The sequence below is a fragment of the Nomascus leucogenys genome, chromosome 3 (genome assembly GCF_006542625.1).
Source record: "Nomascus leucogenys isolate Asia chromosome 3, Asia_NLE_v1, whole genome shotgun sequence".
In the NCBI taxonomy this organism is placed as follows: Eukaryota; Metazoa; Chordata; class Mammalia; order Primates; family Hylobatidae; genus Nomascus; species Nomascus leucogenys.
Window position 1 is genome coordinate 119,196,466 of NC_044383.1, and position 72,089 is coordinate 119,268,554.

The window sequence follows — 72,089 nt, forward strand, 5'->3', positions numbered from 1 at the left end:
TTCAGGGTCCAAGAAGTCATCATATTCAAAATTATCTCTAGTAAAGTCAACCACTAGAATAAGACTTAAAAAACAATTAAAAATAACTTGTGGAGATTTACACATTTCAAATACTTTGATGTATTTTATCTCATTTACTGATTACAATAATCCTTTGAGGTGAGCAGTTCAGGTATTATTCTTCCATTTTGTAAATGAAGAATCTAAGGCCCAAAGAGACTAGCTGTTTTTCATGTCTCACAGCTAGTAAGAGGTCTACCTTGACCTTCAACACAAGTCTTGAATTAAAATTCACATATTACCTAAGTAGAGGAGGGTAAAAGAATCCAATTCCACTCACACTACTGATGATATTACTGTTGCATTGGAAGCTGAAAAAAGAGAGTCTCATAGGAAACAGAATGCAGGACAGTTACATTTATCGTAAGAGGGCCATTGAAAAATGTTGCCATTTATAGCACTGGTTTGGGAGGGAAAAGTTAGGTCACACTCTGGACAGCTGAAGGGAGGAGCTGAATGAGCACATTGGTGATGATGTATGAGATGTTAAGATGAAAGGACCAAGACACGAACGTCACTATTTGACTAGAGCCGGTCCCACATGGGTATCAAAGTGAACCAAAGCAACTGTGGAAAAGAACAACATATCTTTCTTTTGTTTTTAACTTTCTTACATTTTTAAATATATAAAATGATGGCTCTTCACTTTAGCAACCTTGGGTCGAAGATGGAAGAAAAAACCACATCAGAAGGAACTATTTCATTCAGCCACCACATCTGTTCCAGTACAACTGGACATTCCAAAAATCTTTTGTGCTTGTTCTATCATGCCAGATATTCTATCTGTTAGAGAAGAGGTCACAAAATATTATCTAAAAATCTGACTGTTTAATGTGTTTTAACTTTTGGATTGTTCAGTGATTACGTAATTTGCTGCATATTCCTTTAAGTTTATAATTTAATCTTAGCTGAATTATTTTAAATATAATAATATACTATGATTGTTTTCCATTTGATAATATCTTGAAGAAATGTTAAATAGTCTCATCTATGTATTTTTCCTATTTCATGATGAGGATTTTGAACTTAATTCTTAGACATAGGGAGCTATAGATAATCTTACTTTATCTAATCCTCTTTTCTTTATTTCTTCCGTTTGCTTGCTTTCTTTAACATTGATCAAGTTTTTCCATTCCTTTTTTCTCCCATTATAATTTGAAAGCTTTACAGTCTATTTCTCTATAAGAGATCAGCCTTAAAATTTAACATGCTACTGTTCTTAACACAGTCTGAGGTTCTTAGAAACCCTAACGTTTCTCCTAGCCAATAAAGGAACATTGAAGCAGCTTCACTCCAGTTTATTTCCTGTATGTAACAGTTATCCAGTATTTTACTTCCACCTTATTTTTATATACTTCCAAATGAGTCATTTAAAAATATATAACCAAATCTTATTTATAATTGTTCAACCATTGACCAATTTTATTTCACATCATTGCTTATTGCATTCTATATATTCCTTCTGTGTTAAGTTTTCTTCTTAAAATGCATTTTAAAAGAGTTTTATTCAGAGAAAACCTTGTCAATTACAAACTCCTTCAGAATCTTTGTCTCAAAACTCCCTTAGAATGTTTACTTTTAAACTCCTCTCTTGAAAATGTTGGTTTATTTGTTTTGCAGTTGTTTTCACTCAGCACCATGACTTGATCTTCCATTTTCTTCTGACTACATCCTTGTTGAAGGAAACTGCTTTAATCTAATCATTGTTCTTTTGTAAGTAAAGGGTTTTTCTTTTTTTAAAAAAAGATTTTCTAAATTTGTGGTTTTCTGCAATAATTCGTTTAGATGAGGAGTTACTTTTACTTATCATGCTTGGTATAATATTTCTTTAATTTGAGAATTCAAGCCTTCATCAATTTAGAAAAATTGTGAAGGATCAACTCTTTAAATATTGCCTTCTTCCTATTCTGCTTTTTTTTTTCCACATGTAACTTACAAATAGATTGTATCTTGTCATTCTATATTCCATATCTCTTAATCTCATTCATGTTTTCCAACTCTTAATCTCCACCTTTTCTATGTTTGGAACAATTTCTTAGTTTTTTATTTTTTAAAACAAAATTATCTATCTTCCAGTTTAGCAATTTTATTTTACCTGTATGTATTATTTGATTCTTTTTCAAGTCTGACAATTTTTTTCATGATGCCTTTTCATTCTTATATAGTTTCAACTTTTCCTTTTGTGTTTCTAATCATTTTAAAAAACACTTATTCTGTATATTCTGTCAAGTTATTTCTATTATTTCATGCTATTGAGGTCTAAATGTGCTGTTTCTTATGCCTTCTGAATCTTGTTCATGGAAGATTATATCCCTGGATGTTTTATTATTCTGAATTATAAATCCTATACTATAGGAGTCACAGCATCAGCTCATGAGCTAACCAAGCTGATGTTCAGTTCTCATTTTATTCCAAGCACATAGAGAAATTTACTTTTGGTGAATTTCAGCTATGTATTTAGAAGACATGTTTTTATTTTATCTTGAATTTCTGTGTGTTGGAGGTGAGTGGGCTTACAGGCTGTCATTATGCCTAGTTACACATGGATGAAAAAGGTATTAAACTTGCTTTGGGTAGAAACTTTACCTACATACACAAAACAAGGAAGAATTAGAAGTCAGGTTTTTAATTTTGGTCCTCAGACTAACGCATTATAGGATTATTAAGTCATTATTGAATCTCTAAGACAAAAAAAAGACCCCCAAAGTAAGAATTTGATCAAAATTCAAATGAAGACTTGTCTTCATAGTCGTATTATTAATTCTTCAAATAAATAAACCATTCTAGTTACTTTCTAGGGTGATTTGAAAATTTCTATTTGAATGCAAAATTTCCAATCCCATATGTTTGTTCATTGTATTAATATAAAAGTCCCACTGGGTGTCATTTTACAGTTCTGAATTAGGTCACCTTTCATATTATTGCTAAATGCTTATCCAGATTTTGGGGCTGTTTTGCTTCCTTTTCCATATAAACCATAATTACATTAAATCACTTGAATTATTCTTCAGAAGAAAAAGACACATAAGACTCATAGTTCTACGTAAATTTTTTCATGATTTATCAATTTTCCTTCCTCTGTGGTGTACTTGAAATAAGACTATGAAACTACAAAGTTGGCCCCAAAATAGGAGATTTGGTTGCTTCCTGCCTCTTTTGCAGCAATAATATGTATTTTATTTCAAGGAAAAAACTTTAGAAGGTTTTCTGTAGTAGAGTGACTAATTTACTATCCTCCTGGGTAGCAGTAATATTCATGCCAAGAAATTATGAACATTTTATATATCTATGGTTTTTGCTCTGGTGGCCCTCCACTTACTAGCAGAATAATGTGGGAATCACATGAAACAGATGGCCTGTGAATCAGTGTAAACGTACATATAGTATGAAAATAAATGTAGCAAGGGTATACATATGAATGCACATTTATGAGTAAATACTAATAATTGTTAAAAGTACACTATTGGTGTAAATCACAGAAGTGTTCATAAAATAAAAATTCATATAAATTTACATACAAGGTGATTCTATGTAAATGGCTATATAAAGAAGAAAATATTCATTTTGTAGATATGATCTAACCCAAGGATTCCAAATCCTTTTGTACTTTACAAATAAAAGGAAACTTGGTGAAATTTAAATTGCAAATAATTGATTTTTATTGTATTAGTCTTACCTATTTTTTTTTAATTTGTCAAATTATAGCATTCCCGTCAGCTGTGCTAAGCTATTTGGGAGTTATTTGGGCATTAAAATAAATAAATAGCAACAACAGCAAATCAAGAAGAAATTCAACTTGCTACAGCAGAGAAACAGGACAAAAATTGATAGCCTGCTTTTGATTTTTAAAACAGGCAATTAAATGAGAGAATGTATTTTTCAAGTCTCATCAGTGTAGCCTTAAAGATTAGGAAAGAGTCAGTTTTCTAAGCTTTGGGCCTTACGAAGATTCCTGGGATTGGGAAGAATCAAAAGATCTAACTAGTAGAATACGAGTGAAGTGACCAATTCCATGTCTGATGCATAAAAACATCCTACTTGATCCTCCACACTCTTTCTTCCCTGATCTACTGACCAGATGCAGATGATCAGCCGAGGATCCATGAAACTGAAGAATCCACAGTGCTTGAAGAACCACATGATAAACTTCCCATTTATCAGGATATCCATATTGGACTTACATGAGTAAGAAACAGATTGATGGACTTAAGCCACTGAGATTTGGGTCTTTGTTATATTAGATAGCATTATATAACTAATAAAAATATGTTAAAAGAAGTTTGATAGCACAATATGATAGCACGACAGGGTGACCATAGTCAATAATAATTTAATTATACATTTAAAAATAACTAAAAGAATATAATTGGATTGTTTGTAATGCAAAGCATAAATGCTTGAGATGATGGTTACTCCATTTACCCTGATGTGATTATTGCACATTTTTTGTCTGTATCAAAAATATCTGATAAACTCCATAAATACATATACCATGTACCAACAAAAGTTAAAAATTGAAAAATTGAAAAGAGAGGTATTCCAAACCTACATTTCTAGCAATCACAGAGGTTATTTGAAAGATAGCAAATTCTAATTTGCATATAGAAATAACTTATTTTAATAATTGTTTAGCTGTTAATAAATGAGATAAAAATAAATGCTAAAGATACTTGGCTTTGAGGAATAATGGACTTTTCAGAATAAAATTTTAAGGTAGAAAATCTGAGCATATTAACCTAGCAATGAATAAGCTCTCCAGTAACCAAACTAGACCCTGTGATGGGATCATCATAACATTATTATCCCAAAACTAAACATTGTATCCCCGAACTAAACATCAAATAAGAAACATTTGTTATCTCACACAGTTTCTGACAGTCAGGAGCTTAGCTGGTGGCCTTCATGAGGTTGCTGTCAAGATGTTGGCTGGGTCTACAGTCATCTGCATGCTCAACCAGGGCTTGACAATCCACTTTCAAGCTCCGTGATGGCTGGCAGACCTTAATTCTTCATCTCATGAACCTCTACCTCTTCAATGGGCTGTGTAACTGTTCTCATCACGATACATCTGGCTTCCCCCACAGCACTAATGAGAAAGAGGGACAGAGGGAGATGGAGAAAGAATTCTGAGAGAAGCCTCATCATGAGGAAAGCCTCATCCCCAGGAAAGCCTCAGTCTTTTACGTCTTAATCTCAGAAGTATATACATCTCTTCTGCCATATTCCACTGATCATACCAACCAAACCTAGTGCCATGTGAGAGGGCAACACAGGAGGCTAAGAATAGGAGGAGGCAGGGATCACTGGGGAGGCATTTTGGAGGCTGGCTACAGCATACATAATATAACCTCTTCGATGGTTATGAATATGGAATAACTATCATTAGCATTACAAAAATGTTAAGGTAAAAGCAAATGTTTATTACTTTTTTTTTTTTTACAAGGAAACACATGTTCATTTTGAAATAAAGTATTTTGAGTAATATAGATGTGCATAAAAACAGGAGACGTCTCCCTGCAATGTCTGTCCTGTACCCTACCTGCCTTCGTATTTTAAAATTTTCTTTCATCCAGGAGCTTGTTCCTCCAAAAGAGTTTGCAAATGACAGAATATCTTAGAAACAAAGATTTGTTCAAATTATTTATTTATTTCAACTGATAAATAGAAATTTCACATGTTTATAGTACACGGCATGTTTTGAAATGTGTATAAATTGTGAAATGGTCAATTCGAGCTAATTAACATCTACATTACCTCACATACTTACCGTTTTGGGGTAAGAACACTCAAAATCTACTCCCAACAATTTTTGAGTGTACAATACATTGTTATTAACTATAGCCACTATGTTGTACAGTAGATCTCTTGAAGTTATTCTTGAGAAATCATTTTTGAGGATACCCATAACTTAACACTATATTACTCGAAATCCTGGAAGTCCAGGGTTGTATTTTAGGTTCCATTGCTCTTCCAAAACACCTAACACAACAGGGTTTTTCAATAAGAACTCACAAATATTTGCTGATTTGAAACAAATTCAATGCCAAGAAGTAGAGAGAGGTATTTTCTACACACAAAAGAAGAAAATCATGTGGGTCTTTTTTTTATAAAACAGTTTTTCAGTGAATCCATTAAATAATTGGAAATAAAGAAATCCAGACTAAGATATATAGCATGGCCCCATTTAAATGATGCTAAATTAGCTGAAACTTAGGCACAGTAGCTCCCTCAGGACTTTCAAAGAGTTTTGGCTTGAATACAAGGCTCACAAAATAGTATTAGCTGGGGACCTAGGGCATGTTTTCCAAAGGGCTACTTGGTCCCTATTCATGTAAAACTTTGTTTATCCAGAAGTTTCCTAATGTACATTGCTCGACTCTGTCCACCTTTCTAGCATCCGACGACAGGGCCATCTACCTAACTAGTCTTAGTTAACACAATTATAACTTAAATATTAGTAAACTGTATTTTTCCATTAACCAAACAGTCCAGAATATCACATTTATATACAGAACATCTTTACGGTAAAAATTTGAACTGAACTGTGCCATTTATGCTTCGTTTCTTGTCGTGACTATTTCCAACTAAGAAATTCACACACTCCAATCAAAATATTTTTCCTAACAATGGATATTTGTAAGCTTCTATTCCATAATATGAATGAATTAATTGATTGTAAATTTTACCCTGAAGAAAGGTATCAAGAAAACACTTTTATGTATATTTTGGTTTCTCAGAGACATTTTGATAGAGTAGACATTGGTTTTAAAAGGGAATCACTTTGTTTCATGAAAATCTTCCATCCTTTATAGTCAAAGGTGAATATAGCATAGATTCACCAAATAATATACTTCAGTGTGAAATACTTTGGTAGAACATTTGCTGCAGGAAGTTTTAGCAGGTTTAAAGACTCTCTTATGTCATGGATGTTCTTGTAATTTTATGTCACTCAGGTATTATGATCAGCATGTAATTTGTGTGTGTTTTTATTAACATATAATTATTATGCATACATAGTATGCAACTGTTGGTTGCCAGCACAATGGCCATTTTCCTCATTTTTCTTACCAACAACATTATGATTTTTTTCAGATATTCAGATATTTGGCAATACTGCATTCAGGGAAGATGCACCCCTTGTCTAAATTTAGGGGATAAACCACGACTGTTTTAAGCCAGTCCTTGCAATTCATCCTCCTTTGTCAGTGAATATTTAGGGGGAAAATATGTGATTCATTTCCGGACAATGAGACACAAAGTAAGTAGGTTATAGGATTTCTAGGGAAATACCTCCTCCCTGATAACAAGAGAGATGTGCAAGGAATAATGTCCTTTTTATTCTTGCTTTGGAGGCCATACTGAGAGGAAATGATTGAAGCTGCTGCTACCAGCATATGACCGTGAGAGGAAACCAAATTCTCCCTGAGCATTTGACTTCATTAAGCTGCTGAATTAACCAACCGTGAAGTCCTCTACATTTGGACTTCTTGTTATGTAAGCCAAACAAAAATTGATCTTTATTTATTTCACTATTTGCACCCAGAAACATCTTAACTGATAGATCATTAGCCATGTGTATCATTTAAGGGGCTAGTTTTATGCACTTACTTTATTCGTCTATACTTGATGGAATTTTGTTTCCATAATTGTTAGAAATGGCAACCATGAATAATGTTTAATATCCTGTGAAGACTTTTTATGTTTATGTTTTTAGGAAGTAGGCAATATTGTCTCCATTTTACTGATGCCAAAAGAGGGGCTTACCGAGTAAGTACATCAAAGTTACACAACTGGTCAGTGCTAGAGCTAAGATTTGCTTCTAGATGTGTTTAACTTCAAAGAGTGTGCTTTTAGTTACCATGCTATACTTCCTCTCTACGGGGCAATGATGCTGCATAGTATCATCTCACCCTTTCAGGTCTTTGTGCTCTTAATGCACTTCTCTTAGCTATCACTTTTTAATGTTTCCCTAAATCTTGTTTTCACCCATTATATTTAGAATTTTGTCAAGTAAACAGTGAAGTCGAAATAATTTTATAGTGAATTTACATCCTCACCACCTAGACTCTGCCATTAACATTTTACTATACTTGTCCAATCAAATGTTTCGTGATATTTTACTATCAACCCAATCATGCCTTTTAAAATATTTTCTCCTTTAGTTTTTAGCCAATTTCTAACATAGGCTATATCTCCACATTTTCATTTACAGTGGAGTTGATGATCCCTTGCACGCTCGTTTAGTTTTCTAAGATCCAAGTGTTTTAAGTAGTTATTTGCGTAAATGATAACTTCTCTTTAGTATTTCGCTTCATGTTAGAATAATGTAATGGTGCAATGCTAGCATTAATGATTTAAAATAGTCATTATTATAACCAGGCCAGGTCTGAATTTGTGAGGTTCAGTATAGAAAGGGGATATGTGATGTCACTATAATAGACTCAGATTGTCTTTCATTTATGATTATGTTTACACGATGGTTGATAATGGTGTCATTACATACTTACTGAAACAGACAAAAGGCTTATAACATTCCTAAAGTAGTTCTGGTTCAGAGCACTCATGCCTATTTTTTCTAATTTTAAGAGTTTAAAGAGGTTACTCTCTTGATTCGCCAGCAAGAAAGTTGTGTGTTTTTGTGTGTGTGTGGGTGTGTGTGAGTGAAGCCACAGTTCTTTGTCTGAGACTCCCCTGTGCCCTCTGCAATATGTTTCTGTTTCTGAACTTCTGGCCAGACTTACTTAGGCCAACAGAATAATTCAGCAAAGTTCTTTAATTCAGTTCTAACAGTCCAATTGGGAAATGTAAAAGAAACCAGGTTTGTAGCTTGGGTCTCCAGCCTCCCCTTTCTATTTCCATAGCTTCTAGTTTTTTGGTTGCTCATAACTAAAAGCCTTAGGGTAGGCAAGTGGTGATATTTTAAAATTTATTTTTATCTCCCTATCTTCATTCATATAAACAAATAGTGATAAGGCTCTTTTATTTTCTAGGCTTAAATATTCCATGGAATAAAGGAAAATGAATGTCTATACCAACTCTTTGATGCACAAGATATTATTATCTGGCTTTTAAAGTTTATTATTTGCTATCTTTTCTCCTAAGGGAAAGCAATGCCTTGTTTTATTGTTCTGTGGTTTCTTTCCTTAATATTAATATTCTTTGCATTCTTATTGTCCACATAATACAAATATTTCACTATCATTCTCTCTCCTTACAATGCATTTGCTGATCAATTACATGGTTATCACTTATTTTTCAGTTTTTTAAACAAATATTTGTTGAACTCTTTTTTTGTGCAAGACACAGTCTGGGACATAGAGATAAAGCTGCCATTAGTCCTGTCTTCAAGCAGCTTATACCTAATAATATGTATAACTCCTTTCTATTTTATCTCCTTCTTTTATTTAATTCAAAATAGAATTAGTAAAATATATTTGGTAGTAACAGATACTTTTATAAAGTTGTGGTTTCCTATCCTTTTACTCCCCCCATAACTGGATGGCTTTTTTTCCCTCTCAACTATTTGATCTGTGTGTGGAAATGGTATTATATATTACATGTTACCTTTAAAAATCAAAAACTTGAATAATTCAAGAAACAAGAGCCAACTTGCAATAAGTCTTGCAAAAGTAAAGTTTTTAAAGCAACATTGCTTTGGTGCTTCAAAACCTCCCTGAGGAATGGGACCTGAGATGATCTCACATATTCAAGGCCTGGTAAACATGCTCACACCATTAGAAAGTGAGAGTCACATATTATAATGAATACCCATAGTATCACCCGTATTTCCTTTACTCCAAAGAAGCGATTCTGCCTGGTGTCATGGGAAAAGCATAGGCTTGTAGTTGTTCAGAAACTGGTTTGAATCGTACTCCTCCATTTTCTTGTATCACATCCTTACCATCTGCATTTATCTTGGCAGCCTGTCTTCTCCAGTTGTTTTTTTATTTTATTTTTTTATTTTTTTCGAGATGGAGTCTCACTCTGTCGCCCAGGCTGGAGTGAAGTAGCATGATCTTGGCCCACTGCAACCTCCGCCTCCTGGGTCCAAGCAATTCTACTGCCTCAGCTTCCCAAGTAGCTGGGATTACAGGTGCCTGCCACCATGCCTAGCTAATTTTTGTATTTTTAGTAGAGACAGGGTTTCGCCATGTTGGTCAGGCTGGCCTCGAACTCCTGACTTCAAGTGATCCACCTGCCTTGGCCTCCCAAAGTGCTGGGATTACAGGTGTGAGCCACTGCGCCCAGCCTGTCTTCTCCAGTTTTATCGAGGGCTGGTTCCTCCTCCTCCTTCGGATGTTTGTTCAAATGTCTCTTCTTTAGTCAGGCCTCTCCTGTCCTCCCTCTGTCTTCTTTGTCCCTTACCCATCTCTGATTCTCCATCTCACTAATAAATACTATGAGGAAGATGAGCCCAGTGAAGTGAATGTAGCAGGATGGGGAATCACTCAGCTTGTTATTTGGCGTCTGTCTCTCCCAGTGGAATGTGGCCTCCATAGAAGCAGGGGCCTTTCTTTTCCCATTCACTGCAATTTCCCCAGGATCCATCTGCAACAGTGCCTGGCACACATGAACGGGGCTCTCAAAATAACTGTTATTATTTTTAACCTCATGCCCAGGGATAGACTCTGCCCTCCTACTTTACAGAACAGTACGGTACCTGAGTTTCTCATGTTTTATCACAGGGCAGACTCGGAGTGATGTGATAATATACAATGCCTTAGTGCTTAGACAATTGTTTTGTTAGGTTTAGCTGATTAACTAGTTCACTGGGATGGAGCCAATGAGTATAATAATACTGGCAGGTGTTTATTAATATTACAACCTTATTTCCTCCTGCTGTTCAGGATCGCTAGCTTCTAAACAGGCAGACACCTGAGCCTTTTGTGTGCCACATGACAGTCTTGTATTTTTTTTTCACAGGTGTTAAAACAAAACAGGGATCAGCAGATTTTGTAATCTTGTGTGCTGTGAGCCAAGCAGAAGCTGTGCAGCTTGTTTTCATGGCACAGTTCACAGTGGCCAGACAGGAATTAAGTAGGACATCACCAGAGGCACAACATAATTCTATTTATTTAATTAGGCCTGTGACCAAAGATCTGTTTAAAGAGAGTGGTGGAGTGATAGCAGATAATTTTTTGAAATATTCCACATCTTCAGTTTTGCATTAGTTGTGTCAGAAAATGTTCAGGAGTTAAAATAATTATATTCTTCATGATATTCAACATAATTTGTTAATGAAACCAGACTTCAAGTATTGAAAAACTTACAGTTGCATAGGCTTCCAGTGGTTACTCCTGCCATTTTCCTTAAGAAACTTATCTTTCAGACTGCTCGTCATGTAAGTTGGTGCATTCAACAACTAGCGTAAAACTCTTGCTGATGTATTTGTTTGATTTCCTTTGGCTCATTTCTTTTAGACTGAGAGAGATTCTAATATATGCTAGTGTTTTAAATGTTAAAGAAATTCTAAAATTATTTTTAACCCTTGTATAGGCACTTCTTACAAAACCTGAAAATGTTGTGCAGCATTTGACATGACACAGAATGAGAATAGTAATTTATAGAACTCTCACCATCCTTCATGTGTTACTCCAGATGCTTTCTCAAGTACATATATAAATATACTATATAATATTACTCTTTCTGTATATATGTACAACATATATTACTCTATCTTTACCATAATCTAGTGCAATACATTGCAAATGATTAAAGTGAGTCCCTGAGAAGTACAGTAATTTGCTCAGAGTTGCACAGTGAATAAACAGTAGCACCAGTATACAAAATATTTTGTTCAACTCCGAGGTCCCTACCATTTCCATGGTACTAGGGTAATTTTCATAAGATTAAAAATATCAAAATTCCTTTAAATAAAGCATTTGAATATAAATGCTAAAACAAATGAGAGCAAGGCAGATTTATGTAATAATGTGAGGTTCAAAATGCAATCACAACTAGGGTTAAAAAGAATGGTTCATAGAGCCAAAGAGAGACATTTCAATGAGTCCAGGCAAGGCCAAGACAACCTGATGCTTCATGATGGTGGTTGTATTACTGGCAATTTTGTAAAATTTTCTTTGAGGCTGCATCAAATTACAACTTGAAAACAGAGTCCAAGTTTTGATTCACTTTTTCGAATCTAGAGAAATCTGGACACACAAAAATGTTCTGGGGGCCTTTCCAAGGAGATGCTATGAAAGGAAGGATACAATGCCCACTTTTCCCACTGTCCATCAACTTTCCAGTGTTCTGGAAGCACAAGACCTGATACGGAGCAAATCAGCTAACAGTAGCAATAGCGGAATAGGGTTGGTTCACTTCCCTGCTGTTTGTCTCTTGGGCAACTATTCTTTTCCATACTTAATCCTACCAGTAAAAGCAAACCCACTCCAGTTCCTCAGAGTCTCTTCATTTTAATCTCACTTTTCTTCTATCTCCCACACAACTACCACCAAAACATGCACACGCACACATACACACACAAATTAGAACAAAACTGAATTAGTTTCTATTCTTTATTAATATTTATCATATTGGAATCTGTATTTTCTCTTTTAATGCAGTAGCAAGTTTCTTGGGCTAATTAAGGATATGGGATGTGAAAATACAGACTGCTTCTCACAAAGAAAGAACTTGGATTGTTAAGAAATGAAGCTGGCTGTCTGAATTGAATGAGAGTAGGAGTGGGATAATGCTCTCAGACATTTCTTCTGCAATTATACATTTATGCTTTACCAGGTTCTGCTATGATAACTTTATTTTTGAAATGATGCATTTTCCTTACACAAATAATATCCAAATCCTGAAAAGTTCTTGGGAAATTATGACTTCCAGGACTAGAATTGAAACAATGCCAACCTGAAAGTTTTATAAATTGGACTCAAAGTGTGAAATCCTTCCAGCTGTTAAATGCATCCCATATCAAATTTATTCACAGTTCTTCAGAATATTTCCTTCTGTTTGGAGACTCCTGCAAATATATATGCCTAGAAGTTAGGAGGTAAACATTCTTTTAAATCCTCTAAAGTTATGTGGAAAGCAAATAGAAAAATTACGTGTATACAGGTCACATTTTTAGATGGTTTTGTAAGTATTTTTCTGTGTGGCTTTCTTAGTGCTCAGAATAGCTCTTCAAATACAAAATGAACTATGAGCTACAATCTGCCCATTTCATAATTTTGAAAGCTTTAGGCAATTGCATATTAAGAAACTGTGGATTGCAGTCTTTTTTTTAGTAGTTGTCGCTTCCAAAGACTCACACATTTCCCTGCTGATACAACAGCTGTATGAGTCCCTGGAAGCAAGGCATGCTCTCTTGACTTCCCCTTCAGCCTTAACCAATTTATTCTGCATAGAGCCTGGTCACATCCTCTAGCTTATAGAATGTAACTGATTCATAGTCCAAATTCTCAAACTCTGTTTACTATTGAAAAATTCAAATTTTAATTTGTATTGGTGAGAAGCATAAGATTTACTTTGTAAGCTTTAAAACCTTTGATTTTCTGATCATCATTTTATATCCATGCAGGCTTCAATAGCAGAATATCCCCAGGGAAGCAAGTACTTCTCCAGAAAAATGTAAGGTAAATTTTTTCTGCCTTACCAGATGCAAGAGAGGAAAGTATAGTAAATGGAAGATTGCACTGATACCTGATTTGTGGATATTTTCCCAGCCTGTTTTGTGAGTCTGTCAAATCCATAGACCTTAAGACATACAATTCCTTAAGATTATTAACTGATTCTATTATTTATTTTCATTCAATTCACAACTATTGTGAATATGTAAAACATTAATGTCAAAAAATCTATGTGAAAGACTATGTAAGTTATTAAAAGAATTTTATTGGCATCTCAAATCCTTATTTATATATTTTTATAGGTGGCATCCCAGTTTTGCGACTTCTTGAAATCTTCCTTTTGCCTCCTGTTCCACCTTAATGGCCATTAGGAAATGTATCAGGGGAGGTGCCAAGACCAGTCCTTTGCTACTTTCTGGAGGATATTGCATTCTGGCTATAAAAGTAAAATGCTCATAATATTTATTTATGATTATAAACAAAAACAATCATTCGTGGCCTTTACCAACGTTAATATTTTAACATATCACTTGCTATTCTCATGTTCTATTCATTTTTAAAACAGAAATTTTGCTACATGCAACAATTATGGGAAATGGTCTTATAAATATGAAGGTTTGAAGTAATGAACAGAATTAGCACATATAATTTAGAGTTTGGATGTCATTTAATACTTTTTATTAATCCATGAGACAAGTCTGTTCACAGTATAGTCACAGAGGCTGTCATATTGTAATAATAGATCTATAACATTAAGAAAACTATAAGAGATGTCCATTAAAAATATCTCCTTATGTGTATTTTTACATCACATCATCAGCTTATGAACAAGGACACAAATCAAAATAATGACAGATTGTCCAGATTAGGTTAATATGTACTTGATAATAGAATGTCTTGCATTTATTCATCATTCATTCATTTATTCATTCAACAAATGTTACTTAAATGTTCATGCTGTGTCAGGGACTATGCTAGGAGCTTAAAATACATCAGTGAATAAAATCCTCCATCTTTGTTCTTGGGGAATTTACCTTCTAATGAATTCTTCATTTTTATTCCCCAAGCTGGCTTAAATAATAGAAATTTTCATTAGCTTTTCAGTAATTCCGAGTCCAAGAGGCACAAGGCACAAGAAATCTAGTCCGAGAAGCACTGGTTACACCAATGTCGTATAGCAAGCTAGTAATTCTCCCTGGATGGCTGCCTTTTGTTTTACTTTAAAAGTTATCAATTGAAAATTTATTTTAGGAGATAATTTTACATAAATATGGCCCATTGATTGGAATATTGCTTTTTGAATAATGACACTGATGTATTACAGAGGCTAAAAACTGAAAAATCCACTAATTTTCTGTTTGGTCTTTTAAGTAGACTCTGTGGCTACTGAACTCTGCTTTCAACTGGGAGGTGGTTCACAGATGACACTTCCACTGGAAACATCTCATAATCGATTTTCTCCCCAAGTATGTTGCCTATCACCAGGCCTGTCAAAGGTGGATGCACATAGACAAAATCCAGTGGAATGACTTTTTCCTTTGTAATTTACCTTCTGTGGAAGGCAGGTAGGATGTCCTCCAAAGATGCCCACATCCTAATTCATGGAACCTATGACTATGTTATATTACACAACAAAATGGACTTTCCGATGTAATTAAGAAGAAAGACAATCCTAATCACACAAGTCCTTAAAAGCTGAGAACTTCCGCCTGCTGGGGACAGGACAGATGAGGCAGAAGGGAAGGTTAGGGAGGTTTGAAGAGTGAGAAGAACTTCTGCAGTGGCTGACTTGGAAGATGAAGGAGGCTATGAACCAGGGAATGGGGGCAGCCTCTAGAGGCTGAGAACCTGCTGACACCCAGCCACAACCACTAAGGAAATGAAGACTTCAATTCCACAACTGCATGCAACTAAATTCAGCCAACAACCTGAGTAAGTCTGAAAAAGGCTTCTCCTGAGCCTCCAGATAAGCGGCCAGGCTGGCGACACCTTGATTTTGACCTTGTGAGACCTAGAGCAGAGAAACCAGCCAAGACTACTCAGACTTCTGATCTACAGAACTGTGAGACCATAAATTTATGTTGTATTAAGCCACTAATTGTGTGGGAATTTGTTACGGGAGCAATAGAAAATGAATACACCTTCTGATGTAGTTTAATCAGTTGACATTAGGTAAGTCTTCAGTCATGTTTCTTTTCAGAAATAAATACATAAATTATCATATCCTGGGGGTTTGTGTATTAACATTTTACATTATGTCAATAAGTGATATTTCTGATAATTTGGCACTTACATATGTGCCTGTATTTCCTAAGTGTTTTATTAAACATTCCTTATTCATGAAGTGTTGACCCTGGTTAAAATATATATAATACTTGAAAGTGCTGCTGTTTGGTATTCTTTCTGTGCCAGACTCCTCCCGTTTGTAATATGGAGATTTATTTACAATGGCAAGAGCTGCTATGGGGCCATCCATAATAACACAGAAGTCTTGGCCGACAAACACCAGAAGGAGCTGTCTGGAAGGTTTGAATAAATAAACCCGGGTGGGAAGTATACAGTTATTGTACATCACCAGTGAATGAACCAGGTTGAGTTCCATCCTCCTCACCTAAAACTTCCTTAAGTGGGTGACAAGCGTAGTATAAATCAGAAAACCGAGCCATCAAGAAGGTTGCCTTGACCAATGACTCAAATCATATCAAGCAGAACCAGAAGAGAACTTTACACCTATGTCTTCAGCCCCACAGTAAAACCCAATGACACGATGAAAGCCATTTAATCTGTGTGATTTCACCATGAAATCTAAACCATCATTTGAAAGGCTGCTGAATGTGGTACCAGTGACACACTTTGTGCCTAACTCTCTTAACTTTTTGCTCATTTGATAGCCATACAACTCTAGAAATCTGGTTTTAAAACAATTACCTTGGGTTCCAGGGAATAATTACTTTAATGATCTTTTAAATATTTTCCCCCTAAGAGTTGACCTTGCTGTAAATTCTTTATTGCCTATTTATATGGTGATAGGGGATTAGGCAGACACTGTTCTTGAGTCTTTGCTGAGCTAAAGGAAAATGGCCAATAGATGGCCTAAAAGAATCATGGGGAAATGTTTAAGGGGGAATTGAAAATTCAGTATTTTCACAAGCTACAAAAACATCCAAAGTCAATGATAAAAACAGATATATTATGGCAAATTAGCAGTAGAGGGAAACAGAAAATGTCATTTTCTGAATGAGGACTTAGAGTGGGAAGCTGTCCTTTAACTATTATATATATTTTAAAATAATTTTATTGATATATGAAAACTAATTTAGAAACCACATTAATAAATTAATAAAAGTGTTAAAATGATGGTACTCCATGAATTTTTAACAAGCATATTCCCTGTGTTACACTTACAAGAAATCTTTTTTGATAACGCAAAGTCATAATTTGCAAAATATTTGGCACTCTTGTTTGCTTTCTGCTTCACTATCTTTGAGTCTGTGACAGGTAGCTGATGGTAAACCTCATAAGATTTGGAGTTATATTTGAAGACACTATCCAAGATATTTATTTGAACTTACACAAAAATGCTATTTTCGCCCTTAATATTAAAAAGCTGAGATGCATCCCAGGAGGCAGCTATCATTCATGTACATGGAAGCTCTCACTAAATGTAAGTTACTATGGCAAAGGAGTAAGAAGAGGGCGCTATTCATTTACAGAAAACGAGAGATAGTGAGTCTGAGAAATTCAAATGGCTATGCCCATTGTATAGTTGAAGACAACAAGTAGAGAGTTTGGGTGATGGAAAATGAAAATATGTTATTATAATATGCTAATAGCATTCCATCTCCAGTCCGCAAGCATTTCTTGAGCACTCACTTTCTGCTAGGCCCTGGGAAAATGCTAATCTATTTAGCACTTTTCCATTTTCAAAGTACTTGATATACTTTGGCTTATTTGACACACCCATAAACACTTGGAAGTGGAGAAGGTATTATTAATAGTACCATTTGAACAAAGAGAAGATGTGTCCATGTAAATGTTAGAGCTGGAAATCATAAGGACAAAGTGTGAACAGAAACAAAAAAAAAGTAGATTGTTCACCATGTATAAGACCCAAAGAAGCATAGCATGATGTGTTGAGGAATCATAAACCAATAAATGATGAATAGACTTTGAAATAGCAATCAATCTTCTAAATTATATTACATTTAACCACAATTAATGTGCAAGGCTTTTATGGGACAATCTTTAAAGCCTCCTCAATTAAATAAAACAATACTTGAAAAAATAAAATTGTATTATACATTTGTGAATGGCAAAGCTTAACACTTCAAAGACAAATTCTTACCAAATTAATCCAAAAATTCAATACAATTCCAATAGATATTTCACCAGGATATTTTGAAGAATTTGACAAACTTTACTCTGAAATTTAGGAGCCAAGAATCACTAAATCATTCTTGAAGATTCACTCTTGAATCCCCATGTGGATTCACCATATTGGTAACAAAGGGGTGCCGCTCTCCATCTCTAATGCAGCAAGCATGAGTGGGCCAGTCCCTAGGTGCTGCACTCTGAAATGTTTTACCATGTTGGTGCATTCGTGCCTGAGAATAGGCTTGCTCCTACTCAAGCATTAAGCAGAGTGGGAATAGTAGGGCAAGCCCAATACTGGAGAGGACACGAAAGGCTTCTAATAGGCAGCTTTGGCTCCAGGACTCTCCAACAACCTTACCAAACTCTCCTTAAAACTGCACAGCAGCCTAAGAGGCTTTTGGCAACCTTTCTTCTTTCCTTCCATTGCCTCTCCACTCGAGGTCAGACTGGCATGATGGTCTGATGACTCCCCTAGCTCCCAGCCCTCTCTCCATCTTTGTGTCTGCTTCTTATATGACTCAGACTTAACAATTATTTTAAAAAATAATCAGTGAGGCACTAGCACAGAAACAAACAGACTCATAGAGTAGAATGGATAGCCCAGAAATTAATCTGTTTATTGTACTTGACATATAATAAAAGATGATACCACAAATTAGTGGGGAAAAATAGATTGCTAATTGAATGTTTGAGGGAAATTACTGTTAGTGTCTTGTAAAGGTCTTAACAAGTGGTTAAACTTTGGTATGAGGGATGAGAAGTCCACAGAAGGAAAAGTAAGATTAGGTGCCTTCCTCGTATTGCATACAAAAATAAATTTCATATTAAATAAAAAACTAAATGTGAAAGGAAAAATTGTGATTCTGTGGTGGGAAAGGCTTTTACAAAAAGTACCCCCAGAGTCTCAATCATAAGAAAATAATTGATACATTAAAATTGAGGATTAAATACATAGGTGACAGAATTGGTAAAGATAATGATAATACATGTAAAAAGAGATCAATATCAGAATGTATAAGAAACTTCTGCAAATTAAAATAAAAGAGGAAGGAAGCGAGAGAGAGAAAGGAAGGGAGGGAGGGAGAAGAAAAAAGAAGAGACTGAGGGAGAGAAAGAATGAAAGAGAATAGGTAAAGTACATGAATTGGAATGTCACAGAAGGGGAAATTCAAACGGCTAATGAGGTAAGATTTTACACCCATCGAATTGAATAAACTAAAAAAAAATTAAACAACACTAAGTTTTAGTAAGATTATGCAGAAACAGGAACTCTCCTGCTTTAGTAAGATTATGCGGAAACAGGAACTTCAACTGCTGGTTGAAATGTAAGCTAGCCTTCCAGAAAGCAATCTGACAGCACCTAATAAAACCACGTAAACATATACCCTACGATCAGTCAATACCCCTTTTGAGTATATTTCTCCAGCATACACAGACATGTTTGAAGATACTTACCACAGTAATGGTGGAAGAAGGCAGTTGGAAGCTAGGTAAAGGTCCAAAACCTAGGGAAATAGATAAGTGGCAGATGAATTTTAGATGATAATGAATAGTACCAATGTGGCTACATTTTGAAATCATAAGCTTGAGAGAATAAAGTTAGAAGTAGAATGAGAAGTATTACACAGTATCATTTATATGAATTAAGAGCACACACACACGCACACACGCACACAATTGCTCAGTAACGCTGTGTTGTGTGAGGATCATTACATAGCCAAAGATACATATTACAACATGAAAGAGGGTGCCCATGGGGGGTGGGAAATAGCAATGGGGTTCTGGAGTAAAGAGGAAAAAAATAAAACATGGAAAAATTGTACAGAGCAATGCTGATGGATGCCATGGAAGGGCAGCCTTTTTACTTCCCTCTTCCAAAGTCAGTTCATATTTCCAATCATTACAACACACAAATCTAGAAATTCAACAAAAACCCAAATTTTAATGATAGAGTGGCTCTGGATTAGTTTTCCATTGTTGACAACAAATTATGACAAATTTAGCAGCTAAAAGCAACATACATTTATTAACTGACGGTCTGCAGGAGTCTGGCCATGAGTTTAGCTGGATCTCTGCTTAAGGTGTCACCAGGCTAAAATCAAGGTATTAGCCATGAACATGATTTTTGTCTAAGCCTCATGACTCTCTTTCAAGCTCACTGAATGTTGGCAGAATTCAGTTTCTGGTGACATATGACTGAAGTCCCCAGCTCCTGGAGACCATTTGCCATTTCCTGTCATGTGATTCCTCTGCACATCACAGAAGTTTGCTCCTTCAAGGCCAGTAGGCGCTTCTTTGGCTGCTACTTTGAGTCTCTTATATTTTATTATTATTATTTTTGAGACGGAGTGGCCCTGTCGCCCTGCCTGGAGCACAGTGGTGCGATCTTGGCTCACTGCAACCTCTGCCTCCCGGGTTCAAGCAAGTCTCATGCCTCAGCCTCCTGAGTAGCTGGGATTACAGGTATATGGTACCACGCCCAGCTAATTTTTCTATTTTTATTAGAGATGAAGTTTTGCCGCGTTGGCCAGGCTGCTCTCAAACTCCTGACCTCAGGCTGCTCTCAAACTCCTGACCTCAGGTGATCCACCTGCCTCGGCCTTCCAAAGTACTGGGATTACAGGCATGAGCCACCATGCCTGGCTGAGTCTGTTTTATAGGGCTTAACTGATTAGGTCAGGCTCACCCAGCATAACCTCTCTTTTGACTATCTCAAAGTCAACAGATTAGTGACTTTAATTCACCTACAAAATCTCTTTACCTTTGCCACCTAACATAACCTAATCACAGGAGTGATAGGTGATCCTTTTGAGATAGCAGGGCAAATATTCAGCGTATATTTGGCAAGTATTCACTGCATACCCACTATGTGCCCCATACCAACTAAACAATTGGGTATAAGGCAGATAAAATATTAATAAAATACAGTCCTTGGTCTTAAGAAACTCTCATTTTAGTGGTGAGAAAAGGCGTGCACTCATTTAATTAAAACGAAAAATAAAATAAGTGGTTAGAGTTTGAATTTTTGGCAACATATTGCTTGAGTTCTGGCTCTATTTCATAGCAGCTGCATAACTTTGGATATATATTTGTTATAGGAGGAAGAATATATATATACACATATATATATACACACATATATATATATATATATATATATATATATATACTTGCTATACGAGGAAGGAAGAAGGAATAAGAGAAGTAGGGAGGGAGAGAAAAAGGGAAGGAAATGGAAAAACAGAGTTTTTGTTTCGATTAATGAGTTAGATATAAAAAGCTTAGAACAGCATCTGACACAGTGAGAAATCAATAAATCTCAGCTCAGATAAGAGAGGCAACTGTAAGGTCTTATGGGAGCGTAGAAGAGCAAACAATGGTAGCATTTTATAGATGGAAAAAAATGAGACTCAGCAAACAATAGGCTTCTCTGCATTCACACAATTAGTGAGTAACAGAACCAGGAACAGAAATGAATTAACCCTGATCTGCAGTAGTTGAAAGCACCCTACTTAGTAAATAAGGGCCCAGGTAAGATCAGGCTGAAGACTAGCCAAGGACTTTGAGGAGGATGGAAGCTATTTCATGTGGATGCAATGACCTGTACACTATTCCTTCGCTATGTAACTTTGATTCTCTAAGTGTTGGCATGATGATTATAATAAAAACAAGGCTCATAGTTATGCAAAGCTGTAAGGCCAACAATAATTTTCAAAAATATGACCCCAATTAATTCTTAAAAAAAACCAGTAAATGACTTTCATACGAGCCTTCTGAAATCCTTTTCCAGGGAAATCAGTGGATAACAGTTTTATCAGTTCAACAAATATTTGTAAATGCTCTGTTTGCCACGCTATATAAATTTTGCTAAATTGTATGAAACACTTGTTAAATCACCAGGCACAGTGGCTCAAGCCTGTAATCCCAGCACTTTCGAAGGCCAAGGCAGGAGGATTGTTTGAGGCCAGAAGTTCAAGACCAGCCTGGTCAACATAGCGAGACACCCTCTCTACAATTTTTTTTTTTTTAAATTAGCTGGGTGTGGTACGTGTGCATGTAGTCCCAGCTACTCAGGAGGCTGAGACAAGAGGATCACCTGAACCCAGTAATTTGAGGCTGCAGTGAGCTATGATTTTGCCACTGCACTCCAGTCTGGGCAAAAGAGCAAGACCCTTGTGTCTAAAAAAACAAAACAAAAACAAAAACTTGCTAAATAAGCTGAAAAAAAAAAAAAGCCAGAACATTTTATAATGAGCCACTACTATATACCAGATAATGTGGATACAAAATGAATAAGACAAATTTATAGCATCTCTGGGCAGGGAAAAAATTTCAACTATTCCTCAAACTGGGGCATCTGCTGTGGAATAACAAGATTCTAGAAGGATTTCTGGCTGCTGTGAGCAGCAGAACAGCCTGCAACTGATTAACTCTCCTCACCTGTGCCTGTCATGGCCCACACTGAAATGAAAAGTTATTACTCGGTATTTTCTGGGATTAGTTTGAGAATCTGTTTATCCTGAACAGTAGATAGAAAAGAATTGCTACGAGATAGTGAAGTTTGATCAGCTTAATAAAATCAGCAGGGCAATTCAATTCCACCCACCAGGCAAACTTTCAAATTCACATTTGAATTAATAATAGTGTTGTTCAGTTAAAAGATGCTTTGATCCAAAGAATTCCCAGGGCTTTGCAAATTTAGGTTTGTTCAAGAGTGGGGTTTACAGACAGCTGTTTGAAGTAGGAGAACAGCCTGGTAGTGCCTTCCATCAAAAGCAGGGTTATACTCCAAAACGTTTCATTGTGTCATGGTGAAAAGAGCATTTGAGAATACAAAATCAGGACCTTGTGACCAAGTGTATATTCTTAAAATAAAACAATTAAACAATTATTTGACTAAACATTAGTCAAATAAAGAGAGATCAGTGAATTCTAATACACCTTAAACTTTATAATTAAATTGGTATAGTATGCTAATTTCTATACTATTTTTCTCACCATTAACTTTCACCCCGAATGAAATATAACTAAAGTTGTATTTTTTAAGCACACGCATATATATTTTTTTCTTTATCTGATGTTTCATTCAAATATCTAGTTAAATGTTCTATATATTTATTCATCACAACAACTGAGACTCTTTTGAGAATGAAAGGGGGCACTTTTAATAATTACACTAAGGGAACAGGTGTCAACTGGAGACGTCCTCGGCAAACCAGGACATATGGCCACCCTATGATTAGTGCTTTTTCGAGTTACAACAGTTGTTGACTCCTGCATTCTGGGCCATACTTCTCATCTCTCTGAATCCCACCTCCCTTCATCTTGTATTTTCTCTTTCAGTGCTTTCTGTGTGAGATCCCTTTACCCTCCCCCATTTATTCAATAACTAGTTAATGAGCATGTTCCACCTGTCAGATATTATTCTAGTAGCTGGAGACACAAATTTGGCCCTGGGTCTCTAGATGCTTATATTCTAGCCCGAGTTGGGAGCACACTTTAACTAGTTGTATAATTAGGTATTTTATAACAATTTTGAAGCATGCTACAAAGGTGAATCACACAGTGCCTGGGAGCATATAATCTGTCCCGCCTGGAAAGTCAGAGAAACCTCTTTCTTTACAGATGCCGTCTTAATAAAATTCTAGGGACTGTATTTATTATTCTTCATCTCTATCAATCGTTAAAACTATATTTTTTCCTGTTATCATCTTCTTCTGCCTCCCTTCTTTTTTATTATTTTTATTAACATTTCTGGTCTTCAGTTTCTTTTTTTCTACTAATATTGTATAGGGGTGACACCAAGAGGTGCTACACTGAACCCAACTTCTGCGTGTTTAAGACAAGGTATGCAAAATTAAATGAATCTATACTCCAGCTTTTGAATAATTCACAGATACACAATATAATGCAATAAAAGATGGCTGTGCTACCTGATCAGATGCCTGATTGGGTACCAGTGGACAAGTTTGCCAAGAAGGAGTCCAAAAATCTCGCCTTAGTCAATACACGATTAACTTCCTTCCCTTCAGTACTTGCCTGTTTTTTATTTCATGCCTCTTGACTCTTTCCTTAAACATCAGCATTCCCTAAGTTTCTGTCCTTTGCCTTCTTCTAATTTTTTTTCTTTGGAAAACTCTTCTACTTCCATGGCTTAAGCCACTACTTCCATGCAGATGGCTCTGAAAACTTTTTCTTCTGCTTTCTAGGGAGTTCTCTGCAAAGAACAATCCTGCATTTGCAGCTGTGTGCAGGACAGTGTCACAGCCCAAGCCACTGGCACTGCCCAGCTCATGCCACCATAACCTTTCATCTTGGTTATTGCATAAACCTTATGACTGGTTTCCCTGTCTCCAGCCTTGCTCCCACCCAAATCAATTTTGCCTCTACACCACAGCAAATGTGATCTTTCTAAACTGCTTGTTAGCGTGCTAACCCTCTTCTTAAAACTCTTCCCTAGCTCGCTGTTGTTCTTTAATTAAAACCCAAGCTCTTAACAGAAACTGACAGTATCTGCACAACCTGGCCTCTGTTTTTCCCTCTAGACTTGCCAACAACCACTTCCCACCTTATATAGAGAGAGCACTTCCTGCTCTATAACCCATGTTGTCTCTTGACTCTAAGCCACCACACATGCTCTTTCTTCTTCTGAACATGCTCTTTTCCTCTCCTGACTTTCACTCAACCCTCAGGCCCCAGCTCCTTAGGAGCTTTCCTAGATTTCCAAGTCTGAGTCAGGTGCTCTTACTATGTGCTCTCTCACAGCACCCTCTACCCTTGTTATCATAGCCCCGTTTTACTCTTGCCTTTAGCTTACTCACTTTCTCCACTTGGCTGTGAAATATAGTATGGGATGTAAATACTAATATAGAATGGGAAGATTGAACACTCAGTAGCTGTTAGTGTCTTGTAAAGGTCTTAACAAGTGGTTAAACTTTGGTATGAGGGATGAGACGTCCACAGAAGGAAAAGCATTAGCAAAGATGTGTGTAGAGATTGGAAAATGCAAGGCAAATGCAGTTATTAAATCATACAGAGTGAAATATACACTCAGATAGGAAAATAATGGGAGCCAAGGCTTGAAGAGCTAATCCTTGAATGCCAGATTGAGACATTTGGTATTTTTTCCCAACATTTGCTGGACATTAGATTTACCTGGGGAACTCTTTTTTTTTTTTTTTTTTTGAGACAGAGTCTGGCTCTGTCGCCCAGGCTGGAGTGCAGTGGCGCAATCTCGGCTCACTGCAAGCTCCGCCTCCCGGGTTCATACCATTCTCCCGCCTCAGCCTCTCCGAGTAGCTGGGACTACAGGCACCCGCCACCGCGCCCGGCTAAATTTTTGTATTTTTAGTAGAGACGGGGTTTTACCGTGGTCTCGATCTCCTGACCTCGTGATCTGCCCGCCTCGGCCTCCCAAAGTTCTGGGATTACAGGCATGAGCCACTGCGCCCGGCCGGGAACTCTTATCAAAACATCAATACCTGGGCTCCACCTTCAGAGATACTGATTGAATTATCCAAGAAAGAGACTCAGACAAAAGCATTTAAAAAAAGCTTTCTAGGCTAGAATTGAGAATCATGACTCTAAGAGGCAATGGAAACTTTGGAAGGTTTTGAGTATAACCTAGTATATATTAAATTTGTAATAAAAAATGTGTCAAATGAATGTTGATGTCGCACATACCAGATATCTTTGTTACTGGTTTTCAGAAATTTTTCATGTTTTATAAAAATATGTTTATTCATTAAAAAAATGCTGCGATGGCTTTATTCCCCTTTGTTACAGGTAATGTGTAAGAGTCCACAAAAGTCGCTTAATTATCTCATGCTTTAAATTTTATTTTTTCTTTCCTTGTGCGTGAACACAATTGTTTGAAACATGATTTGAACTGTTTTTATTTTTTCCAGAATGTGCATCTTTATTTTTCCTAAATTTCTATTGTCTAAATACCTTAGGTAAAAATTACTGCTTCTATGGATGGCCTAAAAGTTCTGGCAATGAAATAAGTAAAGTGTGAATGTATTCTTAATACCAACTATTCAGATGTCTTCATCAATTATTATGTGAAGTCTTTCCAGTTCTATCCTAAACTGTAGAAACTCTTCCAGTTAAACTACAGAGCATGGTAAGAGTTTCATACCATGTGGCCTCCAAGAAGTAATTTCATTGTACCAAATTCATTTTCACTTTTAATAATCTTGATTTGATCCTGTATCACTAATAGAGGCTTTAAAAACAATTTATATATTTACTAGACACTATGAGGTTCATGATGCTCTTAGTTTTTATAAATGATAAATATGTATATACTTTTTAAATAAATAATAAATGTGTACATACAGATTTTTCCTGCTATTATCTGTACATACACGTTTATTATTTATTATTTTAAAAAATAATAAATTACTTTTTACACATTTATTATTTGTAAAAAAAATGTGTGGTAATGTCAGAATTCCTTACTGTTAACAATTATCTCTAAGAAAGTCTAAAGTTTTTATTCTAGGACTTGAAGGGGACGTTAGCCGTATTATATACTACTTTTCTCAAACTTAGTTCTCAACTGTATATACTGTATTTGACAGGTAAACACAGGTATTATATCATGATAAAACAATAGTGGTGCAATTATTTCTTAGATTGAAAGAGATGCAATCATTGCACTATTGCAAGAGTAAAGGAAAAAAAGAATTGTCATTATCCAATGAATTAATAGAGTCCTAATCCCACTTAAAGAAGAATTTTGTTTTTGTGAGGAATTCCAGTATTTATGCTCCTGTGAAGCATTTTCTAATATTTGACTCTTCAGTTAGGGGCCAGGAAATATTTTTTTTCTAAGTGAGAAGGAAATTGGTTATAAGCAAATTAGTTTGGGGAAATAGTAAGATTTAAAACTCCCATATTTTCATCAGATACCACATTTTTCTGGAGTTCTAGCTATCCTTTGTTCTTATATTTTCAAAACATCTAGTAAATTAAAAAATGCAATGGGAAACTTTAAGCCCACAGCCCAGCGCTTGATAAATAATCAAACAACAATTGAGTATTTACGCTTGCACTGCAATAGAAAGGTTAGAGTTCATTGAAAAATCCTCTTAAGAATTGTAGTTGTTCCATACAATCATAAATAAAAGAAGTAATTATAAACTTTGGGGGGAAAAGGACTAAAAATATTTTTGAGAAAAATATGGCTTTCTAATCTAATTGAAAGTAAGGGAAATTTTTTTTTGCCTTGTAATGTATGATTATATATAGTTGTGTGTGACTGGTGAATGATGTCTAAAGAGGTTGCTCAAGGTTACAGGAAAAACCCTAAGGAATTCTTGCAGCAACATCCTGAAATAAGAGCTCCTGCATAATAGATTCACTGTGGTTTCCTTAGTGAAGTGAGCCTCTGTGAACACACAATCTTTAACTATACAGGATCAGGAGGAGAATTGAGTCACGCATTGGAATGCTTTTAGCTTTGGTTTACCCCTCTGTTTAAAGAAGAGAGTTAAGAGATTTTCTTAATTTGATCGTTTTCCTCTTACCTTTGGTAATCTCCCTCATGTATTACAATATATATAATGCTTCCTTCACACTTCAAATGAAAGTTGAAATGATTTTTTCATGAACACTATGTTGTAGATGCAAGGTCAAAAATTTACATCAGGTATCTGAATGTGTAGCATATACAACTGAGTGCTGAAAGAAGACAAAATAATTTTCATCACGAAGAATATGTGCTCAGTAAGAATCAGAATATTCAATTGTGTGAAGGTGAGAGATGGGAAGATTGGTATTATGGCCTTGGATCCAGAAATCAGGTATTTACCCAAAATTTTCTCTATAGTTTTCACCTATCACCTATTCATTTAACCTCTTTACCATAATTTTTTATTGTAATTAAGAGTCAGTAATCTTTTCGTGCTGCTAGATAAGAGTCTTGAATTTTAAAGGCAAACATTTTTCTCATATTAGGTTCTAGATATAGTGTATGACAGTGGGACTCCTAGTGGGATTTTCTTGAGTTCTTAGCACCAGTTAAAGATGCTTATAATAAAAGCATAAAAGATAAAAAATCAAAGAAATGTTTGAAGAGATATTCTGGGGGGCTTGATCTATTGGTTATTAAAAATGTAATACAGGGCCACATTAACAAGGCAGAGTGGTTTAGATTCAAGAATCAAAAGGCAGATTCAAGAAATAGGAAAAAAAAACTAGAAACAAATCCTAATTATGATAAGTATTTTCTATGTGACAGCAGTACCACTGCAAATAACAATAAGCAAACAAATAAACAAAACTTCAATAAACCAAATAAAATCATTAAATAAAAATACAATTGAAAAACCAAATAAATTACAAAGATATATAATGAATGCTGCTGTAGCAGTGGATTAAATAAACAATGTTCAAATATTATAACCAAACACATTTCAGATAAATTAAAAATTAATGTCAAAAAATAAAATGATACATAATTTATATAAATAATAATATAATTCCAGATTTCAGAAAAAGAAGAAGTAATCACTAAAGAAGAAAAAAAATCAATATAAAAAGCCCAAACTTGAAACTTATTTTCAGAAAAATGACAAAGGGTTATGTCATTAAATAGAGCTCATGCCAACCAGTAAGTTTGCCAATAGGAAAGAGTTCCAAGGGCTTGTAAATAAGAGTTCACAGATGAGGAAAATATATGTGATTAATAAATATAATAAAACATGTTACCAACTTAAAATGAAATATCACTTTGTCTGCTGGATTAGTGGGGACAAGAGGAGGTACAACGGGATTTCACACATCCTCCATCCCACCCGCCAGCCCAACCCTATACTAGAGGGGTTTGCTCACCCAACCTCCCTTCTGAGACCATAGTCTGAGAATAATAGAAAGAATAAACGATAAAAAATCAAAGAAATGCTTGAAGAGATATTCTGGGGGGCTTGCTTTACTGGTTATTAAAAATGTAATACAGAGCTACAATAACAAACTACTCTTCAAGTACAGGGAAGAGACAGAGAACAAATATCATGTTGTAAGAACAGGTTAATTGCTGTGTTAATGTTTTGCTGTGAGCCTGGGTCTGGAGGAACTGTTTTTCTTGATTCCCTCCTATTTTGCAGGATTGCAATGCTACTGGAGATCCCTCTTTGACTCCAGGACTAGGATGGAGAGAAAAAAATAAAACTGAGATAGTGGGAAAGGGAGGATGACTTTCTAATGTCTGTCTGAAATAGCCTCAGTATGCACAGTTGGTCTTTAGAAGGAAAGTAAAGAGGTGTTTTGTATCATGCTATGAGCCACATGTGTATGTCAGGTTGTCTAATCTGAAGATGTTCTTTTGAGTAGTGGACTAGTAGGACATAAGGGATGGTTAAGGGGTTGCTTATATTAGCAGAACTTGTCCAAAATAGTAATGCAGGATGTAAATGAGAGAATATTGAGATAGTCACTCTAATACTGACACTGATGACAGTTCTAATTGATACAAGCTTTCTATAAAGTATTTAAAGTACCAAGAGTCTTACATTTTTAAAAATACCTTCTTTGACCCCCTAACTACATTTCTTAGTATTACTCATTGACCAAAATTTGAAAAGCACCACTTCATGACAGGCAAAGGAGATGATAGATCTAGCAATTAACAAGGCAGTCCAGGTACTTGTTCTTATGGTACTTTCATTCTAGTGGGGCCAAGAGAGAATAGACAATAACCATGTACATGAACAAATAAGTAAGATATTATAGAAAGTGACACATAGAGTGAAGAAAATAAATTGGAGTAATATGTTAAAAAGTGACCAGGGGTTGTCAGGGACACTCTCTTTGAAGAGGTGATGTATTAGTGAGGGTTCTCCAGAAAAACAACCAGTAGGATGTATATACATTTTAACAGTGTGTGTATACATATCTCTAGATAGATAGACAGACAGATATACAGACAGATAGATAGTTACATACTTATGTATATACATATGTGTGTGTGTAGAGAGAGAGAAACAAAGACAGAGAAAAGTTTATTTTAAGAAATTGACTCTGGAGGTGGGTGCCTGTAGTCCCAGCTACTCGGGAGGCTGAGGCAGGAGAATGGCGTGAACCCAGGAGATGGAGCTTGCAGTGAGCTGAGATTGTGCCACTGCACTCCAGCCTGGGCGACAGAGCGAGACTCCGTCTCAGAAAAAAAAAAAAAAAAAAAAGAAATTGACTCACATGACTGTGGGAGCAGGCAAATCTGAAATCTGCAGGGCAGACCAGCAGGCTGGAAACCCAAGGACGGAGTGATGTTGCACTACTGCGTCTGAAATCAGTCTGCAGGCAGAATTTCTTTTCTTTTTTTTTTTTTTTAATAAAAATCAACAGTATCTATTATTCATAAAGATGGTAGATTGAACATATGCACTTAACTCTATCCCTTTCCAAAACCAAACTAAAATATAATTTTATGTTATTTTATTAAAAAGCAAAAACAAGGCTGGGCACAATGGCTAATGTCTGTAATCCTAGTGCTTTGGCAAGTCAAGGCAAGGGGATCAACTGAGACCAGGAGCTCGAGGTCAGTACAGGCAGAATTTCTTCTTCTTCGGGGACCTCAGTCTTTTCTCTTAAGGTCTTCAACTGTTGGATGAGCCTCGCTCATATTATGGAGGATGAGATGCTTTACTCAAAGTCTACTGACTTAAATGCTAATCACATCTAAAATTTATCTTCAGGGCAATGAAGACCAAGCAAGTTGGTCTTGCTCTTATTTGACCAGGCAAGTGAGTGCTGTAGCCTACCCAAGTTGACTCATCAAATTAATTACCACAGGTGATATTTCAGCTGATAATCGAATAACAATATGTAACCAGCCACGTGTGGTCCTGGTGGAAGAGATGCAAAGGCTCTAAAGCAGAAGAGTGTGCAGTGGGAACAAAAAGACCCAGTGTGCTGGGTCCCAGTGATATGCTGTGGCCTGTTCATATTGCCTCTAAGAGCTGATTACAAACATCTCTTTTCAATTGCATGGTCAGTGACATCACACTGGTAGCTTGAAATCAGTAAGGATTTATACCAGAGGAGTATGTACACCAGAGTTATCAGCAAATGCTACAAACCAGGACTTTTATTACTCCCACTTTTTAACATTTACCAGCAAAGTACTGATGGGAAGAGCACAAGGGGTAGGCATGGGCCTTAGATGGCACATTTAAAAGCTTAGCTCTCAGTCTCTGTGTGATGATTGACATTTTCAAGTCATATTACAAGTCAAAACAACTCATATTGTAGTGTACTCTTGAACAGGCTTCGTACGGCAGCAGGATTTCAAGTAGGAAAGCTGATGAGAAGATTACTGAAGCAGTCTAGAGATGAGATGATGGAGACTACACTAGAGTGTGGCAGGCACCAGGAGAGATTAAAAGCTTTGAAGGGCACATTTTGAATGGGGTGCTGATAGCTCTTGGATGGAGGAAGCTGCAATGAGAGAAATTAAGAAAGACCCATGGATTATTGACCTAAGCAACAGGGCCTACCCATGTTGGGGGTTCTTTTATGACATGGGAACATTTGGGAGGGAGAGTTTCAACAGGGAAATGTGGCAGGGGAATCAGTTGTTTCTTTGGCCCCATTGACTTTGAGATGCCTCCTAGATTTTGAAATGCCTGAAGCCATTAGGGAAGAAGTTTTATATGTGAGCTTATATTTGGAACTCAGTGGAAAGGTCAGGACTGGAGATGTAAATTTGGGAATCATCTCCATACAAAGACTAACTTTCCTAAGGAAATAATCAGAAATTCAGAACGACTAATAGGTTAAAATAAAAGAAGGACACAGAAATGTATACGCTAAATGGCTGAATAAGGAAGATATATTGACATAATTAGTCAATAAGCCATAATTCCACTTGCTGTAGCTAGTGGAATTATGAGTAATTTAAATTTTTTGTCCTTTAGATATTCACCACAACAAATAAGTTATTCTTAAAATTAGAAGAAAACAGTCTTGTTTTAAAAGAAATATAAAAACATTAGATTTGTTAATGATAACATTAAAATATCTAAGTAGCTAAAAATTTTATTTAGCCACTGGTTAAACTGTTTCTTTGACTTAAAGAGCTTACAGTTATGTAAGCACACTATTTTTACTTGTCTTTCCCATTATTAAAATAATACATGTATGTTACAGATACATTTGAAAAGATAAAAGAATAAAGAGAAATAATTTTTACATATTATTGAATATTTAGTTTTCTTGATCCAATTTTATCTACTTTTTTGTGTTATGCTCCTATCATTTTATATCTTATTTGTATCTTATATCTATCTTTTTGTATCTTATATCTTATAAAAGTTCTGTTATTAATCCCTTAACTGTGCATTTTTATCAGAGGTTAAAAAAGGTTCACTACTTCACATGGTTTTATGTCTTGTGATAGTGATCTATAATGTTTAGCCTCTATGATACTGCTGCAGTATAGTGTTTCACTGGAATTTTTCATTTTCACTTCAATGCCATAAAACTGCAACCTCAAATTTATTGCAATATTTACATATATGACAGCTGTTAAAACTACAGTAGTTGAAATACACTTAGGGAATAGTTACTGGGGCAAATGTGTGTATACACACACACACACACACACACTCTTTCATGTAAGTTATTTATTGTAATGAACTTTTATTCCCTTGTGGTGAATAAAAGGACATAAGTGTTGATATTTATGTTATAAAGTTACCTGCTTCCCTTACTTCATTCATGAATTTCTTTATTCATATCAATACTTACTGAAAAGTTTATAAAGAACCTACTATGTGCCAAGCAGTGAGCAAAACACAGCATAGTTGGGGAGATGGACACATAAGTGGAAAAACAGTATTGCCATATGGCAAGAACTGTTGAAAGGGCATAATCAACATAGTTTGGAATCACACAGGGGAATGGGAGAAGGTGACCCTTGAGCTGGGTGTTAGAGGATGAATGAGCATTTACCAGGCAGAAGAATAGCATTTGCACCTGCACAGAGCTATGAAAGGAGAAAGAATGATTGAGGCAGGAAATAAAGTGCAAAAAGGAGGTTTGGACCAGCTTGTGATGGGTCTTGTGTGCCAAGCTAAGGAATTTGGATTACATATTGCAGGTCATGGAAGTCAACAGAGATTGCTTTGCATTGGAGACTGTCAGAATCAGTTTGGGCTGGAAAGAACATTCTGCAACAATGTGAGGAAAGATTAGATTGGAAAGAAAACTGGTAATAGGAGCACTAGGGATAGACTGAGTTCAGTGCAAAAGATAAGGAGGGCTGAAATCTTTGGCAGTCTCTGAGGATGGGAAGAAAGAAGACAATTTTATTGGCAAGAATGACAATATTTAATGAAGCAATTAAAGCAAGAACAGGATGAAGAAGAAAGAAGATAGGGAATATAATTTTTAAAAGAAGGTTGGGTGTGAAATTAGAGGGTCTGGAAAGTAACTTGAAGAAAGGTTAGAATCAAACAATTTTTTAAAGGGTAAGTAAAATTTGAGGTTGGTCTAAATTGAGACCAATGTGTTAGAAATAATGTTTTAATATTTCCTGGGTTGAGACAGGAGATAAAAAGGGGCTGATAAGAGGTCTGCTTTCATCTAGACTACATAGGTGCTCAGAAAGAAAGAGAAATGAGAATTTACTTAGTTTTTTATTTTTAATTGTTTGGGCACATAGCAGGTGTATATGTTTATGGGATACATGAGATGTTTTGACACAGGCATGAAATGTGAAATAAGCAAATCTTGGAGATAGGGTATTCATCTCCTCAAGCATTTATCCTTTGAGTTACAAACATTCCAGGTACACTCTTTAACTTATTTTAAAATGTGTAATAAAGTTATTATTGACTATAATCACCCTGTTGTGTTATCAACTAGTAGGTCTTATTCATTCTTTCCAAGTTTTTTTGGTACCGATTAACCATTCCCACCTCTCTGCTAGTATTCCACTATGGGAAATGGGAATTTAAAGACGATCAGAAGACAGTTGGGAGCAGAGTGAGAATAAGAACCCTCAACTGCTGTCTCACCTTTCAGATCACAAAGAAGTTTTTTACAATGAGCAGAACACTCAACCTGAAAGCAGAATGGATTGAGTCACTGCAGCGTGGCAGTGAAATGGTGCTTGATGTTGGCAAAGGAAACATGTACTTCTAGACTGGACAGTTTTCCATTAGTTTACAGTTTCCAAATAGAGACATCACTTTAAAATAACATGGAGAACATACATGGATGTACTGAATGAAGAATAAAGTCTGTGTTGCAGTCCTGGCTCCATCTACTTTTACAAATATGGCTTTGGACGAATCACCTAACTTTTACTTTTTAGAATTCAAACTTATCATGTATAAAATGATATTGCTAATATGTTTACTGCCTACCCCATTGGGTTTTGTGAGGAATAAATGATAATGCTAAGAAAAAGGCATTGAGAATTATAAATCACTATTCAAATGCAAGTTATTTATGTGGTTATTGTCATTATTATTAATACTTTCACTCAGCTAAAACCTTAGAAACAAAAAAATCTGAGAACGTGCTTATTATTAATAACTGTCTTATTTGATTTAGGGACTCGAGAAAGTATCAGCTCACATGACTGAGTTTCATCAATTCCAAGTTGTACATTAAGAATCATGATAAAGATCGGGAATATGAGACTTTAGGCATAATTCTTTTTCATCACCACGTGGCTATTTCTACTTCTCCAGTCCTAACTTCTAACCTGATCTTAGTCACCAGGGCTAAATCGCAAAGTAGAAAATTTCGAGGAAGCCTTCTTTGGGTTCCATACTCTGCTTTTATGCCTTCTACATAAAGAAAGGGAAACAGAAAAAAGAAAAAGAGTGGACCTCACATTCATACACAACTTCCTCCCAACAATTTCCTTAGTAGAGCCTGGGAGGTCCTACTTGAACCAGCCCTGCTCCCTCCACTGGCTCTGTGCCACCTGATTACCTCCATGCCATGCTCCCTTGTGTCTCAATACTGCTCATAGGTCACCTCATCAGAGACACCTTCCCTGATTACAGCATACGAAATTACAAAACAAGCCTGATCTCGTTCCATTGTCCTTGCTCTGCTTCACAACCCTCAATCACCAGCAGATGTAGAATATACTTATTTGTTTCTTATCTGTCCCCTCTCCCATCCATGTAAGCATCACAAGAATCAGACTTGGTTTTCCATTGTAACCCCTGAGCCTGCCACATGGAAAGTATTCAATAAATCATTGTTGAACAAAGGAATGAATGGTTCTGTGAATGGATATATTAATTTAAAATGTTCTGGTCCTTAGAAGGATTTTCAAAACTTGAAAATATGAAGTGGTGTGAGGACTATTGCTCAAGGTTAAAAGAAAGGAAAAAGAGTGCATCATTCAGACAACTGATGGGCTTTGAAGGAAGAGAGCAGGAGTAGCAGGGCAGAGCAAGTTTGGACAGCACAGCAGGTAAAATGACAGATTCTAATAGGGTGACCAACTCATTGTGGAGGATCTAGACATTTTCCAGTCATAGGACTGAAAATTCCTTATCCTATGCAACTCCTCAGTGCCAGGCAAACAAGAACTGTTGGTCGCCCTGAATCTTAGAGTCAAATAATCCCTAAGTATTAGAATTCTTTATGCACATTTATTAGTAGTGTGACCTTGGGCAAGACAAACTGTCTCTGATTTTAGTTTCTTATTTGTAATTGGGGCTAGAAATACCTCGTTCAAAAGTTTGTAGGTATTTCTTTTAAAAGACTCTATATAAAACACTTAACACATTGCCTGGTATGAAATGTGTGCTGGATAAACTGCAAGGTAGTATTATTAAAGTGCTTGGTTGATAATTGGCACTCAATAAATGTCAGCTTAAACAGTAAGGTAGATGCTAATTCCTGAGTGTTTTGTGTGACATGGATAATGCCTTTTAATAATAGAATTACACTATTTCAAAAGGTATAATAAAGAGTCTTCATGATGAAATTTTAATACTGCATTTGCCTTTCTGCTCTCAAAGTATTTATCATAATATCTTCATCTAGAAGAAAAGCGTTTTTGGTTTTTATAGTGTTCATTTAAAAAAAACTATGTAGTATAGTAAAACGTAAAAAGTAATACTTTTATGAACATTTATAAAGTTTTATACATTCTAAAACATAACATAAATATATTTTACTTGCCAGTATCAATAATTTATTCAAAGTCTTTCAAATAAGGCTAGCATAGGCTGGAAATATCATATTTTAGGAAAGCATAATTCTTCTCATCAACAAAAACAAATGTTCCAACTAGTTTTATGAAATAAAAGCCTTTAAAATAGTCACTTGCAGTTGATTTGAAAAAAGTTCTCTTGTCTGTTTCTGTTAATGCCCACATGAGTTTTACTAGTTGCAACTGAAATCACAAAAACCAGGGCTTGATGCTCAACTGGCAAGAAGCCAGGATAATGAAATTAATAACATATGCTGAAGAACCCATTTGTAACAATTTTTTCATTAAAAAAAAATGAGGCAGCTCAAAGCTACTGACAGGGCTTTCTCCCCCTTCCCCCAACTCTTTATTTTCTTTTGCCTGTAGTATGCCTGTATGTTAAAGCTGATAGTTCTTAGTTACTCTCACAATTCACGTGACCAAGATTTAAGCAATCCTGTAGCTGATAGGCAGAAAGTTTATTTTGTTGTTGTTTTTGCAAGCCTTTATTTTTTAGGTCACAGTTTGGTTCTCTGTCTCTGCCAACCAGCAACACTCTGCAGTTCAGAGCCGAGCCCTGTGCTAGGGATATTTTAAACACAAGGTCTCGGTTGCTTTGGCTGATCTCACCTGTCAGCAGCCTGACATGGAACTCTTCTGCATGTAACTCTCGAATCACAAAGGCCATGCCCAAAGGTTTGTGCGTCTGATTTAGAAAAGAACCCTCTGAAGCCCTCTCTTAGAACTTCTTCACCTTCACTTTATGCACATCTCTAGCAAGACTGGTAACCTAATTTGCAAATGTAATACATTACAGAAGCAAACTAGAAGGAAAGAAACAAGCAACTGAAAGAAGCAAAAAGAACAACTGAGAGCTAAGCAGGAGTTGGAGAAATGCTGAAATCAGGCATAGGAAAAAATACAGCACTCTCTGTCATCACTGGGTGAAGAACTTGGATTGACTCTACAGTTTTAGGGGGCATCACAGGATTTCAGCAAGTGTGAGGCTCTAAATTACTGGTGTGTTGTGATAGGTGTTAATATAGATAAGGTTGAGTTATAAGGAAAGATCAGGTGCCATATTCACTGTTGAAGAACATGGGCAAGATTGTCACGCATTTCTTCATAGTTGTATAAATAAAGGATAGATAGATAGATAGAACTACAGCAACTCATAAATTATAAATGTGTTTGTGTGATTGTCTGTGCATAGAAGTGCATCATTATTGGATTGTTCGGGTTACACACCAATAATGGATCTTCCTGAGCAGTGGGCTAGAGGAGAAAAAGAAAAGAGGGTCTTTACTTCAAATAGTTCTGTTTATTGACGTTTTCAAAATGAGCACGTTTATTTTTTAATAATAAAAATATTTAAATAAATTCAAGGAAGGCTAAATCACAGCTGTGTTCTTACCCACGTACACTTTATCGGTCAGCCCATAAATCAGCAAGATCTTGAGGCACAGGGTCAATATTCATTCTTCCTACCACACATATATTGAACCTTTGCACTCTACTATACCCCTGCAGGATATCCCTGTTTTATACGCAGAAAGGATAAATCAGATCTCATTCTTTCTCTCAACAAACTAATAAATGAGTAAGAAGCTGAGAGGATAATAAAATGTGATGTGAGCAATGTGGGGAAGTGGGGGGTGGGGGGAGAAAGACTTAGAACACGTGGCCTTGAAGCCCAGATAGGACAGGTGCAGCCAAGGGGATGCCAGGAGGCCAGTGAGAGGAGGCAAGGGAGCCTCAGAGAACGACGAGAAAGGTCACCAAGAGCCTTGCCAAAGCCCTGACGAGAAGAGACTGAAGACAAACTGCAGTGATATTAGAATGTTAGAGAGGTCAGAGCCATCCCCATCGTGGTACCTTGTTTGGGGGCCTAGTTTGTTCCATTTAGGATAGCTTTAATGAACACAGATGTCGCAAAAAGCCTTCCATTGTGTATCTCTGTGTTTGTCTCTGCTCCTACCCACTCCTCTTCTTTGTGTCCCAACTCTGTCTGCTACTCCGAGACACTGGAGCCCTTGAAGACAACACGAAGTTAATGCAAGGCACAGACACATTTAACAACTGCTCTTGTAATAAACAACTTCTTTAGAAAACATTGTAACTTGTAAAGGGTCTACTTTGTAAACTCCACCAAGAATCTTGCATATAGAACACTAAATATTGGTCTCTTCATCATAAGCTATTCTTTGTCTTTTGAATTCAGGAATAAGCAATGACAAAATTCAAGCAAAGATTCTTTCTAATCAAAGAAGAAAGCCACAGCATTTGGTTTAAGGGTCTTAATGTGTCTGTCACTCTATTTCAAAGATTAAAAAGGACAGCAACAAACTGGTATCAAAGGCATGCTGTCTTCTTGAAGATCCTTCCTACACTCCACTGACTTATATGCGTTTATATGACTGTATTGTGTGGGTGGAGGTGGAGGGAGAAGTGATATTTAGTTGAAGGTTGTCATAATATTGGGTAGTTGACCTGGTCATTATCTCTAATTCAGAGAGGAACATGATGCATTTGAGCTCTGCAGCACAAATTAAAAACAGCATTTCATAAGTGCTGTTCACTGCAGTGACAAAAGACTACACATTACATTAAAAAGTTCTTTTGGAGGGCGTATGAAAGCTTTACTGAGAACACATGGCTGATTTCAGCAAAAAAGTAGGTGTGACAGGAGAAGAAAATCACAGCTGTGTGTGTGAATGTACAGATGGGAACACAGAGAAGCTGAAAGACATTAAAGTCAGTGAGTTGGGCATCCAGAATTAGCGAAGGGAGGACAGGAAAACTGAGAGTGTGATGAACAATGTAGTGGTGGGCAAACAAGTTAGAGACACTGAATGTCACAACATGTAACTGAGAGAAAAGTGTTACAGCAAGCAGGAACATTGGCTGTGTATTACACACAAAATACAAATGGAAAGAGCAATCTGTGGCACAGGCCATGGTGTTCTGAGGCTGTAAATCCCCAAATTGCTAAAAGATATCCATAAGGTTTTCAGAAATCATAAGAGAAAATTAAAACCTTACTAAGTTTTAAAGCTGTTGTGAAAGAAAAGGGACATTTACTGTTGACTTGAACAGAATGCAATAATGATGTCTGAGATAAGAAACTATTATTGACTCTAATCAAGAATTCTGACAAACCAGAATACTTCTAAACACTGTAAAGATGAGGAAAAAGTGCACATTTTTCTATCACTCTATTCATTAGCACTCTATGCCAACCGGTACAAAACCACTGTAGGAGGGGAGGATATTACAGAAAAGAAGCAGCATAAAATATGGCCAAAACCAAGAAAACCTGGGCTATCTTTTAATATTCTTATATTCAATACTAACAAACACAATATGATGTGCCAGGCACTCTTCACAGTACTCTAAAAATGTCAAATCATGGAACCCACACAGCAGCCCTATAAGACAGTTACACTGTGAGTATTATTCCCAGATGAAATGGATGGATAAATAAACTGAAACCCCAAGAGTCTAAGTATCTTTTTCAAAATAATCAGCTAGTAAGTGACAGAGCAGGTTGGAACCCAGTGTCTGTGCCTTCAACCTCTCTATTATATTTACTAACTTTTGCCTTTGGCCATAACGTCCAACACAACCTGGAAGACTAGTACATTCTTCTCATTCAAATACATGTGACATAATAATCACTACTATAGATTGAAGCTAGCCTTCTCCAGTGATCACCCAATTGTTAAACTATCCTTATTTAAACACATTTATCTTTTTCTTTTATTTTCTTCATTCACAAAGCAAGCATTTACAGTCTATTAGATATATAGTTGTGTATATATGTATATATATACACACATATACATATATAGACATATATACTTAGCTCCATGAGAAAAACAAAAATTGTGGCATGTAGTCTGCTAGGATCTAAATGTTGGGGTCCCCACAAAACTCATATGATAAAAGGTAATCACCAACATGATGGTGTTAGGAAATGGAGCCTTTGGGAGATAATTGAATCATGAGAACAACAGGATTAGTGCCCTTATAAAAAAGGCCCCAGAGAGCCACCTTGCCTCTTCCACCATGTGAGGACAAGGCAACAAAGCACCATCTATGACCCAGAAGGCAGACCCTACCAGATACAGAATCTGCCAGACTCTTGATCTTGGACTTCCCAGCCTCCAGAACTCTGGGAATTTCATTTCGGTTGTGTATAAAATATCCAGTCTTAGTCCATTATAGCAGTCCAAATGGACTAATACATAGTCCCTACTTTCAAGAACAATACATTAATTGGAGTGGGATAATTGCTATAAAAAATGATCACAATATTTCAGTGGCTTCTCACAATAAAACACTGCTCTTCCTATTCTAGTGAAGATTTCAGGGGGAGGGAAGCAAAAATAGAGGAGCTCTATACCCAATCTGGAACATGCAACTTCTCCATCATGAGCTCTGCCGTCCTCAGGAATCAGCTCCATTCAGCAGGTGGTGGGGAAAGAAAAGTGGATGACATCTGGGAGGTTTGTAAGTGCCAGGCTGGGGGAAGGAACCTGGTTTCTGCTCCCATTCCATTGGCCAGCTCTTGGGTGCATGGTCGCACCTGATGGGATGGTGGAGCCCCAGAAGAGCCAGGAAACCTCTGCCTCAGTCCAAAGTTAGGAAAAGATTCTGCTAGTCTTTACCTTTGGTACAAACCTCTGTAACAGTCTCAATTAGAGAAGAAAATAGAATCTGCTCTAAGATGTTCAAGTGGGAAGGGATTTAACAGAGGAGATCAAAGATTTACAAAATCATTGTAAGAGCAGAGGGCACAAAAGTCAAGGAAACTACTGCTACTCTTCAGGAAATCGGGAAGGGCAGGAATGTCAGGTAACCACCACTGATGGCCTGATGGACTGTAGTCCTGAAGTAGCGTTGTTTCCAGGAAATGGGAGCAAAATTATCAGATCTGTCCTCTGCTGAAGCCCATGTGATTTCCCTTCATCATGGGAGCCCTTATGGCCCTTCTTCCCTTATGCCATGTAACTCACGCAGGCACCACTGATTTGCAGACCTCCAATGGGAAACCCAGTAGCCAGGACATCTGGGTAATGCACTCAGGCCTGAAGCTCCTGCAGTAAAGGAAAGAGCAAAGGAGGGAGTGGAAATGGTTCCAAGGTGCCACTAGACGATCCAACTGAAGGGATGCATTTTTTTTTCTTTATACAAGTTTTATTTCGAAAATGAGAAACAAAAAACTCTATGTATTAGAATCCTATGTACTAGAACTATATTCTTCATTCATATTTGTTAACCTCTGTTTTCTTTTTCAGAGCCAGCTTTAAAAGTATAATATTAGGGAAGTTAAATAGCACATTTGTATTTGAAAAATTGTGCTTAACTGGGGGGGTTAAGATTGATTTGTTTCTGAAGAGGTTTGAGGACAACAGATAAATGTAAAGCCATTAGATTGAGCACAGATGCCATTGCTCCACTATTAAATTGATGAGCAGTAAGTAGTCAATGAACTAAATTAATATTACCATTAACCCTTACCATTTTCAGCAACAGTGACTTCATCTTGTCTCTAATTTTTGCTCCAGCTTCCCAGGGAAAGGTTGGTCGTATCATAGACTCAATGTTATTGGTGATTTTATGTGTGGGGTCTCAGTGGGCTGCTCAGTACAATGAGGGGTTTATTTATTTACTCATTTTTACTTTGCTTGAGTTCTCTGGTTGTTATTATTTTAAAACATAGCTTTAATTTTAATAGTTATTGATAATTTTGTTACTTTATTACTCATCATACTGAAATAATTGGTAGGTGTTAGACTTAGTATATGATATGGTTTGGCTCTGTGTTCCCACCCAAATCTCATGTTGAATTGTAATTTCCAACATTTGGGGAGGGATCTGGTAGGAGGTGATTGGATCCTGGGGGGAGGATTTCCCCCATGCTGTTCTTGTGATAGTGAGTTCTCACGAGATTTGATGGTTTATAAGTATGTGGCACTTTCCCCTCACTCTCTCTCTCTTCTGCTCCACCATGGTAAGATGTGCGTGCATCCCCTTCACCTTCCACCATAATTGTAAGTTTCCTGAGGCCTCCCAGCCATGCTTCTTGTACAGCCTGTGAAACTGTGAGTTGATTAAAACTCTTTTCTTTATAAATTGCCCAGTCACAGGTAGTTCTTTATAGCAGCATGAGAACAGTATAATAGTTATATATACTTATATCAGTAACACTTAAGTATTCATGCAGGGACGACTACAGTGAAGTAAGTACAGTTGCAGATCACTGTCTAAACTTAAAAATCAGGAGTTTGGGGCAGTTCATAAATGCAAGTCCCTGTCTATGCTTGCATGAAGAATTGGAGGTTGTGCAAAACTATTGGTACAAATGTTAGCTTCTGGTCAGTGTGCTTGGCCACATGGCTCTGCAGATTCTCATCAAGTTTGATAGCTCTAGGCAGGTATGTGAACAACCTCTAAGAATGCCCACCTCAACTGTGTCTGCTAGTCAGCTAAAGGCAGAATGTAAGGATTTTGCTGTTATAATGAATGATAAGTACATTTGCTAACGTTTACTAAAAAGAGTAATAATATTAACTAACAGGTAGTGTTACTTATCAGACACTGGGTAGGAGCTATTATTATTCACATTTTAGAGATGCAGTAACTTCAGATGCAAATAAGTTAATTTTCCCGAAGTCACAAGTGGAAGCAGTATGGTTTCAGTCTAAGTTCTTAACCAATGTGGCAATCTATAGCTCACAACTGTAGCTATTATTTTTCCTGCCTTGGTGCACATGAATCATCTGCCTACGTGTGAGTGGCAGACATGAGTGAATTCCTACTATAATTACCATGCAAGCAGGGGCAGGAAACATGGGAGATGGCCTTTAATGAGAAGCTCTCCAGGAATCTTTCATGATTAAAATGGGAAATCAACACATCATAAATTAGAACATAGGTATGAAAAGTTACCTTAGATTGTTAGGGTGGTTCTAGGCCATCAATATATGATTTCACTGCAAATGAATCTATTATCTATCTAGAATTTTAATGTAAATCTATCTGTAACTGTCATGCCAATTGGAAAACACTGTAATAGCAAGAGTTTGAAATCAATATAAATGTCTATCAATAGTGTATTGGTTAAATAAATTAAAATATATCCTTATAATGAAATAATATGTACGATTTAAAAATTGAAAAGGCCTTTAATATATTAATGGAAAGATATTTAAAATATACTGTTAGGTATAAAACAAAGTTTAGAGAAATGTATATATGATGCTACCATTTATATAAAAAGTGTAAGAAAAAAGAGACACTATAACTGTATTGGCTTTCACAAGCATAAAACTTCTCTGGAAAAATAAACACAAAAATAACAATAGGGATTATATTTTGTGGTGATGGAAACTGAGAAGATAGGAAGTCAGATGGAGAAAGACTCTTCACTATATGCTACTGTATCAATTTTAACGTCTGAACTATGGAAATATGTTCCCTATTTTGAAAATTGATTGAAAAATTAAAAGAAGCATTTATGAAACACTTGGGTATGGACCACTAAAGCTAGCACTCTGAGTGGAAAGGAATAGAAAGACAGAGTTCTCAAATTCTTTATTTGGACAAACAAACATGCACCACTTAACACTTACTTAATAAGCAACATATAAGTAAATACAAATTAGGACAAGACAAACTGCTGTCATAAGTGTAGGAGTATGCAGAGTAATGGCATGCAGAGAATTTGATGAGTATAATTAGCGTTGTCTTCCTGGGGGAATTGAATTGCAGGCCTGGTTTGAGAGAAAAGAGATATGGTGTCATAAACAGTGTGGTGTTGCACATGCAGCATTCTGAAAACTGTAAGAGTGGAGAAATAAACTAAACTCTTAAGTCATTGAGGGAGATTGAAGGGCTGATGCCTTGAGAAGGTAGAACACTGGTATCTTGAGTCTCCTATCATTAAGGGAAAGGGGCCATGCTCATCTTATTTAGACTTGATCTTGGTTTATATTTATTTCCACTCCTTTGTTTTACTGGATTCCATTATTGCCTATAATACTTTTTAACTGATTCTCTTAGGTGTTCCAGGTATATATTTATGTCATTTACAAAACCTAACAATTTTACTTTTTCCTTTCCAATTTTATGTCTCTGATTTATTCCTCTGTTTTAATTGCATTGACTGACATTTCCAGTACAACTGCACATCCTTCTTTTTCCTAATTTAGAGGGAATCAACTAGCTGGCTATCAAGCCAACATATATTTTATTATGATGAGGAACAATTTAATTAAGTGTTAAGTACTTAAATGTTTTTAAAAATAAGAATGGATGCTAAATTGTGTTAAATGCCTTTTCAGCATCTGTGGAACTATGGAAATGATCTGTTTTTTCTTTTAGACCTATAAATACAATGGATTATACTGATAGATTTACAAATGTTGAACCATCCTTGCGTTTCTGAAATTATCTCTACTAGATTACAATGTTCTGTTTTAGGGTGTTGATATATTTTTGTCACTATTTTATCTGAGATTTTTGTGTTGATATTCATGAATTAGAGTTTTACATAGTTTTGTGTCAGGGGCTATGGTGGACAGACTTTAACGTTCCTTCCTGGTGTTCTTGCCCTTGTATAATCAAGTTTCTTTGAGGATGGTTTGGGTCCATGATTTTCTTCTAACCAGTAGAATATGGCAAAGGTGATGGGGTATGACTTCCATACATACACTACATTATATAAATCTTCATCTTAGTAGTAAACTTGCTCTAGGGGCTCCTTCTCTATTGGTGACTTTGGGAACAATCAAACTGCCATGAATTCTATACCACAGACGTATGAGCGATCTTTATTAAGTTTTGGTATCCAGGTTACACTTTATTTATATTTTCTGGAAAAGACTCAGAAGCCATCCTTTTAAACTCTGAAACTGATTAAATAACATTATTTTCGAAAACATTGGTAAGAACCCTCTGTTAACTTGTTTTCACCTTGTGCTTTTTTGTGAGAGGAAGTTCTCTGCCAGCCTTTTCTATTTCTTCTATGTAATTTGGTCTGCTTAGATTTTTCTGTTTCTTCTGGAGTCAATTTTAGTAAATAATATTTTCCAATAAAAATGACCTTTGCATCTAGATTTTTTGAGAATTAAGCAAAAATAGTCTAATTATTTTCTTAATTTCTAAACAAAAACAAATTAGGTCAGTGAATGATTTAATCAATATTTCTTCTTTTTTTGTTTATCAGTTTATGCAACCAGTATTTTATTATTATTATTATTATTATTATACTTTAAGTTCTAGGGTACATGTGCGCAACGTGCAGGTTTGTTACATCTATATATATGTGCCATGTTGGTGTGCTGCACCCATAAACTCATCATTTGCATTAGGTATATCTCCTAATGCTATCCCTCCCCACTCCTCCCACCCCTCTACAGACCCCGGGGTGTGATGTTCCCCACCTTGTGTTCAAGTGTTCTTATGGTTCAATTCCCACCTATGAATGAGAACATGCAGTGTTTGGTTTTCTGTCCTTGTGATAGTTTGCTCAGAATGATAGTTTCCAGCTTCATCCATGTCCCTACAAAGGACATTAACTCATCCTTTTTTATGGCTGCATAGTAGTCCATGGTGTATATGTGCCACATTTTCTTAATCCAGTCTGTCATTGATGGGCATTTGGGTTGGTTCCAAGTCTTTGCTACTGTGAATAGTGCCACAATAAACATACGTGTGCATGTGTCTTTAAAGCAGCATGATTTATAATCCTTTGGGTATATACCCAGTAATGGGATCACTGGGTCAAATGGTATTTCTAGTTCTAGATCCTTGAGGAATTGTCACACTGTCTTCCACAGTGGTTTAACTAGTTTACAGTCCCACCAACAGTGTAAAAGCATTCCTATTTCTCCACATCCTCTCCAGCACCTGTTGTTTCCTGACTTTTTAATGATTGCCATTCTAACTGGTATGAGATGGCATCTTATTGTGGTATTGATTTGCATTCTTCTGATGGCCAGTTGATGATGAGCATTTTTTCATGTGTCTGTTGGCTGCATAAATGTCTTCTTTTGAGAAGTGTCTGTTCATATCCTTCGCCCACTTTTTGATGGGGTTGTTTGATTTTTTTCTTGTAAATTTGTTCAAATTCTTTGTAGATTCTGGATATTAGCCCTTTGTCAGATGAGTAGATTGTAAACATTTTCTCCCATTCTGTAGGTTGCCTGTTCACTCTGATGGTAGTTTCTTTTCCTGTGCAGAAGCTCCTTAGTTTAATTAGATCCCATTTGTCAATTTTGGCTTTTGTTGCCATTGCTTTTGGTGTTTTAGTCATGAAGTCCTTGCCCATGCCTATGTCCTGAATGGTATTACCTAGGTTCTCTTCTAGGGTTTTTATGGTTTTAGGTTTAACATTTAAGTCTTTAATCCATCTTGAATTAATTTTTGTATAAGGTGTAAGAAAGGGATCCAGTTTCAGCTTTCTACATATGGCTAGCCAGTTTTCCCAACACCATTTATTAAATAGGGAATCCTTTCCCCATTTCTTGGTTTTGTCAGGTTTGTCAAATATCAGATGGTTGTAGATGTGTGGTATTATTTCTGAGGGCTCTGTTCTGTTCCATTGGACAATATCTCTGCTTTGGTAACAGTACCATGCCGTTTTGGTTACTGTAGCCTGAAGTCAGGTAGCGTGATGCCTACAGCTTTGTTCTTTTTGGTTAGGATTGACTTGGCAATGCAGGCTCTTTTTTGGTTCCATATGAACTTTAAAGTAGTTTTTTCCAATTCTTTGAAGAAAGTCATTGGTAGCTTGATGGGGATGGCACTGAATCTATAAATTACCTTGGGCAGTATGGCCATTTTCACAATATTGATTCTTCCTATTCATGAGCATGGAATGTTCTTCTGTTTGTTTGTGTCCTCTTTTATTTCTTTGAGCAGTGGTTTGTAGTTCTTGAAGAGGTCCTTCACATCCCTTGTAAGTTGGATTCCTAGGTATTTTATTCTCTTTGAAGCAATTGTGAATGGGAGTTCACTCATGATTTGGCTCTCTGTTTGTCTGTTATTGGTGTATAGGAAAGCTTGTGATTTTTGCACATTGATTTTGTATCTTGAGGCTACTGAAGTTGCTTATTAGCTTAAGGAGATTTTGTGCTGAGACAATGGGGTTTTCAGAATATACAATCATATCATCTGCAAACAGGGACAATTTGACTTCCTCTTTTTCTAATTGCATACCCTTTATTTCTTTCTCCTGCCCGATTGCCCTGGCCAGAACTTCCATCACTATGTTGAATAGGAGTGGTGAGAGAGGGCACCCCTGTCTTGTGCCAGTTTTCAAAAGGAATGCTTCCAGTTTTTGCCCATTCAGTATGATATTGGCTGTGGTTTTGTCATAAATAGCTCTTATTATTTTGAGATACATCCCACCAATACCTAATTTATTGAGAGTTATTAGCATGAAGTGCTGTTGAATTTTGTCTAAGGCCTTTTCTGCATCTATTGAGATAATCGTGGTTTTTGTCTTTGGTTCTGTTTATATGATAGATTACGTTTATTGATTTGTGTATGTTGAACTAGCCTTGCATCCCAGGGATGAAACCAACTTGATCGTGGTGGATAAGCTTTTTGATGTCCTGTAGGATTCGGTTTACCAGTATTTTATTGAGGATTTTTGCATCGATGTTCATCAGGGATGTTGGTCTAAAATTCTCTTTTTTTTGTTGTGTCTCTGCTAGGCTTTTGTATCAGGATGATGCTGTCTTCATAAAATGAGTTAGGGAGGATTCCCTCTTTTTCTATTGATTAGAATAGTTTGAGAAGAAATGGTACCAGCTCCTCTTTGTACCTCTGGTAGAATTCGGCTGTGAATCCATCTGGTCCTGAACTTTTTTTGGTTGGTAGGCTATTAATTATTGCCTCAATTTCAGAGCCTGTTATTGATCTATTCAGGGATACAACTTCTTAACTTGTTTAGTCTTGGGAGGGTGTATGTGTCCAGGAATTTATTCATTTCTCCTAGATTTCCTAGTTTATTTGCAGAGAGGTGTTTATAGTATTCTCTGATGGTAGTTTGTATTTCCATGGGATCGGTGGTGATATCCCCTTTGTCATTTTTTATTGCGTCTATTTGATTCTCCTCTCTTTTCTTCTTTATTAGTCTTGCTAGCAGTCTATGAATTTTGTTGATCTGTTTAAAAAACCAGCTCCTGGATTCACTGATTTTTTGCAATGGTTTTTTGTGTCTCTGTCTCCTTCAGTTCTGCTCTGATCTTAGTTATTTCTTGCCTTCTGCTAGGGTTTGAATGTGTTTGCTCTTGCTTCTCTAGTTCTTTTAATTGTGATATTAGGGTGTCAATTTTAGATCTTTCCTGCTTTTTCTTGTGGGCATTTACTGCTATAAATTTCCCTCTACACACTGCTTTGAATGTGTCCCAGAGATTCTGGTACGTTGTGTCTTTGTTCCCACTGGTTTCAAAGAACATCTTTATTTCTGCCTTCATTTCATTATGTACCCAGTAGTCATTCAGGAGCATGTTGTTCAGTTTCCATGTAGATGAGTGGTTTAGAGTGAGTTTCTTAATCCTGAGTTCTAGTTTGATTGCACTGTGGTCTGAGAGACAGTTTGTTATAATTTCTGTTCTTTTACATTTGCTAAGGAGAGCTTTACTTCCAACTATGTGGTCAATTTTGGAATAAGTGTGATGTCGTCCTGAGAAGAATGTATATTCTGTTCATTTAGGGTGGAGAGTTCTGTAGATGTCTATTAGGTCCACTTGTTGCAGAGCTGAGTTCAATTCCTGGATATCCTTGTCAACTTTCTGTCTCATTGATCTGTCTAATGTTGACAGTGGAGTGTTAAAGTCTCCCATTATTATTGTGTGGGAGTCTAAGTCTCTTTGTAGGTCTCTAAGGACTTGTTTTCTGAATCTAGGTTCTCATGTATTGGGTGCATATATATTTAGGATAGTTAGCTCTTCTTGTTGAATTGATCCCTTTACCATTATGTAATGGCCTTCTTTGTCTCTTTTCATCTTTGTTGGTTTAAAGTCTGTTTTATCAGAGACTAGGATTGCAACCCCTGCTTTTTTTTTGTTTTCTGTTTGCTTGGTAGATCTTCTCCGTCCCTTTATTTTGAGCCTATGTATGTCTCTGCATGTGAGATGGGTACAGAATACAGTACACTGATGGGTCTTGATTCTTTATCCAATTTGCCAGTCTGTGTCTTAATTGGAATATTTAGCCCATTTACATTTAAGGTTAGTATTGGTATGTGTGAATTTGTTCCTGTCCTTATGATGTTAGCTGGTTATTTTGCTTGTTAGTTGATGCAGTTTCTTCCTGGCATCGACGATCTTTACGATTTGGCATGTTTTTGCAGTAGCTGGTACTGGTTGTTCCTTTCCATGTTTAGTACTTCCTTCAGGAGCTCTTGTAAGGCAGGCCTGGTGGTGACAAAATCTCTCAGCATTTGCTTGTCTGTAAAGGATTTTATTACTCCTTCACTTATGAAGCTTAGTTTAGCTGGATATGAAATTCTGGGTTAAAAATTATTTTCTTTAAGACTGTTGAATATTGGCCCCCACTCTCTTCTGGCTTGTAGTTTCTGCCGAGAGATCCGCTGTTAGTCTGATGGGCTTCCCTTTGTGGGTAACCCGACCTTTCTCTCCGGCTGCCCTTAACATTTTTTCCTTCATTTCAACCTTGGTGAATCTGACAATTATGTGTCTTGGAGTTGCTCTTCTCGAGGAGTATCTTTGTGGCATTCTCTGTATTTCCTGAATTTGAGCGTTGGCCTGCCTTGCTAGGTTGGGGAAGTTCTCCTGGATAATATCTTTAAGTGTGTTCCAACTTGGTTCCATTCTCCCTGTCACTTTCGGGTACACCAATCAGACATAGATTTGGTCTGTTCACATAGTCCCATATTTCTTGGAGGCTTTGTTCGTTTCTTTTTACCCTTTTTTCTCTAAACTTCTCTTCTTGCTTCATTTCATTCATTTGATCTTCAATCACTGATACTCTTTCTTCCACTTGATCAAAACAGCTACTGAAGCTTGTGCATGCATCACGTAGTTCTCATGCTGTGGTTTTCAGCTCCATCAGGTCATTTAAAGTCTTCTCTATGCTGTTTATTTTGTTAGCCATTCATCTAATCTTTTTTCAAGGGATTTAACTTCTTTATGATGGGTTCGAACATCCTCCCTTAGCTTGGAGAAGTTTGTTATTACCGGTAGTCCGAAGCCTTCTTCTCTCAACTCACCAAAGTCATTCTCCATCCAGCTTTGTTCCATTGCTGGTGAGGAGCTGCATTCCTTTGGAGGAGAAGAGGCACTCTGATTTTTAGAATTTTCAGTTTTTCTGCTCTGGTTTCTCCCCATCTTTGTGGTTTTATCTACCTTTTGTTTTGATGATGGTGACGTACAGATGGGGTTTTGGTGTGGATGTCCTTTCTGTTTGTTAGTTTTCCTTCTAACAGTCAGGACCCTCAGCTGCAGGTCTGTTGGAGTTTGCTGGAGGTCCACTCCAGACCCTGTTTGCCCAGGTATCACCAGCGGAGGCTGCAGAACAGCAAATATTGCAGAACGGCAAATGTTGCTGCCTGATCATTCCTCTGGAAGCTTCGTCTCAGAGGGGCACCCAGCAGTATGAGGTGTCAGTCGGCCCCTACTGAGAGATGCCTCCCAGTTAGGCTACTCAGGGGTCAGGGACCCACTTGAGGAGGCAGGCTGTCCATTCTCAGATCTCAAACTGTGCTGGGAGGACCACTACTCTCTTCAAAGCTGTCAGACAGGGACGTTTAAGTCTGCAGAAGTTTCTGCTGCCTTTTGTTCAACTATGCCCTGCCCCCAGAGGTGGAGTCTACAGAAGCAGGCAGGCCTCCTTGAGCTGCAGTGGGCTCCACCCAGTTCGAGCTTCCCGGCTGCTTTGTTTACCTACTCAAGCCTCAGCAATGGCAGATGCCCCTCCCCCAGCCTCACTGCTGCCTTGCAGTTCGATCTCAGACTGCGTGCTAGCAGTGAGCCAGGCTTTGTGGGCATGGGACCCTCCGAGCCAGGCATGGGATATAATCTCCTGGTGTGCCATTTGCTAAGACCGTTGGAAAAGCACAGTGTTAGGGTGGGAGTGTCTCAATTTTCCAGGTACACTCTGTCACAGCTTCCTTTGGCTAGGAAAGGGAATTCCCCGACCCCTTGCATGCTTCCTGGGTGAGGCAATGCCCCATCCTGCTTCATGGGCTGCACCCACTGTCCAACAAGCCCTAGTGAGATCAACCCAGTACCTCAGTTGGAAATGCAGAAATCACCCATCTTCTGCATTGCTCACGCTGGGAGCTGTAGAGTGGAGCTGTTCCTATTCAGCCATCTTGGAACCTCCTTCTAAAACTAATTTTTAATTTTATTTTTTAAACCAAGTCTTTGTGCTTTGTGCCCAGGCTGGAGTGAAGTGGCGCAATCTCTGCTCACTGCAACCTGCACCTCCTGGGTTCAAGCGATTCTCCTGCCTCAGCTCCTGTGTAGCTGGGATTACAGGAGCGTGCCCTCAATATTTTTTTCAAAAAGGCAGTTTTTGGATTTATATATTGGTTTCACTTATTTATTCATTTGATTACTTTCTTATTAATTCTATCCTTATTAATTCCTTTCTGATATTTATTTGTTCATTTTTTAACTCAACACACATGCTTAATTCATTTTTCAATCTTTCTGTTTATTAATAAAATATTTAGGACTAGATATATTTTTTCTCTGGACACTGTTAGTGATATCTCATAAGTTCTGATGTAAAGTGTTTTCATTATCATCATTTTTTAGACATTTTATAATTTTAGAATAAATTTTCTCTTTGAGAAAGTTGGTGTTAAGAATTTTCTAATTTCTAGGAAGTGGAAGTACTTTGTTGTTGCTTTCTTTTAGTTTCTAGTTTTGTTGCATTGTGATCCGATAATGTTTTCTGTATCAATTTTATGTTTTGAAATGTGCTGAGATTGTCTATATTGGCTAGTATGATTCATGTCTGTAAAAGGCTTATGGGCACATAAAAACAAGATGTGCTATTATTTCGAGGATTTAGTACCTTCTATACATCATCTGTATGTAAGATATAATAATATTAGTAACAATATTACTATTATATTCTGATATTAAATATTGTTATGCAAATATATAAAAGATGACTAATTTTTTCTACCATATAAATGACTTGATATTTCCTGATATTCTTGATATCTCCAGCTGCCAAAAGGATTTTATTTTTTAAGTCCAGTGACTTTACTAAAAATGTTCAGGTGTTGAATATCCATTACACATGACCTTCTCTTTGTATTTAGACTCATGCTTTTGTTTTATTTTAGAAAAGTTTTCTTGAATTGTAGCTTTAAATATTTGTTCTGTTACATTTTCCCTCTTACATAGAGTCCAATTATGCATATTGTGTCTCTGTCTCCTTTTACTGTTTTCTATTTCAACATTTTCTAATTCTTTTTAACTATTTATCTTGATTGTATTTTCTTTTTCTCAATTCTCTCTTGTGTCCATTACTATTTTATTGTTTATTCTAGTGTTTATTCAATTTTGAGCTCCTTCTAATTTCTTCCTTGTTTCATTTAATTTATTTTTAGTACTTCCATGTTAACTAATGCTAGTTTATTTATTACCATTGTGTATCCATCTCTTCCCTAAGTTCTTGATCTTCTGTTTTGTGTTCTTCCTTCATAAAGGCCACTACTAAAATAACTTTCAAAAAATATGGCAAAATATTTGCTTAAAATTCAATCTGTTACATAGCAACGTTTTCTACGGCTTCTCTGCATAGATGTTAATTCCTTGTAATGGTTTATTATTAAATAAACTGAGTGTTTGTGGACTAGCTATAATATGAGTTTCCTGTAAGTGGAGATGGGTCAAAGTAGTGCTCTAAGTTACCAGGGTATTGCTTTTTTGTTTTTCTGATAACACAGGCCCTGTCTTATCCTCAGCTAGCACAAACCTAGGCTGCTTCATGCAAACATGGGTTGCTATATGATTGTTTTTATACACTCTTCTCTTTTCTTTTTCTGAATTAATCATTCCATTTAGTTGTGGATGAGGGATGGATGGCTTCTGCCTTCAACCAGCTCATTCTTATTTCTGTACTCTCTTAAGATTTTGATCCTTAGGCGTAACTCCCTACTTCAAGAAGTACATTTTGGTTTTGCATTCAGAAGTCTGCTGCCACCATACATTCACCACTGTTCTTTACTCCTCTCCATGCAGCTTTTGCATGAACTCTACTTTTCAGCAACCTTTAGACATTGTGTAGCTCTTTCTGTTGTTAAAAATAAAATTTGTCCATTTGGTTTTAATTTTGCTTGTTTTCTTTCTGATAGTACCCAAAAATAAAGGTGGAGAACCCTCAGTATACATTGCCATATCTATACCAAAGTCGATAAATTCTCAAGTGACTCTAACCAGTAACTTCCAGTAATGTTGCATTACTCCTGCAGAGTAACTAGATATCTGATGCATCATGGCAAACATCCGATTTTATTTTTTATTTTTTTCTGTCCTGTTTCTCTTCCTTCATACTGTAACTATGATAGGCCCATCATTTTCATCACCATACTTCCTGAATTCAGGGGTGGACACAGGATTTTATCTCTTTAGATAAAGCATTTAACCCAGTTTAGGCATATGACGCAGGCAGCATCAATCAGAGCTCTTTGGTGACATTTTTTAAATATGCATTTTTAAATTTTATTTCACTCATTTTTAGGGAGCAGGTAGTTTTTGTTTACATGAATAAGTTCTTTAGTAGTGACTTCTCAGATTTTGGTGCAACTGTCACCCAAACAGTGTACACTGTGCCCAATATGTAGTCTTTTGTCCCTCATCCACTACCTACCCTTCCCCTAGTCCCCAAAGTTCATTATATCATTCTTATGCCCTTGCATCCTCATGGCTTAGCTCCCACTTATAAGTGAGAACATACAACATTGGGCCATCCATTCCTGAGTTACTTCGCTTAGAATAATGGCCTCCAACTCCATTAAAGTTGCTGAAAAGGGCATTATTTTGTTCCATTTATGTGTGTGTGTATGTGTGTATATTTATATATATCACATTTTCTTTATACACTCCTTGGTTGATGGGCATTTAGGTTGGTTCCATATTTTTGCAGTTGCAAATCATGCTGTTATAAACATGTGTGTGTGGGTTTTTTTTTAATATAATGACCTGTTTTCCTCTGGGTAGATACCTAGTAGTGGAATTGCTGGATTGAATGGTTGTTTTACTTTTAGTTCTTTAAGAAATCTTCATACTATTTCCATAGTGGTTGTGCTAGTTTATATTCCCACCAGCAGTGTAAAAGTGTTTCCTTTTAACTGCATGTATGCCAACATCGATTACTTTTTGATTTTTAAATTATGGCCATTCTTGCTGGAGTAAGGTGATATCTCATTGTGTTTTTGATTTGCATTTTCCTGATAATAAGTTATTTTGAGCATTTTTTTCATTTCTTTTCTTTTGGCTGTTTGTGTATCTTCTTTTGAGAATTGTCTATTCATGTCTTTTGCTCACTTTTTGATGGGATTATTTGTTGTTGTTGTTGTTGTTGTAGTTTTTTTTTCTTGCTGATTTGTTTGAGTTGCTTGTAGATTCTGGATATTAGTCCTTTGTCGGATGCATAGTTTGCAAATATTTTCTTCCACTCTGTGGGTTGTGTTTTTACTCTACTGATTATTTCTTTTGCTGTGCAGGAGATTTTTAGCTTTGCTGAAGATCAGTTGTCTGTAAATATTTGGCTTTATTTCTGGGCCCTCTATTCTGTTCCATTGGTCTATGTGCCTATTTTTATACCAGTACCATGCTGTTTTGGTAACTATAACCTTGTAGTATAATTTGAAGTTGGGTAATGTGATGCTTCCAAATTTGTTCTCTTTGCTTAGTATTGCTTTGGCTATGCAGGCTCTTTTTTGGTTCCCTATGATTTTTTGGATTGCTTTTTCTAGCTCTGTAATGAATAATGATGATATTTTGATGAGAATTCTTTTGAATCTATAGATTGCTTTTGGCGGTATGGTCATTTTCACAATATTGATTCTACCTATCCATGAGCATGGGATGTGTTTCCATTTGTATGTTTCATCTATGATTTCTTTCAGCAGTGTTTTGTAGTTTTCCTTTCAGATATCTTTCACCTCCTTGGTTAAGCATATTCCTAAGTATTTTATTTTTCCTGCAGCTGTTGTAAAGGGGATTGAGTTCTTGATTTGATTCTCAAGTTGGTCACTGTTGATGTATAGCAGAACTACTGATTTATGTACATTGATTTTTTTATCCTAAAACTTTACTGAATTCATTTATCAGATCTAAGGGCGTTTTGGATGAGTCTTTAGGGTTTTCTAGGTATACAATCATACCATCAGCCAACAGCAACAGTTTGACTTCCTTTTTTTCCAATTTCTATGCCATTTATTTTTTTCTCTTGTCTGATTGCTCTGGCTAGGACTTCCAGTACTTTGTTGAATAGAAGTGGTGAAAGTGAATGTTTTTGTCTTCTCCTGGTTCTCAAGGGAAATGCTTTAAATTTTTCTTTTGCAACATTATTATAAAGAGTATCAGGGTGGAGATAATTTTTCTTCTTCCCAGATTTCAAGCTGTAAGCCCAGTGCTGCTTGTGGTTATTTTTACTTCAATATGGGAAGAGGCTTGCCTGAGAATGAAGAGATGGAGGGAAAGAGGACAATTACTAATGACATGGCCTGAGTACCTGGATCCAACTATGCCTGAAACTAGAGTCTGGTATTTTTTGTTATATAAGCCAATACATTTTATTTTTTAGTTGAGCTAATTTGAATTGGAGCTTACAATTGGATAGTATGGCTGGTTCCAGAATCTTCAAATTTCCAGGTTTATTACTGACTTAGAGATTTTATCCTAAAATTTAAAACATTTCACATTATTTTGACTATGTAGATATTTATAATTTGATTTCTATGTATATTTATATTTATAGTCTAATTATAAATATTATAAATCAAATTATAAATACCCACATAGTTTAAAAACGTGATTTCTTATGTTTTATTTAAATTATACTTTCATAAGTACACAAGTTTATCTTAATTTATTTTCTTTAATTGCGTCATTGAAAGCCATTCTTATATTTCCATGAGCTGAATCAGTTTATTTAAAGGAAATTTGCTAGCATAAGATTTCAAATATTAATGAGATTTTCTTAAGAATGTGAAATAATCTTCCTACCATTTTGTTTTCCTTTAATGTGTTCTCTCACATGTAGCCCTGATTTTCAGAATATATCCCCAATAATTTGCTAATAATTAAAATATGGCTAGAGGACATCATTACTTTCAGAAAGAAGAACACTTATAGCCTTGAATTCTTAGGAGGTAAACTTGCTTTTGGTGAAGTGCAATGCCAAACCAGTGGATATTTTGCTGTCAGGTTAGAGCCAGAAGGAAATATTTACAACTCCTTGCACCATGAAAAGCTTGAACAATTATAGATGCTGGAGGTCATTCCACCTCCAGTGACTACTTGGTGGGAGGAGTGGCTTTTTCAGAGACTGAGGATGAAAAGAGATAGTGTAAGATCAGAGTTCCTTATTGAAAAGCAGGAGTTACAATCTACACCTCTGGTGTCTTTGGTCATTCTGTCTTTGGTCATTAAGCAAGAATTCACATATGAACAATGCAAGCAAAGTTGTACTTCAAAATCAGATAGCTCTTGAATTCATCTTAATTCTATTATCAACCACAGGAATCCTACAAAGAATTGCCCTTTTATTGAAAAGTGGCTGACTCTCTGATAAGCACACTGGCTTTTGCGTGATTTCTACATGTCTTAATTTAATAAAAATTTATGTCTAAAATAAAATAGAGTTTGGTCAATATCCTTAATATTAACTTCTTTGAGTCTTGACTGTATGCTTAAACTCTCCTAATATATTAGAGAATAATTTTCAGATTAAGAAATTATCAACCATTTTGGAAGACAGTATGGTGACTCCTCAAATATCTAGAACTAGAAATACCATTTGACCCAGCGATCCCATTACTGGGTTTATACCCAAAGGATTATAAATCATGCTACTATAAAGACACATGCACACATATGTTTATTGCGGCACTGTTCACAATAGCAAAGACTTGGAACCAACCCAAATGCCCATCAATGATAGACTGGATTAAGAAAATGTGGCACATATACACCATGGAACACCATGCAGTCATAAAAAAGGATGAGTTCATGTCCTTTGTAGGGACATGGATGAAGCTGGAAACCATTATTCTGAGCAAACTGTCGCAAGGACAGAAAACCAAACACCGCATGTTCTCACTCATAGGTGGGAATTGAACAATGAGAACACTTGAACACAGGGTGGGGAACGTCACGCACCGGGGCCTGTCGTAGGGTCAGGGGGAGTGGGGAGGGATAGCACTGGGAGAAATACCTAATGTAAATGACAAGTTAATGGGTGCAGCACACTAACAGGGCACGTGTATACACATATGTAACAAACCTGCACGTTGTGCACATGTACCCTAAGAACTTAAAGTATAATTAAAAAAAAAGAAATTATAATTCAAAACATTTAATAATATACTATGCATCTGAGTATTTTCTGTTTTTTTCTTGGTAGAGACATGGTTTCACAATGTTGGCCAGCCTGGTCTTGAACTCCGGGCCTCAAGTGATCTACCTGCCTCGATCTCCCAAAGTGCTGGGATTACAGATGTGAGCCACTGTGCCCGGCGTTACTAATCATCTTTCATACATGTAAATTTCTTATATATTAGGAACTTACATGCTGAAATAAGTGATTGTGGAAACAAATAATATTTTTGAAAATATAAGTAAAAATTAATAATTACATATTTACATAATACTTTACCCAAAATAAAAGACTGAGACATGACGGTAATGTTAAATCCTGGGTAGTTAAGCTCTTCTAAGTGTTCATCAAATTAGAATGAGTGTCCAGAGCCCCATACTAACGGGTTTGGGCTGGTAGGTCTGTGCTATGTCTCAGAGGGAACTTGTTGGAGAGCAGAGTGGCCCCTGCAAGCCAGCACTAAAGGTATCCCAGGGTTCCCAGCTATAAAATTACTTCCAAATCCACACTTTCTTTTCCATCCTCAAGACAAATGGGTGTATGTGCCTTTACCTTTCCTCCGGACACTGTGGATACTCTTATTGTGATTAGTTTTCTCCTTACAAGCTGTCCACAGGGTTGATTTTACCCTGATTTAAACTTACAAACATGTTTGGGTAGGGGAGCATAGGCCATATGGGGAGCCATAGTGCAGCTCAGGGTTTCTCAGGCATAACGTTTTTGGAAATGATATGCATGACTCAAGATTTGGAAGGAAGATTGTAATGAGAGCAAAGCATTTGTTGAATGCTTATTAACTGCCAGGCACTGTTATTGGCACTTCACATGTACTAAAGCATTTAATTAACATACCATAGTTTAAAATAACAGTACCTATAAGATGAACACTGATATTATTTCCATTTTACAGTAGAAGGAATTAAACGCTAAAACAAATCACTTAACTTCATACAGCTAGTAAGCAGTAGATGGGAAATTCAAGTCTTGGCAGTTTGGCCTCAGAGTACAGGCTTTTAACCGCTATATTTTACTTTCTACAATGTTGTGCTCAATTCTCTTCAATGGTTTTTAGGAGACTACAATATGAAGCAGTATTGGAAGAAAGAAAAGGAAGATTGATCCCTAAAAACAAGACAAGAAATCAAGGAGCTAGAAGGTGTTACAGAGGAAGAGCTGGGAGGGAAACAACTATAAAATTTGCCAGCCCCTCCCTCAGTCCCGCCCACCAAACACACACTTTTTCTCTTTTTCTCTCTCTCTAATCATCCTGAGGCAGCCTGGGAAGAAGAAGAAGTAAGCAGAGAACATGCAAGAGACTAAAGAAACTATATTTATACTCAATGGAGAGTGAATTTCAAATACAAATGATTCAAAGTCCATCGAGCCAAATCGAGAAGAAGATTTTCAAGAACCAAATCATGCACTCACTTACCAGACAGGAAGAATTCATACCTACTGCTTTCAACCCTAGCAATTCCACTTGAACCCAGTACAAACACAGCTTCCATGGTAAGTGAACACAAAAACTGAAAAACGATTTAAAGTAATATGCAAAGTGTTCCTCATTAAATGTAATTACCTCATATCTAAACACATTAATGTAACTTAGGAAAAGGGAGTTTTCACATGGATATATATGCTAAACGTTCCCTAGTTTATTTAGTGTAAACTTCCAACATAAAAATGGAAAATTTAACTTTTTGCACTATTTTATGGTGAAGATGTTTGTCTTTTAATTATCAGTATGTCATTGGTCATTTCAACACTGAAAGGACCAGGTGCAAGCAAGATGAAAATTATAATGCACTGCCTCAAATGTATTTTAAAATAACTAGAGCTTTTCCTTTGCTCTGGATTTTTTTTTAAAAGACAATCTTTTAATGCTATTAATAGTAGTTCAGGTACTTCTGGTGAGACTAAATATTGAGAATGATAGAGTGGAGTATTCTGAAGATATGATGTTAATATTGTGTTGAGCAGGGAACCCAGGAATGTCTGAATCACCAGCCAGACCAAAAACTCCTTCCTGGGACCTGGGAGACATACATGTATAAGAAAATGACTGGTAAAAGCAAGAATTAAAGCTTTTTGTTATTAGCTAGTCTAATAATTGTCTAATGCAGAACTTCAATGAGTTAAGAAGGATAAAGCACAGGAGTCCTTTTCTTTTTATTATAAATAGGCCCAAGTCACCAAAACCAAAGCACCTCAGATGTGATCTTTATCTACTTTAAAGACCAAACCCAAGCCTCAGATCTTACCACTGCAACATAATAAGAGATCGATCCAAAGCACAGCCATCAACATCAGAGAAGAAGGGGAGAGCGAGTGAGCAAGAGATCATTTCCTAGACAAGGACAGCAACCCTGGGCTTGACTGCCATATAGCAAAAGAATAAACATTCTCAAGATTAAAAAAAAGAAGGAGGAAGAGGAGGTGGTGGCCAGAGCTGGTGAGAGTGGTCCTGGATTTCCTACGATTCTGGTGGAATAAAAGAAACAGATGGCTGCTAAGTGGTGAGTGCTATGAAGAAAATAAAGCAGGCCAAGGAGACAGAAAGTGAAAGCACAGCAGTGGCTCTTTTAGATACTGAAGACAGAAAGGGTCTCTCTAAGGAAATGACATTTAGGTAGATACCTAAACTATATGAAGGAGTAACTCCACCAAAGATGTAAAGCGAATGGGACTACCAAGTGTAAAGCCTCGATACGGAACAAGCATAGATTGTTTTGTGATGAGCAGCAATTCCAGCGTGGGTGGAGAGGGCTGAGGAAGGGGAGAGCACTAGGAGATGAGCCTGGAGTGGAAGGCAGGGGCCAGATGAGGGAGGGCTCTGCAGTCCGTGCAAAGGAGTTTGGATTTTATTCTTACTATAATGGGAAGCTACTGGGAGATTTTTGAGCAGGGTGCAAAATATGAATGTATTTGCTTTTAAAAGATCACTCTGATGGTTTTGCTGAGAACGGATTTCAGGAGAGCAAGAACGGAACTTGGGAGACCAATTAGGAGCATGTTCTTGCATTCATTTAAGAGATGACGGGAACATGGATTAATGACTCACACTAGAGACGGGCTGTCCCCTTGAGAAACAAGCTTAGCAAAGTGTCAGAGACATCCTGCCAGCACCATTGTGACGCTGTTCTGCTAGTCTTTGGCCACTATGTAGCCACATGGGAACAATGAGCCCATCAGTTCAGTCTCCCATGGCCTTTTATGAAGGCCTGTTTGATGTTGCCTCCAGAAGCTTCTGCTACGGGTCAATATAGTATAAGAATATTCTTCAGTAGTAACACTACACAGTGTCTCCAATTGTTACCTTCCATTCTATTTTCCATCTGGATTTTTCTTCTGCTCTACTTCTGTCCAGTTCACCACAAAGAGTTATACAATGAATACAGATTACCACATAGCCCAAGAAACTCAATGCCAACATAAACGCCTGATGTTTCCTGCCACCCTACACAATTAACAACACAATCCCCCTCATTATCAAACTTACACAGATAAAGTCTCTGCAATGGGCTGCACCCTTACCCAACTTTTCCCCCAAATAAATTCAATTTCCAAGAAAATGAATCTTCTCTCCTTTGATCCACTGAGAAATGAAGGCCTGCAATATGGACATCTTTACATCAAGGCCATCTCCCTACCATTTACTCCCATTCTTTCACTGGAACCTGTGTAGCAACTTCAGCAAACTACAAACCTGGCCTTTCTAACTGTAAGTTTGTTATATTTTTCACATTCCCCAAATTCCACAGAATTGGAAGCACACATGAGAACCTTACTAATCTAACCCCATATCCATTCACATTAAATAATAAATTATTCAAGTGTCACTGCATTTATGCAATAGGAACCTTTTCAAGAATAAGTGCCTGAAACCCACAGATGTCCTACAACAGCCTCTCATCAAACTCAGAATAAAATAACTCCAGGCCGTGGTTTCCAGGGGCCCACAAGGCCTCACCCTGCCTACCTCTCCTACCCATCCTCTCTCACGGCCTTTCATTTGGCGTGTGCAGCCACACACACGGAGACCAACTCCTCCTAGTTTGCCCAGAACTTTCCTGCTTTTAGCATTTAAAATCCTGTGTCCCGGCAACCTTCTCAGTCCCAAGTAAACTGGATAGCTGGTCACCCTATCACGGGTGTTCATGCAGACTGGTTTCTTTGCATGGAACATTCTTCTCCAAGATGCTTCTATGGCTTATTCCTTCTCATCATTCAGTTCTCTATTCAAATAAATCTTTTCAGAAGGGCCATCCCTAACCACCTGTATTATTAGTAGTAGTAGCATTTATCAGTTGGTATCTAACAACATATGTTTTCCTTTTCCATTTAATTACTTATTGTATGTCTCCTCCTCTAGCATGTAAACTACATGAAGCGCCAGTGCTATATCTTCTCTGCTGTATCTTTGCCTCTAAGAATTGTGTTTAACACATGGCAGCCTCTTCAAAAATATTTGTTGAGTGAATGAATCATTTTTTATTCTAGTCTAGTTGTTAAATCATAAACCATAGGCATCATGATCATCAATATCAACACAAACAGCAATTGTGTTCATTCATTCTTTCAGCAATTTAGGCTGGGTGCAGTGGCTCATGCCTGTAATCTCAGCACTTTGGGAGGGTGAAGTGGGCAGATTGCCTGAGCTCAGAAGTTCGAGACCAGCCTGGGCAATATAGGGAGACCCCATCTCTATGAAAATAAAAATAGACAAATTAGCTGGGCATGGTGGTGCATGTCTGTAGTCCCAGCTACTCTGGAGGCTGAGGTGGGAGCATCACTAGAGCCTACGAGTTCAAGGCTGCAGTGAGCTATGATTGCATCAATGCACTCCAGCCTGGGTGACAGAGTGAGACCCTGTCTCAAAATGAAATAAAATAAAATAAATAATAAAATATAATATAATTCAACAACTTAAAATTTAAGAGGTAGTAAAATTTTGTAAAATCTGGCAAGCTAGCAACTAGGGGAACAGGATTCAGTCTGCCCATGAAAATTGTACTTGCTGAAAAGGTTGCTTCCTTCATGCTCTTTTGGAACTGATAGGACTCGCTTTCCCGCATTCTAACATGAGTCAGATCTCCATCTTTAAAATGGGGATGCCACCTTCTGCAAATATCGTCTGTGGACCCGTACATGGTAGAAGGCTAGCCATGTTCCTGAAACCTTATCCCAAGCATACACAGTACCAGATGCCTAGAACAAGTTCTGGCAGCTTCTTCAAATTCCAGGTTCTTTTCTGTTATTTCTAATTCTAAGGTTTTCCAAAATAGAATGGCCTCTCTGACCCACAGATTTGTTCATCTCAAATTACCACACCATACCACTTAGAAACCCTCCCTCCTTAGCTCCCCAATGTTCCTTTATAGGTTTTCGGCACTGGAGCCACTCGTAAATGGCCTTATACACCAGAAGGACCGCAGATGACTTTGCAACTCCCAAAGACTATTAGGCATGACGGAGTGGGATGCAGATAGGCCCTTTTTAACTTTAAGTTCCATTTTTAGGTTGCCAGGTACAAAACTTGATAACTTTAAAGTCCCTCCCAGCAATGGACAAGTGACCTCATTTAAAAATCTAATTGGAATAAATTTCACCCAGGCCAGACTCTCCTTAGCTTTAAAGATTAACAAAAGGTGCAGAGATTGTAGTGTCTACATCCCTGCACCTCCAGAGAGTTCTCTAGTAACTCTGCCAGGAAGGTAGGTGGGCCCCTGAGCATAAATGAATTGGAACAGCCTGTTTTAAAACAGGCACCAGAACCTGGCTACAGAATGTTTACTGTGCAGTCTCCTGGAGTGACTAAGTGGGCAGGCATCTCCAGGAGCCCAGCCAGGAGAGCCCTGCTTTGGAGAGACACGTCCCCACCTCCCCACCTCCCACATGCTCCCAACCACCACCCTCTCTGCCTTCCTGCCACTGAGTGTGCAATGACACAGGAGACAGAGTGAGTCTATCTGAGGTGCTATAAAATCTATCAGTGCATATGAAAAAAAAAAGCTAAAACCGTGGGGACCACAATTTATTTCCAAATTTTATGTCCTTCAAAATCATGTTGCACATTCCTGGTCAAAGGTGGCGGGTTGTGATGCTGGTTTGCTGCTTGTGGAAAAATGCTGAGGCCCATCAATATCATGGGAAATCCTTTTAGAGACTGCAAAGATTCTGTTTTTTTGGAGAGTGGGCCTTTTCCACCTGGCAAAACTCTGGAATTTCAAAGGTAGAACTCAGCCCTCTTCTCTGTTTTCACTCTCAACAGACCTCAATCCTCTTCAACGTCGGGGGCTTTGGTCTGGGCTCTGAGAAATGAAACATATTCCCCAATGTGTTTTCTTTCTTTTTTAATAAAAATATCAAAGGCATACTTATCGGTGGCTGAGGAGGGAAAGCTGTGGCAAAGGCTATTTTTTAACTGGAACATGCCCCGTGTTGTGCCGCACTCATCCAGGGGCGCTGGAAGATTGATGGCTGGACATGTGGAGGGAACTGCCACTGATTGAAATCAGACAACTGCAAGCTGTGCAGGAGAGCCAGGGGAACCCATTTTAACCACAGCCCTCCAGTCTTAGCACATTTGGACAGGGCTCAGAGGAGCTGGGCAACACTAGGAGGCCAAGGGCAGAAGGAGGGGCCGGGAAAGGCTCAAGGATGCACACTTCTCTGTGTCTCTATCTCATCTGTGCCTTTTTAAAAAGCACTGGGCAAGACAGAACACTCCTTGCCAATGACCCTCCATGGGCCTTGGGATTGGAAATGAAAAATAATCAGTCTGCTTGCACAAGCAGAGAAAAGAGATAAAAATGATAAAGCCTGCTGTTTCACTGACTGAAACCCCTGATGCTACTGTCCCTGAATTCTGGGCAGGATTCTTTTATTTGCTTTTCAACAGGCAGGGGCCAGGGAGGAAGCCATGGGAAATTGTCCGTGTGTTACTTAGTACCCATCACCAGGATTGTAGCCAGAGTTCAGCATTGTTAACAATTGTGCAGCTATGCACTTGAACTGAGACATTTTTATTTCATTAGGGGTGTCGGTTTACAGCCATTAGCTAAGCAGATTGGCCAGGACCAAAAGGCTTTTTTTTTTTTAATGTGTTATCGCCAGATCTCTCTTCTATTATTCAGGTCTTTAAAAAAGAGAGAAAGGGAGGGAGGGCAGCTTTAAGTACATTATGTTCTGTGACTTGTCTCTATCCTCTGGCCCGAACAGTCTAAAGTAGGTTTTATTAGAAATCGTTATTTAGATTCCAGCCCAGGAGCATTATCGATCGCCTGTGTATAATGGTTCCCAGATCACAGAAAGTAGCAGAGAGGGGTCTGCTGGGCCGACATAATGTCAGTGACAATTCATTTTTTGCCAGTTAGGATGCTGGTTTAATATCCTGAAAAAGGCACTTAACACCACCCTTTCATAACATCTGTCAGGGCCCGTCCAGTGGCTTGTTTCTCACACTGTGGGCTCCCAGGCAGTTTGGGGCCTTTCTCTGAAACATGCTTCTCTCAGAGGCCTCCGAATTCCTCAGACATTCAACCATCCCCAGCCCCAGGGCCCAACACTCGCAGACCAGCTGTTACAACTTTCCAGGACGCTCCTAAATTTTCTAAATGTGTGCCATATAAAAATAAAATTGAGGACGGTGAGTGTTCAGGAGCCCAGCGTGTGAAGAATATAACTCATCCGGCGGCTTGGGCCCATTATTTCCACATTCTTCTGCAGCTCTCAGTTTCATCTCGGGCCTCAGAGCAGTTCAGCGAGAAGCTCAAGGCTTGAGATTTGGGTCAAGTGATTATTATTATTATTATTATTTTTACTTTTTCTGCCTTACTTTTCTTTTAAAGTCCTCCTTTTATTTGGAAACTTTTTTTAAAATACAAAAATGTTGAAAGAAAAGTAGAAGATACTCTACACCTGAATTTAACACTTGTTAAAATTTTGTCTCTGCTGTAGTTTGTTCTCTCAGGCACACTCACATACACACTCAACACACTCACACATTCTCATCCGTGTTCACACACACAGTCATGCTCACACACTCACACATTACTTCACACACTCACACACTCACACTTGCACGCAAAATCACATTCACATATTCTTCTTACACATACTCTTGAACTCTGTCTCACACAAGCAGACACACCCATACGGTTTTTTCTGGACCATTTAAAAATAAGTGGCAGACATCCTGACACTTTATCACTAAGTACACCAGTGAGCATTTCCTAAGAACCATACAACAATGCTTTTTCACACCTAAGGAAATTAGCAATAATTTTGTGATATAATCTATGATTTATTTCATATATCCCCACTTGAGCCCAATAGGTTTTTATAGCTATTTTTCCCCTAATCCACAGTCTAGTCAAGATGCATTAATTGCATTTGGTTGGTCTTTGTGGGTTGTGTTTTTTTTTGCATGTGTTTTTTTTAATGTTACCTTTTTGAAAACTCCAGGTTAGTTGTCTTATAGAATGTTCCTTCATTTTATTTTTGTAAGCTTTGTAAATGAAATATCACATACAGTGAAGTACTCAAATATTAAGGTAACTGTTCCAAGATTTCCTTTAACAAAGTAAAATAGACTTGTGTAACTTCTGCCTAGACTGAGACATGGAATATTACCTGTACCCATAAGCATCACTCAAGCCTCCTCCCAGCCATTGCTCTCAGCAAAAAATAACACTATTTTGACTTTTATCATATAGTAGACACTTAGGAAATACTAGTTGAATGAATAGATTATCAAAGTTTTCATTATCTCCTGATGTGAATTTGGGCAAATTATACCACTTTAATGACCTGTCTTATAAAATAAAATGTTAATGGACACTTTTTTAAAAATCACTTCCTATTAAAAATAACTATATATTCTATGACAGTTATAGTAAATATTAGCTATTATTAACTTCACTTTTATGTTTGAAAGACTGTTTCTTTGCATATTTCTATTTTGCAGTTCTCTTTATTCACTTTCATTTAGCATTAGTATTGAATAACAAGTTATCTCTGATAAAAGTAATAAACATATTTGTCTGAAAATATATTCACTATAATACTTTAAACACATGCTTCTTTATATCCTTAAAAACATAAGATATTTATTATAAAATGGCTACAGAATAAATTTCATATTAAATCACAGTCGTGATCCTACTGCTTCAATATAAACTGCAGATCACTGTTTTCTGCAAGTGTTTCAAATACATTGTAATGTGTGGCTATTATGTGAGTTATGGAAACATCTACTGCTTCTCAGTAGTATTTAACTTCTAGGTTTGTTTGGATAGTTTGAATACTTTTTATCGTTTTATGCTTTATTTCTCTTCTCTTGCTCATATAATAAATTACTAAATGGAGTACATCATTATGTAATAACCAAAAAATTGTTAGGCAGAACAATTGAAAACAGGTTCTTCATGAATAAGCAATGAAAGAACACATCGTACAGCCACAGACTTCATCTGAAGTCATCTCTCTGATGATTTATTTTTGCCAAGAAGTAAAGAATTATTTGTGTCTTTCAAAAGCAATATTCTACATTAATTTTAGTTGTTGAATCTCTGTGTTCATAACATATAGGAAGACATAAAAGGACATTTTATGTTAAAATTTTAATAACATGACTGTTAAATATCCATTTTCTATTTATACTGCTTATTAATGAATTTCTATCTGATTGATTTTGACTACAGAGGGATGGTAGTTATCTCTGTATTGTGGCTCTTTAATACTCTGACAAGTATTATTAGTGTTCTGACTCTGAATATAATTGTATTTTGGAAGCCAGCTTGTAACGCAAAGAGAAAAATTCAGAGTTGGCTTAGATTGACTCGGTCTTTGTTTGAATGCCACAAATTATAGTATCTAAGATCTGGACAAGAGGCATCATTTTGATGGAAAAAATGACAGGGTTCAAATAAAATTGGGCAGATATTAGGATTTGATGTCACATTTTTAGAGAGAGAGTTATGAAATATGTAAAGCCCTAAGAAAGTAGGGCTTACCATCTCATTTATGGAATGTCTAATCAACCAATTAGGGAGTTTAACCAATTTCCAACTTAAACCCAGTGGCACATGCCTGTAGTCCCAGCTACTCTAGAGGCTGAGGCAGGCGGAATCACATAGGTCAAGCCTGCAGTGAGCTGTGATCATACCACTGCACTCCAGCCTGGGCAACAGAGCAAGACACTGTCTCAAAAAGGAAAAAAAAAAATCAGTGTTTCACGAACATACTCTGCTTTTTGTCGTGTGTTCTTTTCATCTGGAGCATGACTTTTCTAAACGCCAACCATAGAAATCCTCCATAATCCCATGGAAATTTATCTCAAACACTCCTTCTCTCTTAGATATTTTCAGATTCTTTTTTTCAGACATAATTTCCCTCTTCTTTAAAACTATATAGCAGTTTCTAACTCTCCCATTACAGAAATCAAATTATGCCACATAGCCTAATAGCTTGTTTATTTGTCTTATTTTTACATTGAATGGAAGCTCAGGTAGTGGGTCTCACACTTAGGAATGCATAACAATTGCTAGTAAGAGGTTAAACTACGCTATGTATTTCCAGGTCAAACCTTCAGAAATTCTTTCTTTCTTTTTTTTTTTTTTTTTTTTGAGATGGAGTCTCACTTTGTCGCCCAGGCTGGAGTGCAGTGGTGTGATATCGGCTCACTGCAACCTTCGCCTCCTGGGTTCAAGTGATTCTCCTGCATCAGCCTCCCAAGTAGCTGGGATTACAGGCACCTGCCACCATGCCTGGCTAATTTTTGTATTTTTAATAAAGATGGGGTTTCACCATGTTGGTCAGGCTGGTCTCGAACTCCTGATCTCAGGTGATCTGCCCACCTCAGCCTCCCAAAGTGCTGGAATTACAGGCATGAGCCACCGCTCCCGGCTCCCTGGAAATTCTTATTTAATAACCTGGGTGATGGCAAGATTATTGACATACACATAAGTCTGTAGATGGTCCTAAAATCATACCTTGAAAAACTCTCTCAGACCAGAAATCTTGTGTCTTTCTCATTGCACTCTGCATCCCTAGCACCACTTTGCATATCGTAAATGCTCAGTGTGTAGTGAATAACTGGGTCAACACTGGTGCTTGACTAATCAGTCACCTATCTGCAGTATAACAAACTTCAAGGGTTTACTCCCCACCTGTTGTCTACAATTCCTCAAACCTTTTCAAAGCTCTCAGTGAAACTCTATGAGAAACCACCAGCAGAGACAGTTCATTTCCAGCCTTCTTTCTTACCATGCTATTGCTATTGCCTCTCTAATGCTATTCCCACTCTAATGCTATTCCCATAGAAGCAAAGTACTTCCAAATCTGTTTGGTCTTATCCATGAAATAAGTTGAAAATTTCTCACAGTGAGAAACACTTGACTTTGTTACCATGCCAAAGTTCTCTGAATTAATCACACTGTCCACAGGTTGGAATAGTTCCATCAGTTTGAATTTTACAGTTATTTAAAGCTGAGCAGACAAGAATTGCTCAGCTCTGGAAAAGGAACTCACAGACTCTCTGAGGCATAATCAATTGGATTAGGAGTCTCTCTTCTGAAGCTGATTTTGTAACTTTGTCCCTTCTGAATTTTCCCAGTCATTTTGCCTTTCAAGCTCACTTAAAGAGAAGGTTCCTTTCTCAATGACTCAGTAGATGAAAATAATTATGATGTAATTAACAGCAAATTTAATTGAAAACATTATATTTCTGTGCCAAATATAAACATGAAAAATTATAGATTTATTTTGCTTTCAGATTTCTTAAAGAGCAACAAAATTGTTTTCTTTGATTTAAACTAATGCTAAATACAATGCTGTGCTGTTCTTTGATATCACTAAGGCTTAGTGTGAGAATGTTTTCATTAAGGTAGAAAGCAATAAAGAAGAAAATTTGAAAAAGTGTGGCCTGATTGTATTACTACCTCTTTATCATCTAGCAGCCCTTTCAATTAAGAAAGAAAAGCCATTTTACAAAGTCAAAGAGGAAAGACCAGGAAGCAGGAAATATTTTTAAAGTATTGTGTTGTTTTTAAAAATTACCTAAAGAAAATGTGACAAAATGAATAAAAATTTAATTATACCACCACTGTTGGTTTTAAGTCAATTTTATGCCCTTACGAGAAGTTTTGTAGACATTTTTCCACCTAAAAACACTGGCAATATAATAATCAAATAAATCTGCTTTAAGTTCAATAACAGGGGAGGTAGGATACCTGAGATGTTTGAACATCAAGATCTCACTGGGCTCAAAGAGAGGTACAAATCTAGGTGATGATGCCTGTGGAATAATTTATTGATGGAAAATATGATATAAACCTCTTTCTCCTTTCTATGAGAGGTGCTTAGAAGGTTTCTGCAATAATTTCTATCTTCAGAGCATATTTGGAACAGTCACAATAGTTGGCTCTGATGGACCATGATTTCATATACACAGTTTATTTTTTTGCCTTATTAGTCTTGAGATCATACATTCATTTAACACACACACACACACAAAACATTGAATTCTGCTGCCTGCCTGGCAGAAAGTCAAAGCAAAATAGCTGCCCTCAAAGGCTCATGATCTAATGGAGAAGACTAAAAGGTAAACGAATTCGGTCTATCAAAAGTGTAAGTAGAGTAGCTAAAACAGTGTGCCATGGAATTACAGAAAAGGCAGACCCTCACTGCTTGGTGAATCGGCGAGGAAACGACAAAAGCGATTTGAACTGAATCTCAAAGCATAAGCAAGTGTCTGTCTGTTATGTAAGACAGGTAGAGGCTTGAAACCCAGGAAAAAGCAATGTTTGCCCTGTGAGCAGGCTTTAAAAGTTATGACTTTTTAGGGGGCTCCACGTTGTTCCATGTCATGGGAACACTAGATGTATGTGGAGAAATTACAAGAAAGCACATCATCAAAAACACTGTATGACGGGCCAGGGAGCTGACTTTTTCTCAGACCATAGAGGCTTTGAAGAATTTTAATCATGGAAGTGACATGATGCTATTTATTATTTGTTAAAACAGTTTTATTGAGATATTATTGGCATACAATAGACTATTTTTTACATGGAATTCTATAAATCCATATAACCACAATCATGATAACGAACATACACGTCACTCCCCTGAGTTTCCTTGAGGCTCTTTATAATCCCTTCCCCTTCTCTCTCTCCCACAATCAAACCCAGGAAACCACTGAACTACTGATCTGCTTTCTGTTGCTGTAGAATAATGAACATTTCCTAGAATTTTACATGAGTGGAATCAGATAGTATATATGTATCAGTATTATCCAGCTTCTTTAGCAGTTATTTTATCCAGCTTCTTTAGTTTAGCACACGTCACAAAATATTAATATTTTGAGACTTGTCAGTGTTGTGTGTATCAATGTTCCATTCTGTTTTACTGCTGAGTAGTGCTCTGTTATATGGTTATACCACAATTTGTTTATCTATTTGCTTGTTGATGAACATGTGAGTTGTTTCCAGTTTTTAGCTATTACAAGTAAAGCTGCAGTGAATGTTCATGCAGAAGTCTTTGTGTAGACATGTGCTTTCTTTGTCTTAGGTATATACCTAGACATGAAATGGCTGGATCATGTGATAGGTCATGTTTAACTTTTTAAAATATTGTCAAACAGTTTTCTAAAGTGGTTACACTATTTTACATTTGCACCAATAGTGTATGAGAATCCCAGTCTCTCTACATCCTCGTCAGCACTTGGTGTGATTAGACTTTTAAATTTTAGCAGTCTTAATAGGTGTGTAGTGCTATCCGTCATGGTTTTAATGTGCATCTCCCTACTGACTGCTGATTTTGAGCATCTTTTCATGTGCTTATTTACTACCTGTGTAACTTCTTTGATGATATGTCTGTTGAAATCTTTTGTCAGTTTTTAAAGTGGGTTTCCTAAAATTTTCTTATTGCTACTTTTTTTAGAATTATTTAGAAATTCTTGATACAAATCTTTTGTCAGCTATATGACTTTCAAATATTTTTCTCCCAGTATGAGGCTTGTTTTGTGAAAAATAAATGTTTTTAATTTTGAAGTTCAATTTATCCAGTTTTTCTTTTATAAATCATGCTTTTGGTATAATTTCTAATAAACTTTTGCCTAACCTAAGGTCAAAAATTTTTCTGTTTCACATTTATAGTTTTAGGTTTTATATTTATGTGTGTGATCCATTTTAAATTAACTTTCGTGTGTTGTGCCAGGTATAAATAGGAGTTCATTTTAAAAACTGTATTGATATTAAATTGACCCAGCACTATTTGTTGAAAATATTATCCCTTCCCTACTG

At 36.8% G+C, this 72,089-nt stretch overlaps 1 long non-coding RNA gene across 1 annotated transcript; it reads left to right on the top strand.

Annotated features, from left to right (window-relative positions):
• Positions 1–15,314: 15,314 nt before the first annotated feature.
• LOC105739581 lies at positions 15,315–34,432 on the top strand. Its single transcript, XR_001115518.1, has 6 exons — positions 15,315–15,812; positions 16,053–17,304; positions 23,808–23,861; positions 25,922–25,969; positions 27,645–27,823; positions 33,949–34,432. It is a non-coding gene; the product is annotated as an uncharacterized LOC105739581 (long non-coding RNA).
• The last annotated feature ends 37,657 nt before the right edge of the window (positions 34,433–72,089 follow it).